General features: G+C 47.5%; 1 pseudogene; it reads left to right on the top strand.

The window, feature by feature from the left end:
• Window positions 1-30224: 30224 nt before the first annotated feature.
• LOC137332667 (interferon-inducible GTPase 5-like) lies at window positions 30225-31409 on the top strand (annotated as a pseudogene).
• Window positions 31410-72089: the final 40680 nt, after the last annotated feature.

Below are 72089 nucleotides of genomic sequence, written 5' to 3'. Positions count from 1 at the left end.
GGGCTGAGAGACATAGTTGAGGGAAAATTACCCACTTGGATAACGGAGGAACAATTGATCAAGTGGTCACCTGGCGAAACTAACCTGTGTCTAATAAGATGCTTTGAGAAGGTACAGATTGCCAAAGTGCCTTGTAAACAGTGTGGGGCCCAAGAAATCTTTGGGCTACTGATTGAGCTCCCTAGACTGGGCAACCAATCTGGCCGACCTCTGTTTGCCGTACAGTCGGTGGGGAGGTTAGTGAGAATCACCTTGACTGAATTCTATCAACCCCCCGCCCTATTTGGTCTTGGGGACCAGTGGGGGGGAAGTGAAACTTCAACTTTGTGTCCAACGGGGTGATGCCTGGTTTTGTGAAACTAATTACACTCAGGACCACCAGATATGTTTGTAAATGAATCACCCCTCTGTGACATGCGGGTAACGTCCCAATGGCACGGTTCTCATATTGCTTACCAAGGAAGTGGGAAATACTGTTACACAACCACCGAGAAGATCTTCAGATATGGAGGTAGTGAGTGTCCACTAACACGGTCAATGGGATGTGTGACCCCCTCCCATGAGTTCGAACTAGGGTACCAGTGGGTCTCCCCGGTAACTGCAGTTGATCATGATGTCACCAGACTGAAGATCCGTGGGGACTTAATGGAAGAAGCATTCCAGGCTGTAATTCAATTCACGCACCCTATTCCCCCTTTATCGTTCAGTCTTCAAAGTGTCTTGGATAGAAGTGTTACCTCTCAGAAACATCTGGTCAAAATGCAGCAGGATAACAAGGAAATGGAGAATGGGATACAAACCCCACATCATGGTGGGAGAATGTTTATAATGCTGGTGAATCCCCATGGGCACGTTTAGTGCTGGAGCTTTCCTGATCACACAAGTCCTGGTCACCATATCCCGAATAGTGTCTGCCTGCTGGGTCCGTGGGTGGGTCTCCAAGTTAAAACAGGATGTGAGCCTTTCAAACCATTCCCCTGTTGGATGAGATTAATTAAATAAATGAGGGGTCAAAGACTTAGGCCCCGATTTTCGGATGGCCGAGCGGGTACGTTGAGGCGGGGAGGCTCCTAAAATTGTAGAAATCTGGAGCGGGTTCAGAGCCCGGCTCCAACCCACTGATTTCCAGGTTCCCCAGTGACGCGTTCGGGTTCGCGCACCTCCTGAATGTGGGACTCCCACCGGCAATTAAAGCCTTTACTTCCCTTGACAGATAGTTGAGGTTCTTGAGATACCTGATTGAGTGGACATTTGGGCGGGGGTGCAATTTTGAAGGATCCTCAGCGTGTTTCCCGTGCTGTGGGAAACACTCCCTGTTGACCAGACGTGTTTCGGCCAGCAGCCAGTGGGAGATGCAAAGGTTTATTTGACAGGTGGGGAGAAAACCTCATTTATTGCAGCAGGGCACTCTGTCACTTCAGACACAGTTTTGGCTGCAAGACCTTTGTGTTTCCACTCAAAATTCATACTTTCCACCCAAAACTGCTGTGCAAACATATTTACCTACGTTGTGGACTCCCTCAAACTCACATCGTCAGGATGGGGGTAACCATGGCTGCATTCATCACTTCATCCGAGGACGAGCAACATCACCAGCCTCGCCAGGCACCGCGTCCACCTCCGCCACGTGGAGCTCCTCAACACAGTGCTGCACCACAGGCACCTGCACAAGAGCACGGAGGGCAACAACAGAGAGAGCGACGTTGCAGGAGGCGCTACCCTCGCAACAGGGTCTACAGACCGAGGCTCAGCTTCCTGGATCTCTCTGAGGAGCAGCGCATATGGAGGCTCAGAGTCAGTTGCCAGGTAGTTGCAGACATCTGCAGCCTCCTTCATGCCAAGCTGCTCCTGGCTGGGCCGAGCAGCATCTCCTTACCTGTCGCTGTCAAAGTCACCACTGCCCTTAACTTCTTCACCTCCGGATCATTCCAGGGTGCCACCGGGGACATCGCCGGGGTCTCTCAGTCGTCTGCACACAAGTGCATAAGGCAGGTCACCGATGGTTTGTTCTGCAGGGCCTCGCACGACACCAACTTCCCCATGGACGACCTCAGCCAGACGGAGAGGGCAGTGGGATTCCAGGCTGTGGCTGGCTTCTCATGGGTGCAGGGCGTAACCGAGTGCACCCATATAGCAATACGAGCACCCTCACACGAGCCAGGACTGTTCATCAACAGGAAGGGCTATCACTCCATCAACGCTCAGCCCATTTGTGACCACTGCAAGAGATTCCTTCACGTGTGCACCAGATACCCTGGCGGCTGCCACAATTCCTTCATCCTCCGGGAGTCCAACATCCCGCCCCTCTTCCATGCACCGAACACCAGTAAGGGGACAAGGGATAGCCCCTGCACACGTAGCTCATGACACCTCTGAGGAACCCCACCACTGAGCAACAGCGGCGATATAACGACAGCCACATCTCTACCAGGTCTACAATTGAGCATGCTATAGGGCTGCTCAAGATGCGCTTCAGGTGCCTTGATCATTCTGGGGGAGCGCATCAATACGCACCAGACAGAGTGGGACTCATTATAGTTGTGTTGGCACAACAGAGAGGGGTGCCGCTAGAGGAGGCCCCATCCACATCTGCCACCCAAATTGAGGAGGAGGAAGCGGAGGAGGAGGAGGAGGCCGACGAGGAGGAGGAGCAACCCATGGGCAGAACAGCGGCTCACCCGGCTGCTCGTGAGGCCAGTGAGTCACTGATATGTGAACGGTTCTCCTAACATCAGACAGTGTGAAGACTCCAGTCCTCACCACCTGGATCGAGCAGCGGCCTCACCAGCGTCCCTCCCCCCTCCCTCCCCCCCTGCACAAAACAGTCCTGCAATTACACATACACCCACTGTAGAGTGACCCAATGGGTGGCATCAAGTGTGGGCGTTCATGGTGAACCTCATGAAAGGGCCTTATTACAGAGGCCAGTCAAGAATGGCCAAGACGTGGCAGTTGTGGTGACAATAATGATATTTAATGTGCGATGAACAAAAAGCAAATATAAATAAAAAACATGACCAACCATCAAACACCCTTGTGCATCCCCTTTGTGCTCACAAAATCTTCACCTTTCGCTTCCGACTACTCCTACATGGTGCATCCCCTGTGGCTGCAGCAGAGGTCGTGGCAGGTTGCTCTTGTTCATGCCCTGACCGATTAGATGCTTTGGGCCTACGCCCTCTGGGTTTTGGTGCCCATGAGGGCCCCTCCAAAGACTGCGCCACCTGCACCTGTGCAGGGGCAGACTCGGCCACCTGGAGAGGAGGCAGCATTGCCGGTACTGGTTGAGAGGAGGGCAACGGGTGAGACGTGGGAGTGCTTTGAGTGGTGTCTCCACTTCCATGTCCCCTTTCGCCATCATCCCTCCCCTAAGCCAGGCCCACACCACTCCTACCACTCTGCTGGATGACAGTTTGGAGGACATGTGTGAAGCCTTGTAAGGCCAGAGTTAGAGTACCTGCCTGCCTGTTTAAGGCAGCAGGATGTTATTTACCCTGAGTCCGAAGGGCCGTTGTCAGGGCCTGAATGGACTCATTTGTGAGCCGTGCTTGAAGCTCCATGGAGGCTCGCCTTCCCTCCATCGCAGACATTCCCGCGCTTACCGGCGACACTATCTCAGAGAGTTGCTCACTTCCTGTGACAGTATTTCAGAGTTTCCCTCCTGTACCTGTGCCACCATTCCACTCATGCAGGAGTTGGACTCCTCCATCCTCTGCGCTTATTGTGGAGACTGCGCGTGGCACCTGTTCCAGCACCTCGCAAATGTGCTGCTGCCCCTCGATCATTCTCCTTTTAAAGGATGGCCCACAGGGTTCAGCATCTGCGTCCAGCTGAGCAGTGCCTGGAGAGGAGTGCTCCCACCACACGGACTCTCCGCAGCTGCCCCTGCCACCCCAGTGTCTGCTCGTGCTCACATGTATGTGGTAACTCACCAGGTACCAACCCAACTAACTGAGGACTAGGACCCATCGAGGTGTGAGTATCTGCGCTGGTGGATGGCTCGCTCAGATGTGACGGTTCACCCTCAGAGACCGGCAGGTCATCTGAGGAATCGCCCTCTGCCATCACAGTGGTCGCCGAAGTCCCTGTAAGAGAACAGAAGGCAATATTAACCATGATCACAGATGTGTCATGTTGCGATGAGCATACTGAGGTGCTGATGATGGCAAGGCATGTTAACATCAATTCATATTGTGTGTGCTGAATGTTAAAGTTATGAGACCAGACGTTTGTCGGTTGCCAGTCTCGGCGTCCCCGATGGACGGGCACTCGATGGTTTGGCTGAGCTCCAGCTCCGTGTCTGTGAGGACGACGATTTGTTGCGGCCCCCCTCCAGTCCTCGCCCTCTTCCGTGCATTCTGGGTTCTCTTCTCCGATAAGGGGAGAAAGTACAGGCATGTGAGTGAGTGATGGTGACGTGGCCAACCGATGAATGCATTGGTTTGGCTGAGGTTGACCATGAAAGAGATGCATCAGAGGGTGAGTATGAGACAGAGCCATGACATTGCATGAGGACTGGGTTGGGTGATAGCGGTGGGGTGACTAATGGGGAGGTGAGGAAGTGCTGAGGACATGCAGGTAAGTTGAGGATGAGCTTTGAGCTTACAGGTGTGAGGAGTGATGTGATAGAGTAGTGTTGGCAGTGCAGAATGAGTTGGGGGATGGGGGCGGTGATGTGGAAGACGGAATGTCGGAGAATCAGTAAGTGTACTCACTTTGGCTGACCAAAGTTAGGTCATTGCACTGGACCCAGGTGCGGGAGATGTTACTGCTGCTGGTGACCTCCTCTGTCACCTCGAACCAGGCTATCTTGGTGGCAGAGGCAGGGCACTTCCTCCTGCCTGCCAGGCAGAACACATCCCTTCTCCTCCTCACCCCATCCAGTAGCACCTGGAGTGAGGCATCGCTGAATCTTGGAGCAGCCTTGCCCCTGTGCTGCTCCATTGTGCTGTTTGGGTTTTTGCTCCAGGAGCAACCATTGGAGGACTGCCCCTTTAAATAGAGCTCTCCAGCTGACAGCCTGTGATGCGGGGGCGCAGTCCGTCCGCTGCGCAGCTTTCCGACGACAAACCCAGAAGCCACTTTAAGGAGCTCCAATTGACTCGCGATTGCGTGCGAAACGGACATTTTTTATTGGGCGGGTTACCACCCAGAATTATCATGTCCACACAACCCTGACATCAAAGCCACCCAACCCTGGTCCCATCTCTGCTACCACTCCACCCATCCCTGGAGAATCACATTCAACCCTGCTACCAGTCCACACAACACTGGTACCACCAAATACAATCATGCCCACCCAGTCCTGCTACCATGGCTACCAAACCCTCGTATCATTCTAGCTAATCCCAGAACTATCCCATCCACCCGCTGCTGCCATTCCGCCCATTCCTAATATCCTCCAATCCAATCCTGGTGCCACTGCACCCAAACCTTCTACCATCACAACCAACACAAATTTGAATTTATATGGCGCCTTTAACCGAGTAAAATGTTCCAAGGTGCTTCACAGGAGCATAATCATTAAAAATTGACACCGAGCGTAGGTTTGAAGGAGAATCTTAAAAGAGGAGGGAAAGCGGGAGAGGCAGGGAGGTTTAGTAAGGGAATTCCAGAGCTTAGGACTGAGACGGCTGAAGGCACGGCCGCCAATGGTGGGGCGAAAGAAGTGGGGGATGCAGAAGACATCAAAGTTGGATGAACTTAGAGTCACCAGAGGGTTGTAGGGCTGGAGGAGGTCACAGAGATAGGGAGGGCACGGCCATGTGGGGATTTGAACACAAGGATGAGATTTTTAAAAACAAGGCCTTGGTGGACCGGGAGCCAATGTAGGTCAGCGAGCACATGGTGGATGGGTGAATGGAACGTGGTGTGAGTTAGGATATGAGCAGCAGAGTTTTAGATCAGCTGAAGTTTATGAAAGGCGAAAGATGGGAGGCCAACCAAACCATTGGAATCGACGATTCTGGAGGTGACATCGCTGCAGGAGTTCCTCAGGGCAGTGTCCTAGGCCCAACCATCTTCAGCTGCTTCATCAACGCCCTTTCCTCCATCATGAGGTCAGAAATGGGGATGTTCGCTGATGATTGCACAGTGTTCAGTTCCATTCGCAACTCCTCAGATAATGAACCAGTCCATGCCAGCAGGCCGCAAGATCTGGACAACATCCAGGCTTGGGTTGATAAGTGGCAAGTAACCTTCACGTCAGACAAGTGCCAGGCAATGACCATCTCCAACAAGAGAGTCTAACCACCTCCCCTTGACATTCAATGGCTTTACCCTCGCCTAATCCCCACCGTCAACATCCTGGGGGTCACCATTGATCAGAAACTTTCCTGGACCAACCACATAAATACTGTGGCTTCAAGAGCAGGTCAGAGGCTGGGCATTCAGCGGAGAGTGACTCACCTCTTGACTCCCCAAAGCCTTCCCACCATCTACAAGGCACAAGCCAGCAGCGTGATGGAATGCTGTCCACTTGCCTGGATGAGTGCAGCTCCAACAACACTCAAGAAGCTCAACATCATCCAGGACAAAGCAACCCGTTTGATTGGCACCCCATCCACCACCCTAAACATTCACTCCCTTCACCACCGGCGCACCATGGATGCAGTGTGTACTATCTACAGGATGCACTCCAGCAGTTCACCAAGGCTTCTTCGACAGCACCTCCCAAACCTGTGACCTCTACCATCTAGAAGGACAAAGGCAACAGTCACATGGGAACAACACCACCTGCACGTTCCCCTCCAAGTCACACACCATCCCGACTTGGAAATATATTGCCATTCCTTCATCGTCGCTGGGTCAAAATCCTGGAACTCCCTTCCTAACAGCACTGTGGAAGAATCTTCACAACATGCTCTTTCGCGGTTCAAGAAGGCGGCTCACCACCACCTTCTCAAGGGCAATTAGGGATGGGAAATAAATGCTGGCCTTGCCAGCGACGCCCACATCTCATGAACAATTAAAAAAAAATGTCCCGCTATTGTTTATCAAGATGATGGGCAGTAAAGGCACACTCCAGATCGTAGAAGATACAAGGTTTGCTTATGAGAGTGGTGATGTGGTTGAGCCCAAGTAGAATATATAATATAAACCCCATAAAAATTACAGTCAGCTGGATATCAGATTCATTTACCTGTTTAAACTAAATAGCTGTATTAAAATAACTGACATGGAAATGCATGTGTTAAGCATTCATGCAGTAACAACAGACAGTAACTTCTCAGTTTGATATTCCTGAGAAAATCAAATGATTGGATATCCAGTAGTTGGAATAATCAGCCTGGCCAGGAAGGAGAGACAAAGCTTTTTGTTGCTGATTTTTTTACCTGTTTGCAATAAGCTGTTCAGTTTCCGTTCTCTGTATTGATTGTAACGTCACCTCTACTGAGAGTAATTTCCACTCCCACCCCCTCGTTAGACACCACTCCCCATTCCTATAAACACACGGTCCTCGGCATTTTATAAAAAGACATTTCCTGAAGATTCAGCTTCTGTTGAAACTGTTTCATTGTCACCGAATCCTTTTATCGAACCCTAAACAAAACTCCTAACTTGTACAAGTTTGTGGTTTGAAGATATCCAGAAGCTGAAGAGGAGATTGAAACAGTGAGTGGAATTTCCTGTGGGGTTGTAACCGGGTGGTTACAAACCCGAAATTTCCCCCATTTTTGCACCCATTTTACCAATGTCAATTTAAATAGAGTTACATGGGGGATAATTTTAACCCCCAAGAATGGGTGGGTTGGGGACGGGTGGGAGGTTAAAGTAGCAGCTTTTCAGAGTGGGACCGAATCCGAGTTCCAAAGGCCCACATCTGGGTTTAACCCAGGTGCGTTAGGAAGCGCTCGCAAAACAGATACCCGGTCGTCCCGTCCCCACTTAAAGCCAGCGGGCCGATACTTAAAGGGCCAATTCAGGTGGTTGAAACACTTTAGGTACTTAACTTTTTGTGGATTCTGCAACAGACACGGATTTAACTACTTCTGAATGTGTCTCCCGTGGCTTCTGAAACACGCCATTGAATCGGAGGCGAGTTGCAGCCGACCCTCATTTGACCCTTTAAACCAGTGATTGACACATCTCAATAAAAGGTCAGGTATTGCACCTGGGCACTCAGTTCTCTCAGACATACATTTTGCTGGGAGTTCTTTGTATTTACACTAAGATTTTTTTTGTTGAGACTGAGAATTCTTGTGTTCAGGCAAATTTACCTACATTTTGGAGCCCCTCAAAATGACAAGATCAGGATGGGGGTGAGCAATGGATCGATTCCACAGTACATCTGAGGAGGAGGAAAATAAAGATGGGGAACCCATCGCCAGAGCAGCCGTGCATATTGATGGCCATGATGCCAGGGATTCCCTCATCTCAAAACCGGTCCTTCAACCACCCATATACACCCATGTGCCCAATGTGTGGCATCATGTCTTGGCATTGATGATGAAGCACATGAAAGGGCGAATTCACAAAAGGGACTCAGTAATGGCCAGGATGGAGCAATGGTCGTAATAATGATTCAATTTAAGTACCATAACAAAAAAATATATAAAGTAACAACATGATAGCTCGTCAAACACCCTTGTGCATACCCTTGGTGAATTACAATTGCTTAGCCTTTCTCTTTCTATGCCTCTACGCGGTGCAGCCCTGTGGCTTCAGCAGAGGTAGTGGCAGGTTGTTCAGATCCCTGCCCTGACTGCTGAGATGCTCTCGGGCTACATCCACTGGGTTTTGGAGTCCGTGAGGGCCCCGCCAAAAACAGCTCCACTTGGGCCAGTGCAGGGGCAGACTTGGCAATCGGGAGAGGAGGCAGCATTGCGGGTACTGGTTGAGGAGCTGGCAAAGGGTGAGATGTAGGAGTGCTTTGAGTGGAGCCCCCACTTCCATGTCCCCTTTTGCCATCATCCCTCTCCCGGGCCAGCGCAACATCACTCCCACCACTGTGCTGGCCAGCAGGTTGGTGAGCAGATGTGTCACGTTGTAAGACCACAACTAACGTATCTGTCTGCCTGTTTAAGGCGACAGACATGTTGGTATCCAGAATCCGCACGGCCGTTGTCATGGCCTGAATGGACTCATTTGAGAGCCGTGCTTGAAGCTCAATGGAGGCTGCCTCATGTGCTTAACTAGCTCCCCTTAAATGCATCTATTCAATTCACCTCAACCACTCCTTGTGGAAACGAGTTCCACATTCTTACCACTATATTATGCCTAAATTTCCTGCCAATCTCATTCCCATACACCGGAACATAAAAATGGCAAAAATGAGTGAAAATCAGTGTAAACAATCGCGATCTGAGGAAAGTGCAGAACTCACACCATTTGTTCTTTGTTTAGTTTAGGTATGATAATTAAAGTTTGAAATCATCTCATGATCATTCATGTACATCAGACACAGTGGGCCCGATATTACCAGGGTGGCGGGTTCACGGCGGGGGGGTGATTGGGCGCGTGGGTAACGCGCCCGGTGAAATCAGTCTGCCCTGCGCGCAATCGCAGGCTAATTGGATCCACTTACCTCTTGTTCCGTGTTCCCTGTTGCTGAGCTGTGCGTCGGGCGGGCTGCACATGCGCAGTAAGGTCTGTCAGCTGGAGGAGCTCTATTTAAAGGGGCCGTCCTCCACTGACTGATGCTGCAAGAAATAGGAAAAATTACAGCATGGAGCAGCCCAGGGGGAAGGCTGCTCCCAGGTTTAATGATGCCTCACTCCAGGTATCATTGGATGGGGTGAGGAGGAGAGGGAGGACAGAGATCTTCCCCCCGGCGGGCAGGAGGAAGCGGCCTGCCTCTGCCACCAAGAAGGCCTGGCTCGAGGTGGCAGAGGAGCTCACCTGCACCACCAACATATCGCCCACCTGCATACAGTGCGGGAGGCGCTCCAATGACCTAAGTAGGTCAGCCAAAGTGAGTACACTTACTCATTCCCCTGCACTCCGTCTGCCACATCACTGCCCCCACCCCACATCTCCTTCTGCACTGCCAACACTACTCTGTCACATCACCCCTCATACCCACTCAAACCACATCCTCATCTTACCTGCACCTACTCACCTCGCCAGTACTCATCCCGCCACTACCACGCAACACAATCCTCATACAATCTCATGGCTCTATCTCATACTCACCCTCTCGTACATCTCTTTCACAGTCAGCCTCACTCAACCTGCCACCACCTGTGCTGCAGCCACAGGGCATGCATCACATATGTGCAGTAGGCAGCGTAAGGCAAACGTGTCGTGAGCATGAAGGAGATTCACAAAGGTGTTTGAGGGATTGTCATGGTTTTTACTTATATTTAATTTCTGAGCAACTCACATCACATATTATATTGGCACCACTACTGCCACGTCTTTGTGAATCTTGTGTGGTTTGTGCAATAATGCCCTTTCCTGAGGATCACAATGAAGACCCACACCTGATGCCACCCATTGTGTCACTGCAGAGTGGGTGTAGGTGTATTTGCAGGGCTCTTTTGTGCAGATGACTGAGAGACGTCGGCGATGTCCCCGGTGGCACCCTGGAAGGATGCGGAGAAGAGGTTGTTGAGGGCAGTGGTGACTTTGACAGCGACAGGTAAGAAGATGGTGCTCAGGCCAGCCGGGAGCAGCTCGGCATGAAGGAGGCTGCAGATGTCCACGACTACATGTCGAGTGACTCTGAGCCTCCGTGTGCACTGCTGCTCAGAGAGGTCCAGGAGGCTGAGCCTCGGTCTGTGGACCCTGTGGCGAGGGTAGTGCCCTCTGTGACGCATCACTCTCTGTGGTTGCCCTCCCTCCTGCTGTACAGGTGGATGTGTCACAGCACTGTGTTGTGGAGCTCCACGTGTCAGAGGTGGACGGCGTGGCCGGCGAGGCTGGTGATGCTGTTCGTCCTCTGAGGAGGTCATGACTGCAGCTACGGCGGCCCCCATCCGGAAGATGTACATCTGAGGGGGTCCGCTAGGTCGGTACATGTCTCTGGACACCGGGGTAAGTGTGCAAGTTAGTGAATTTGATTGTCAGGAGGAGGGTGGTGGAGGCCAAACTTTGTCCAAAGTGATAGACTGGCCTCCTGCAATGGCTGAGGGTCTCTCCCCCCCCACCTGTCAAATGGACCTTTGCAGCTGCCACAGGCTGATGGCTGCAACACGTCCATTTGAACTGGGAGTGCTTCCCCCAGTACGGGAAACAGTCCCAGTTGTTTGTAAAATCCCAACCCTCCTAAAATATCACGTTAATCAGGTCTGTAAACGACCTGAAATACCAAAATAAATAGCTTTAATTGCCTGCGGGAGTCCCACATGCGGGGGCTGCGCCCGCACGTCAGCGCGTCTGTGGGAAACCCAGCAGTGGGCGGGTTGGAGCCGGGCTCCGGACCCGCCCCGGGAATCCACGATTTTCGGAGGCTCCCCCGCCAGGAACGCACCCGATCGCGGGTGCTGAAATCATACCCAGTCTGTTTAAGTACCTACAATTGAGGAAGCTTTTCAATTTTTAATGGGACTCATATGATGCCATAAAAATACTTTCAACGAAATAGAAAATTTAGAGCAGGTCCCAGAGAGGTTAAATTTAAAAATTGCTTCAAAAAATTGCCTAAAAATCATAATAAAGCTCCAGAAAATTGATTTTGTTTTCTGCTGCTCCTTTAATTCTGGGTGTAATTTTGCACCCGTTTTGAACTTTGAAGGAAATTCCGTGTTCAGCTCTTTAGCCTGGGGTCGGAGCGATTACAATGAGCTGAGATACGTTGGGAGGCAGGGATCGATGGTCGGACCTAAAAGATCAAAGAAATACAGGCTTAATGTAATTACACGTGCAACACACCTGGGCCTGAGTTTCCTCGATCTATTACACAGGGTATTTGCTTTACGTTCCCGATTAAATTTGTCTGAGTGTAAACACACAGGAAATTCCACCCCTGACTGTGATTCTGTTTGAACCTGTTGACTATGATTCACCCTCGATGTTTCAATAACTCCACTCAGTTTGTTGGTTCATTTCTTGCTTCTTATCTTCACTGGTTCTGGTCCCTCTTCTCTGCTGTCTCCTTAGATCTACTAGAATGGTTCCAGGAATGAGGGACTTAAATTACGTGAATAGACTGGAGAAGCTGAGGCTGTTCTCGTTAGAGCAGAGAAGGTTAAGAGGAGATTTGATTAAAGTGTTCAAAATCATGAAGGGTTTAGATAAAGTAAATAAAGAGAAACTGATCGCATTGGCGGAAGGGTCGAGAACCAGAGGACACAGATTTAAGGTGATTGGCAAAAGGACCAAAGGCAACGTGAGGAAAAACTTTTTTACGCAGCGAGTAGTTATGACCTGGAATGCACTGCCTGGAAGGATGGTGGAAGCAGATTCAACCATGGCTTTCAAAAAGGAATTGGACAAATACTTGAAGGAAAAAAATTGCAGGGCTATGGGGAAAGAGTGGGAGATTGGGAGCAACTGGATTGCTCTTACAAAGAGCTAGTACGGGCTCAGTGGGCCGAATGGCTTTCTTCTGTGCTGTAACGATTCTACATGATTCTATGATTATCTGATGCTGCTGCTTCTCATCCAATGAGAATCCAGCACAGCACAACCTCACTTGTTGCCATGGAGATTCTGCTTTTCCATCCCTGAACTCATGAATCTGAACAGAAGAGACTTCTTACTGAGACACAGAATGGGTGGAAAATCGGGGGGAGTGCGAGCTTGAGTTTCAGATATACGCTCTCGCTGGGCGAGACTCCCGACAGATGCACAGGTTCAAAAAATTCTCCGTAAGGAGTTTGTTCTGTTTAAAATTAACTTTTCATGAATTTCCTTCTATGTTCTCAAGTCCCACTTTATTGGATTCTAATCACGTTGAATGTCACGTGGAAATCACCGTAGTTGTACAAATCAGGGTCTGATGGTGCATAACTGTCGGTTTTCTGGTGACGACTCACAAAGAACAGAACAGAATATGCCACGTAGCTGTCCTAAGTATATCTGGCACAAAGCGTTCCCTTCTAACCTCCCAATCACTTACCTGATGCTCCATCTAAAACATTCACAGTTGGTCCTAAATCACCTCCCACATCCACGAAGGAATCTCTTCTGTTGAATGCCAGAAGTTCCAAACCATGAAGGAGAACTCTTTGGATAGACATCCTAAATGCTGCAGGGTTTGGGACTTTAGTTGGTTAAATGTCAGTGATGCCCCTGGAGACACTTGGGCTGAATTTAAAGACCACCCATTTTGGGATGGATTTGGGGCAGTAAGTGCAGTAAAATGGGGCAGTGATTCAACGCACCTTTAAACAGCACAAAACTTTCCTTGAAAAAAATCGCCAGTCCAATTTACAGCTCGGTCTAACAGAATTAAACAGGCTCAAGTGAGCACAACTAAGCTCTTCAATCCAAGTGGTGGTAAGAGCAGCAGTGAGGTATTGCTGAGGTGGATGCTGCTCAGAGTTTGATTGTCTCAACTGAGGTTTGGTGTTACTTTGCCGGTACATCAATCCCTAAAATGTTTGGAGGCTCTGTCAGGACTTTTGCTGCTACTTTTACTCTGCTCTGTAAAAAGTACCACTCTGGATTGGGAACATGGATTTTCCAATGGGAATCCCTCCATTCCTTTTTTGTGAAGAGGTGGATGACAAGGAGTTACAGCGAGTTACATCAAAACTACAGCACAGAAACGGACCATTCAGCCCAACTGGTCTATGTCTATGTCGGCATTTATGCTGCACACGAGCCTCTTCCTTCCCTATCCTATCAGGATCACCTTCTATTCCTTTCTCCCTCATGTCATTATCCAGCTTCCCATTAAATGCATCAATGCGATTTGCCTCACCTACTCCTTGTGGTAGCTCGTTCCACATTCTAACCACTCTTTGGACAAAGAAGTTTCTCCTGAATCCTTTATTGGATTTTTTAGTGAATATTAGTGACTATTTTATATTGATGACCTCTGGTTTTGTTGGAAGGAGGCTCATGGAACTCAATGTAACTGCAATGCCAACATGAGATCAAAATCTCCCTAATCAAATCTCTTTTGAAGACTGGGCCCCTGTGATTTGGCATCCGAGGCTGCTGAGTGAGGGATGCCCATTTCTCCATTGTCCGTGGAGGAACAGCATCCTTCCACTCTTCCACTCCCACATCCTCATGCTCATTAGTGCTCTGTGCCTCACACGATGAAAACCCTCTGATCACCAGCTACTTCCTCCCAAGTGGGTGTCTCTGTGCTGGTGCTTGTGCGAGTAAGATGCCATGACCCATTGGTGTAGAGGTAGCAGCAGTTAAGGCAATGAATCTGGCAGCTAATTCCCCAGTGGAAATGCCTCGATGGTCATCATCCTGACCAACCTCCTCCTGCAAGGCTTCCCCGATGATGTGAAACACAGAAGACTTTAGTTGCGCACACTGTGACAATCCCCCTTGAAGAAATAGTGGCTGAGTGTAAGGACATTGCAATACTTGGAGAAGGTGCACAAAGCTGAGACTTTTACCAACCTTCTGTCACCACTTTGCCTCCTACCTCACCCTCTCCCACAGGTTCTCCTCTCTTCCTCCTCTATCTTCGCTCAAGGTTTTCAGCACTGCTGCTCCTCCCCCAGTTATATTTCTCTGCCACTGGTTGTAGACCAGCTTTTCCTTTGTGGGGAGGGAAAGCATTCAGGGCATATGAGTGGCATGGAGATTTTCCCCTTTCTGAGTACATGGTGTTAAAATATGGAGGTGCACTGTCACTTTAAATGAAATGGCTTTGAAGATTAGCCGTAGCCCTTGTGGCAGGCAAAGGGAGTGACCAAAGTGGTTTTGAGTAAAGATGTTGCTTGAGTGTTTGCAGAGGTTGCCCTTTGCAGGTGTGAATTCCCTTGAAACCCAGATGTTGAGAAGGAAGGAAAATGAGAGGTGAGGAGCTGAGTGAAGGCTGTCTGAGTGGTAGACAATGTGGATTGGCACCAATACCTAGCCTGACCTTGGCTACCCTTGTGAGGTCACTGAACCTCTTCCCACACTGTGTGGTAGTTCTAGGGATGGTGCAGTTTGCACTCCCTCCGGACAGCCTCCACTACCCTCTTATGGGACTATGGGACTTCCTGCCCTCAATGCTCCGCAGTCTGCCTCATCTGGTCCTCATCAGCCAGCAACACCTCCAGAGATCCACCTGAGAATCAAGGGGCCCTCCCTGATGACCCTGACCCCCTGACCCCCGTGGATGATCCTCCTGCTGCCACTTCACACATTGCTGCTGTTCTCCTTCTTTCCTGCTGCTCAGAAAGTGATGTTACCCGTTAACTGGCTGCGGCCCTTTAAAGTCTGAAGCAGCGGTGGTAAACCTGTCAGGAGCAGTAATACTGCCCCACACACACCCTGCAGTAAATGAGGGCCGCGGGGGGAAATTGCAGCGAGTTCACGGTGGATTCATGTCTTTTCATCAGCTCTGAGGGCATTAAGAGTCATCCACGTAGTGTGGGACTGGAGTCACAGGTAGGTCAGACCTAGGGAGAGAGGGCAGGTCATACAAACATAGGGAAATGAGGGGCAGGAAAAGACCAGCTGGTCCATCAATCCTGACCCATACTCATGATACCTGGAGCATCGTGATTAGACACCTCCTACCCCACTGCCTATATCTGAAATTCAGGCTCGCACTCCCCCCGATTTTCCACCCATTCTGTGTCTGAGTGAGAATCTCTTCTGTTCAGATTCATGAGTTCAGGGATGGAAAAGCAGAATCTTCCCGGTAACAAGTGAGCTTGCACTGGGTTTGATTCTCATTGGATAGTGTACATGAACCTGACCACTCCTATAAAAGGCTCTGTTATTAGAACAGTTCAGCACTGTCACCATTTACTCCCAGTGTGGGTGAGATACTGAAGCAGCAGGACCGGTCACTCTGGATCGGTCACTCTGGATCGGTCACTCTGGATTAAGGTGTTGACAGCGGCAGTACTTCACTGATAGACTCTCCTCCTTCAAGGACCAAGAAATGAAACAACAAACTGAGTGTCATCAAAATATCGAGGGTGATTCATATTCAACGAGTTTAAACAGAATCGCAGCTCATCTTTAAAGTTTGTTCTGAATGTTCTCCCCTCATTGTCTCAATCTCCTTTTCTCTTCAAATTCTGGATATGTTCAAAACACAAACTCCTAAAAGTAAGGAGTTTTATTCAGGGTTCTACAGGAAGATTGAGTGAAAATGAAACTGTTGCAAAAGAAACAAACTGCAGGAAATGCCTTTTAATAAAATTCACAGGTCCGTGTATTTATCGGATTGGGGAGTGGTGTCTAACAAGAGGCAGGAAGTGGAAATTGCTCTCAGTGGAGGTGGTGTTACAATCAATACAGAGAGAGGAAACTGAACATCTCATTGTAAACACGCAAACAGGACAGAAAAATCAGAACAAAAAGGGCAAATCACCTCTCATGTTTTGTCTCTCCTTCCCTGCCTGGCTGATTATTCCAAGCAATTAATTCCTTTTAAATGAGAAATGATTGCTTGATATTACCGCATGAATGCTTAACACACTCAGGATATTCCGGAGTCTGTTATTTAACACAGGCATTTATTTTTAATGGGTTCAGACCGCTCCTTAAAAATGGTCACTCACTTTCTTTCATGACTAAACACAATCACTGAGTCATTGAATAATGTGGAGATGCCGGTGATGGACTGGGGTTGACAATTGTAAACAATTTTACAACACCAAGTTATAGTCCAGCAATTTTATTTTAAATTCACAAACTTTCAGAGGCTTCCTCCTTCCTCAGGTGAACGTTTGTTGGAAATATCACTGAATAACACAGACCCTCTGCTGGTTGTGGACTGTAGACTGACTGATGAGTTAAGTGCAGGGAGCACAATACAAACCTCTGGACACAGACCTGTCTGTCAAAATGACCACAGCCAATCATTGACCCTGCCCCTCCTCACAGGTCTCAAATACAGCTGTCAATCAAAATCACCGACTCCACACTGACCTGATTCTTTGATCTGAGGCAGAAACCTCGGCCCATCTGTTTCAAGACTCTGTGAATCCACGTCAGAACAATACATTGGACCAGTCATAGCCATTCAAATAATGTTTTAATCATAGACTCATCAAATCTTACAGCACAGAAGGAGGCCATTCGGCCTGCAGTACTGTGCCGGCTCTTTGAAAGAGCTGTCTGGTTTAGTCCCACAACCCAGCTTTTTCCCCATAACCCTGCAAATTAGTCCACTTCAAATACATGTCCAATTGCCTTTTCCATAATAATCTCCCCTTTGTTTGACCGAAGCCAAGGACCTGATTTTCCTCCGTGTCAGGGTCACACTGGAATTGTGCCAGGATTGCACGTCCGCTCACCAATGTGACCCCACCATGACCCTGGCCAATTTTCATGTGTGGAGCTTAACTAACTATTCAGGGTGATTTCCCAGTGATATTTACTCCCTCTGTTGGGGGGCTGCCTCTGGGAATGAGAGAAATCCAGTGTTGCTGCAGCAGCTTAAAGAGGCCAGGGCATCCATTGTGTTTGAGCAGCAACTTAGAAAGTTACAATAATGTTTGAGGCTGGTTCTTCGTGGTGCAGAGGCCCTAAATTTCTGACTCCTCACTTGAGGTGTTTTTGGTAGAAATAAGGCAAAGGAGGTAAAACATTTTGAGATTGAGGTAAGGAGTCACATAAAATGCATGGTCCAGTCTCAGTGCAAGAACGTGGCCTTGGTAGTGAGTGCATCCCCTGTCCAGCAACTCCCAGTCAGAAACTCAATGCCGGAAGAAATATGATAACCTGATGAGGGTAGCCAAGGTGAGAGAGACAAGGCACGACGTAAACTGAACCAAACTTAAAAGCATGAGGCAGATTTTTCTGGAGTGGGGCATCTCACAGTGACCCCCGTTAGTTCGACTTGTTAAAATGTTTTGCGCACAAAGTTTCTGGAAGTGTGAGCTGATAATGACACGGCGAGGGAAACAGGGCATCTGGGACCTTGGTAAACAACGGAACAAACAATGTATCTCCTTAATCAATGAGATTTAAGGATTGAGAAATAAACAGAGGAAGGTCTGAGAAGGAGGGTGAATTAAAGTGACTGAATTCAATGTCAAATCAGGTGCAGAAAGAGAAATAAAGAGAGGGAAAGAAAGATTGGATTAAGAGAGAGGGAAAAAAGAGACAGAAAGGAAAAGTAAGAAAAAATTACAACATTTTAAATTTGACATTTTTAAAATCTCCTAAAACAATTCTCAACCTGGAGGAATGAGGCTCCACTCATAATTATATACTTTCTGGGCAAGAGAGATTGATTAACAATTATGTCGTTGAAAGGATACTTACGCTGTTATTTACTAGACTTCACTTTCTGTGGCGAGTTTCCATAGGAACACAGGAACAGGAGTAGGCCATTCATCCCCTTGAGCCTGTTCCATCATTCAATAAGATCATGGCTGATTTGTATCTTAACTCTATCCACCCACCTTGGTTCCATAACCCTTAATACCCTTGCCTAACAAAAATATATCAATCTCAGTTTTAAAATTTTCTATTGACCTCGTCAGAGAGAAAAAAAAGAGACTTGCTTTTTCGGGGTGAGAATTCCAGATTTCCATTACCCTTTGTGTGAAGAAGTGCTTTCTGACATCACCCTTGAACTGCCTAACTCTAATTTTAAGGTTATGCCCCCTTGTTCTGGACTCCCCATTAATCTTCGATACTCAAGGGAATACAAGCCTAGTCCATACAACCTGTCTTTATAGTTTTACTCTTTTAGCCCTAAATGGGGTCTAAGCACAACTCTATATATCTGTAACATAACTTCCACCCCTTTGTATTCCAGCCCTCTCGAGATAAAGGCCAACATTCCATTACCCTTTTTAGTTATTTTTTGCACCTGTCCACTAGGTTTTAGTGATTTCTGTACTCGGACCCCATGCTCCCCAATTTGCGGACAACACCAAATTGGGAGGTATAGTTAATATGGAGGAAGAATGCAACTAAATACATGAAGACATTAATAAACTTGCAGAATGGGCGTGTAATTGGTAAATGAATTTCACTAGAGATAAGTGTGAGGTGGTGCATTTTGGTAGGAAGAACAGGGAGGCCACATACTGCTTGGATAATAAAGAGTCTAAATGGGATAGAGGAGCAAAGAGATCTAGGGGTACAGATACACAAATCACTAAAAGTAGCGATGCAGGTCAATAAGGCCATAAAAAAAAGCAAACCAATCATTGGGGTTCATATCTAGAGGGATAGAATTGAAAAACAGAGAAGCTATGTTAAACTTGTATAGAACCTTGTTTAGACCACATTTGGAGTACTGTGCACATTTCTGGTCTTCATATTATAAAAAGTGTATCGAGGCACTGGAGAAGGTGCAAAAAAGATTCACAAGGATGATGCCAGAACTGAGAGGATAGACTTATCAAGAAAGGCTGAACAGGCTGGGGCTCTTTTCTCCAGGAAAGAGAAGGCTGTGGGTGACCTAATAGAGGTCTTTAAGATGATGAAAGGGTTTGATATGATTGGGTAGATGTAGAGAAAATGTTTCCGCTTGTGGAGAGTCCAAAACTAGTGGTCATAAATATGAGATAGTCACTAATAAATCCAATCGGGAATTCAGGAGAAACTTCTTTACCAAAAGCCTGGTAAGAATGTAGTTGAGGCGAATAGCATAGATGCAATTAAGGGGAAACTAGACAAGCACATGAGGGAGAAATGAATAGAAGGACGTCCTGATAGGTGAAGAGTGATGGGAGGAGGCTCGTGTGGAACATGAACTACTGTCTACAGTCTACTGTGCTGTAGTCTCTATGTGACCATGTAACTCTATGTAAATTTCTCTGCTCCTCTACAGTTCCCAGCTTCTCGCCATTTAGAAAATACTCTGATCTATCTTTCTCAGGTCCAAAGTGGATGACCTCACATTTCCCCACATTGAACTCCATCTTCCACTGTTTTGCCTACTCACTTAGTCTATCAATGTCCCTCTGCTACTTTCTGTTCCCACATACATTATTTACTGTGCCACCTATCATAGTATGATAGTAGGTACAGCACAGGAGGAGGCCGTTCGGTCCATCGTGCCAATGCCAGCTCTTTGAAAGAGCTACCCAATTAGTCTCATTCCTCTGCTATTTCTCCGTGGCCGTGTAATTCTTTTTATCTAATTCCCTTTTGAAATTTACGACTGAATCTGCTTCCACCACCCTTTCAGGCAGTGTATCCCAGATAATTACAGCTCACTGGGTAAAACAATGTTTCCTCATGTCACCTCGGCTCTTTTTCTGATCTCCATAACTCTGTGCCTTTGGATACCAACCCTTCTGTCATTGGAAACAGTTTCTCCTTATTTACTCTATCAAAACTGTTCATAATTTTGAACACCTCTATCAAATCACCCCTTAACCTTTTCTGTTCTAAGGAGAACAACCCCAGTTTCTCCAGTCTCTCCACATAAATGAAGTCCGTCATCCCTGGCACCATTCTAGTAAATCTCCTCTGCACCCTCTCTAAGGCATTCACATCCTTCCTAAAGTGTGGTGCCCAGAATTGAACACAACACTCCAGCTGAGGCCTAACCAGTGTTTTTTAAGGATTTAGCATAACATCCTTGCTTTTGTACTCTCTGCCTCTATTAATAATGCCCAGGATCACTTATGCTTTTTTAACAGCATTCTCAACTTTGCCACCTTCAAGGATTTGTGTACATCCACCTCCAGATCTCTCTGTTCCTGCACCTCCTTTAAAATTATACCATTTAATTTATATTGCCTCTTCCCATTTTTCCTACCAAAATGCATCACTTCCTACTTCTCTGTATTAAATTTCATCTATCACGTGTCTGCCCATTTCACCAGTCTGTCTATGTCCTCCTGAAGTCTGTTACTACCCTCCACATTGTTTGCTATATTTCTGAGTTATGTGTCATCTGTAAACTTTTAAATTATACCCAAAACCAGGTCATTAATATAAATCTAGAAGAGCAGTGGTCCTAATATTGACCCCTGGGGAACACCACTGTGTACTTCCCTCCAGTCTGAAAAACAACTGTTCAACACTACTCTCTGCTTTCTGTCCCTCAGCCAATTTTGTATCCATGCTGCCACTGTCCCTTTAATCCCATGGGCATAATTACAATATCATTATTGGGTAATTAATGTGCAAATGCAGCAACTTCATGAAAATGACAGGGAGGTTAAGCACGAGTTGTCATTTTTGCAACGGTCAAAAGAGATCAGAGCACGGCTTTGTCTGTTTGAATGAAAGACTGATAGAAAGAACCAAAGAGAACCCAGAGATTCATTTAGATGCACAATTTAAATTAACCTTGATGAAGAATGATAGGTTAGTGAGATTGCAAGAATTTCATGCTTCAGTTATGGTTGCAGTGTAATCTAACAGTATAGAGATTGGAGGGCAACAAATGTAGCCCCACTATTTCAGAAAGGAGGGAGAGAGAAAACAGGGAACTACAGGCCTGTTAGCCTGACATCAGTAGTCGGGAAAATGATAGAATCCGTTCTAAAGGAAGTGATAACAGGAAACTTAGATAATAATAATAGGATTTGGCACAGTCAGCATGGATTTATGAAAGGGAAATCATGTTTAACAAACCTATTGGCGTTCTTTGAGGATGTAACGAGTAGAATAGATAAGGGGGAACCAGTGGATGTGGTGTATTTGGATTTTCGGAAGGCTTTCAATAAGGTCCCACACAGGAGGTTGGTGAACAAAGTTAGAGCACATGGAATTGGGGGTAATATACTGGCATGGATTGAGAATTGGTTAACAGACAGAAAACAGAGTGTAGGAGTAAACGGGTCTTTTTCACACTGTGACCAGTGGGGTACCACAAGGATCGGTGCTTGGGCCCCAGCTATTCACAATCTATATCAATGATTCGGATGAGGGGACCAAATGTAATATTTCCAAGTTTGCTGATGACAAAAAACTAGGTGGGAATGTGAGTTGTGAGGAGGATGCAAAGAGGCTTCAAGGGGATTTAGTGAGTGGGCAAGAATATCACAGATGGAATATAATGTGGAAAAATGTGAAGTTATCCACTTTGGTAGGAAAAACAGAAATGCAGAGTATTTTTTAAATGGTGAGAGATTGGGAAATGTTGATGTTCAAAGGGACCTGGGTGTCCTTGTACATGAGTCACTGAAAGCTAAAATGCAGGTGCAGCAAGCAATTCGGAAGGCAAGTGGTATGTTGGTCTTACAAGAGGATTTGAATACAGGAGTAAAGATGTCTTACTGCAATTATATAGGGCCTTGGTGAGACCACACCTGAAGTATTATGTACAATTTTGGTCTCCTTACCTAAGAAAGGATATACTTGCCATAGAAGGAGTGCAACGAAGGTTCACCAGACTGATTCCTGGGATGGCGGGATTGTCGTATGAGGAGAGATTGAGTAGACTAGTCCCGTATTCTCTCGAGTATAGAAGAATGAGAGGTGATCTCATTGGAACACACAAAATTCTTACAGGTCTCGACAGGGTAGATGCAGGGAGGATGTTTCCCCTGGCTGGGGAGTCTAGAACCAGGGGTCACAGTCTCAGGATAAGAGGTAGGCCATTTAGGACTGAGATGAGGAGAAATTTCTTCATTCAGAGGGTGGTGAATCTTTGGAATTCTTTACCCCAGAGGGCTCAGTCATTGAGTACGTTCAAAACAGAGATCGATAGATTTCTAGATATTAAAGGCATCAAAGGATCTGGGGATAGTGCAGGAAAATGGCATTGAGGTAGAAGGTCAGCCATGATCTTGTTAAATGGTGGAGCAGGCTCGAGGGGCTGGTCAGCCTACTCCTGCTCCTATTCTTTATGTTCTTATGTTCTTATAGAGCCAATTGTAGACAATTAAACAGTATAGAGTCAATTGTAGACAATTAAATAGTATAGAATCAATTGTGGACAATTAAATAGTATAGAGCCAATTGTAGACAATTAAATAGTATAGAATCAATTGTAGACAATATAATAGTATTGAGCCAATTGTAGACAATAAAATAGTATAGAGCCAATTGTAGACAATTAAATAGTATAGAATCAATTGTAGACAATAAAATAGTATAGAATCAATTGTAGACAATAAAATAGTATAGAATCAATTGTAGACAATTAAATAGTATAGAATCAATTGTGGACAATTAAATAGTATAGAATCAATTGTAGACAATAAAATAGTATCGAATCAATTGTGGACAATTAAATAGTATAGAATCAATTGTGGACAATTAAAGAGCATAGAATCAATTGTAGACAATAAAATAGTATAGAATCAATTGTAGACAATAAAATAGTATAGAATCAATTGTAGACAATAAAATAGTATAGAATCAATTGTAGACAATAAAATAGCATAGAATCAATTGTAGACAATAAAATAGTATAGAGTCAATTGTAGACAATTAAATAGTATAGAATCAATTGTAGACAATAAAATAGTATAGAGCCAATTGTAGACAATAAAATAGTATAGAATCAATTGTAGACAATTAAATAGTATAGAATCAATTGTGGACAATTAAATAGTATAGAATCAATTGTAGACAATAAAATAGTATAGAATCAATTGTAGACAATAAAATAGTATAGAATCAATTGTGGACAATTAAATAGTATAGAATCAATTGTAGACAATATAATAGTATAGAGTCAATTGTAGACAATTAAATAGTATAGAATCAATTGTGGACAATTAAATAGTATAGAATCAATTGTGGACAATTAAATAGTATAGAATCAATTGTAGACAATAAAATAGTATCGAATCAATTGTGGACAATTAAATAGTATAGAATCAATTGTAGACAATAAAATAGTATAGAATCAATTGTAGACAATAAAATAGTATAGAATCAATTGTAGACAATAAAATAGTATAGAGTCAATTGTAGACAATAAAATAGTATAGAATCAATTGTGGACAATTAAATAGTATCGAATCAATTGTGGACAATTAAATAGTATAGAATCAATTGTAGACAATAAAATAGTATAGAGTCAATTGTAGACAATTAAATAGTATAGAATCAATTGTAGACAATAAAATAGTATAGAGTCAATTGTAGACAATTAAATAGTATAGAATCAATTGTAGACAATAAAATAGTATAGAGTCAATTGTAGACAATTAAATAGTATCACATCAATTGCAGTATAATCCAATCGTGTAGAGTCAATTGCAGTGAACATTGGAACCAAGTTGAACCCAGTCAATGTGACTATAATTCAGAATTTACATGTTTTGCGATGTTTAATAACTGGTGTCATCACAATCTGAAGCCCAGGACTCAGTGAGTGTGCTGCACAGGGTCTGAGATGGGACACAGAGCAGGAATAGGGTACAAGATGTCATGAGAACATAAGAACATAAGAAATAGGCGCAGGAGTAGGCCATAAGACCCCTCGAGCCTGCTCCGCCATTCAATAAGATCATGACTGATCTTCGACCTCAACTCCACTTTTCCTCCCGATCTCCATTTCCCTTGATTCCCTTAGAGTCCAAAAATCTATTGATCTCAGCCTTGAATATACTCAATGACTGAGCATTCACAGTCCTCTGGGGGAGAGAATTCCAAATATTCACAACTCCTCTGAGTGAAGAAATTCCTCATCTCATTCCTAAATTAACGACCCCTTATCCTGAGACTATACCCCTTAGTTCTAGACTCTCCAGCCAGGGGAAATGACCACTCAGCATCTACCCTGTCAAGCCCTCTCAGAATCTTTTACGTTTCAATGAGATCACCTCTCATTCTTCTGAACTCCAGAGACTATAGGCCCATTCAACTCAATCTCTCTCATAGAACAACCCTCGCATCCCAGGAATAAATCAAATGAACCTTCATTGCACCACCTCTAAGGCAACTATATCCTTCCTTAGATAAGGAGACCAAAACTGTACACAGTACTCCAGGTGTGGTCTCACCAAAGTCCTGTACAATTGCAGCAAGACTTCCTTACTCTTGTACTCCAACCTCCTTGCAATAAAGGCCAACATACTCTTTTCCTTCCTAATTGCTTGCTGTAACTGCATGTTAACATTTTGTGTTTTGTGAACAAGAACACCCAAATCTCTCTGAACACCAACATTCAATGGTTTCTCACCATTTAAAAACTATTCCATTTTTCTTTTCTATAGTGAATAACCTCACATTTCCCCACATCATACTCCACCTGCCACCTTCTTGCCCAGTCACTTAACCTGTCTATATCCCTTTGCAGACTCTTTGTGTCCTCCTCACAGCTTACTTTCCCACCTAGCTTTATATCATCAGCAAACTTGGATACATTACACTTGGTCCCTTCATCTAAGCCATTAATATAGATTGTAAATAGCTGAGGCCCAAGCACTGATCCTTGCGGCACCCCACTAGTTACAGCCTGCCAGCCTGAAAATGACCCGTTTATCCCTACTCTCTGTTTTCTGTCTGTTAACCAATCCTCTATCCATGCCAATATATTACCCCCAACCCCATGAGCCCTTATCTTGTGTAACAACCTTTTGTCTGTCACCTTATTGAATGCCTTTTGAAAATCCAAGTATACCACATCCACTGGTTCCCCTTTATCGATCCTGCTGGTTACATCGTCAGGGAGTGAGGTAAGAAAATCAAAAGTGGCCTCAGCACAAGGGAAGGAGCTGATTGGTTGGTAGCTGGTGTGTATTTCTTTTTCTGGTGAGTGCTTTTTTTAAGGCGTGGTTTATTTTCAGTTAAGTTTATTTAATGATCTAATAAATCGAGGCATGGCAGGGCACCTTAGTCCCGTGGAATGCACATCCTGTGCCATGTGGGAACTCCAGGACGCTTCCCATGTCCTGAACGGCCACAGGTGCAGGAAGTGTCATCAGTTGGAGGAGCTCGAGCTCCAGGTTTCGGACCTTGAGCAGCAGCTGGCGTCACCGCAGTGTATCCGTGAGGCTGAGAGTTTCATGGATGGCACGTTTCAGGAGGTGATCACTCCACAGCTTAGGAGTGTTCAGGCAGAGAGGGATTGGGTGATCATCAGACAGATAAGGAGGACCAGGCAGGTAGTGCAGGAATCTCCTGAGTGCATCTCACTCTCTAACCACGAGTGAGGGAGAGCATTCCACTGCGGTGTGCAGCCAGAGCCAAGACCATAGTACCATGGGTGGCTGTACAGGGAGGGAGGAGAAGGTCAGGAGAGCAATAGTGATAGAGAATTCTATAGTTAATGGAGCAGACAGGCGTTTCTGTGGCCGCAGACTTGATTCCAGGATGGTATGTTGTCTCCCTGGTGCCAGGATCAAGGATGTCACTGAGCGACTGCAGAACATTCTGGAGGGGGGGTTGAACAGCCAGAGGTCGTGGTCCATATCGGAACCAACGACATAGGTAGAAAGAGGGATGTGGTCCTGCAGGCAGATTTTAAGGAGTTAGGAAAGAGATTAACAAGCAGGACCTCAAAGGTAGTAATCTCCGGATTACTCCCGATGCCATGCACTAGCGAGTATAGAAATAGGAGGATAGAGCAGATGAATGTGTGGCTGAAGAGATGGTGCAGGGGGAGGGCTTTAGATTCCTGGGGCATTAGGACCAGTTCTGGGACCTTTGCAGGCTGGACGGTTTGCACCTCAACGGAGCTGTGACCAATGTCCTTGTGGAGAGGTTCACTAGTGCTGTGGAAAGGGGGGCGGTGGTTAAACTAATTTGGCAGGGGGTTGGGCAACAGGATGTAGCATTGCAAAGGAGAAACAAGGTGCACAAAGGATTGGGAGAGAAAGGAAGCACTCGGATAAAAAATAGTACGGTATTAGGTGGGATCAGACTAAGAGAGAATACAAGAAAGTCTAAGACTGGTTTGCAGTGCATGTGTGTAAATGCACGAAGCATGGTGAACAAGGTTGGTGAGCTGCAGGCGCAAATAGCCACATGGGAATATGATGTCATGGCGATAACGGAGACATGGCTCAAAAAAGGGCAGGATTGGATACTAAATATTCCTGGATACATGGGGAGTGATTTCAAACCCCAAAAACGGGTGTGTTGGGGGGCGGGTGGGAGTAGAAAATAGTTTTTTTGGGTTGCAACTGCAAAGTTTTTGGATTCGGCATTCCGAGTGGGATGCCTGTACTTTTCCACGTCGAAGTTAAACCCGGAAATAAAGCTGGGTTGGATTCGCGACCCAAAAAACAACTATTTTCAACTCCCACCCACCCCCAACCCACCCGTTTTTGGGGTTTAAAATCACCCCCAAGGTGTTCAGGAAAAACAGGGAAGGAAAGAAAGTGGGGGGTGGTGTCAGTATTGATTAAGGAGAATATTTCAGTGCTGGAGAGAGATGATGTCCTGGAGGGGTCAAGGACAGAATCTATTTGGTTGGAGTTAAGAAACAATAGAGGTGCCATTACACTACTGGGTGTATTCTATAGGCCATCAACTAGTGGGAAGGATATAGAGGAGCAAATTTGCAGGGAAATTACAGAGAGGTGCAAAAGCCATAGAGTAGTGAGAACGGGAGACTTCAACAATCCTAATATAGGCTGGGATAGTCATAGTGAAAAGGGCAAAGAGGGAGAAGGATTTTTAAAATGTGTTCAGGTGAACTTTCTTGACCAGTACGTTTCCCATCCACGAGGAAGGAGGCATTGCTCGACTTGGTTCTGGGAAATGAGGCAGGCCAAGTGGAGGAAGTGTCAGTGGGGGAGCATTTAGGGAACAGCGATCATAGGATCATAAGGTTTAGAGTAGCTATGGAAAAGGACACGGACCATTCTAAAGTAAAAATACTCAATTGGAAGAGAGCCAATTTCAGTGGAATCAGAACAGATCTGGCCCGGGTAAATTGGAATCAAAGATTGGCAGACAAAACTGTAATTGAACAATGGGTGGCCTTTAAAGAGGAGATGGTTCAGGTACAGTCCAGGTACATTCCCACGAGGGAGAAAGTAAGGGCAACTAAAGCCAGAGCTCCCTGGATGACGAAAGAGGTAGAGAATAAGATGAAGCAGAAAAAGGGGCGTATGGCAGATGTCACGTTGATACCACAAGTGAGAACCAGACTGAATATAGAAAGTTCAGAGGGGAAGTGAAAAATGAAATAAGAGGGGCAAAGAGAGAGTATGAGAATAGACTGGCAGCCAACATAAAAGGGAATCCAAAAGTCTTCTATCAGAATGTAAACAGTAAACGGGTGGTAAGAGGAGGGGTGGGGCCGATTCGGGACCATAAAGGAAATCTACTCATGGAGACAGAGGGAATGGCCGAGGAACTAAATGAGTACTTTGCATCTGTCTTTACCTATGTACCTTTATCTATGTTTACGAACGAAGAAGGTGGAGCCAGAGTCTCAGTAAAGGAAGATGTAGTTGAGACTTAGCTGCACTTAATGGGATGCACCCTCGGTTGCTGAGGGAAGTAAGGATGGAAATTGCAGAGGTATTGGCCATAATCTTCCAAACTTCCTTAGGTACAGAGTGGTGCCAGAGGACTGGAAAATTGCAAATGTTACACCCTTGTTCAAAAAAGGATGCAAGGATAAACCCAGCAATTATAGGCCAGTCGGTTCAACCTTGGGTGGTGGGGAAACTTTTAGAAACGATAATCCGGGACAGAATTAACAGTCACTTGGACAAGTGTGGATTGATCAGGGAAAGCCGGCACGGATTTGTTAAAGGCAAATCATGTTTAACTAACCTGATAGAGTTTTTTGATGAGGTAACAGAGAGGGTCGACGAGGGTTGATGTGGTGCATATGGACTTTCAAAAGGCAATTGCTAAAGTGATGCCTGGTAGGCTTGCCATCAAGATTGCGACCTATGGAATAAAGGGGGCAGTAGCAACATGGATACAGAATTGGCTAAGTGACAGGAAACAGAGAGTAGTGGTGAACCGTTGTTTTTCGGACTGGAGGGAGGTGTACAGTGGTGTTCCCCAGGGGTTGGTGCTGGGACCACTGCTTTTCTTGATATGTACTAATGACTTGGACTTGGGTGTACAGGGCACAATTTCAAAATTTGCAGATGACACAAAACTTGGAAGAGTCGCAACCAGTGAGCAGGATAGTGATAGACTTCAAGAGGATATAGGCAGGCTGGTGGCATTGGCGGACAGATGGCAGATGAAATTTAACGCAGAAAAATGCGAAGTGATGCATTTCAGTCGGAAAAACGAGGAGAGGCAATATAAACTAGAGGGCACAATTCTAAAAGGGATACAGGAACAGAGAATTCTGGGGGTATTTGTACACAAATCATTGAAAGTGGCAGGGCAGGTTGAGAAAGCAGTTAAAAAAGCATATGGAATCCTGGGATTTATAAATAGAGGCATAGAGTACAAAAGTAAGGAAGTCATGATGAATCTTTATAAAACAATTGGTTCTGGAGTATTGTGTCCAGTTCTGGGCGCTGCACTTTAGGAAAGATGTGAAGGCCTTAGAGAGGGTGCAGAAGAGATTTACTGGAATGATACCATGGATGGGGAACTTTAGTTGCGTGGATAGACTGGAGAAGCTGGGGTTGATCTCCTTGGAACAGAGACGGTGGCGAGGAGATTTGATAGAAGTGTTCAAGATCATGAAGGGTCAAGACAAAATAGATCGAGAGAAACTGTTCCCATTGGCGGAAGGTCAAGCTCAGAAGGCATAGATTTAATGTGATTGGCAAAAGAACCAAAGGTAATATGAGGAAAAACCTTTTTACACAGAGAGTGGTTAGGATCTGCCTGAGAGGCTGGTGGAGGCAAATTCAATCATGGCCTTCAAAAGGGAACTGGATAAGTAGTTGAAGGGAAAAAGTTTACAGGGCAACGGGGATAGGGCGGGGGAGTGGGATTAACTGGATTGCTCTTGCAGAGAGCCGGCACGGACTCGATGGACCAAATGGTCTCCTTCCGTGCTGTAACCTTTCTATGATTCTATACTGTAAAGGCAGATACAATTATGAGCAATGATTTCAGTTGGTGTAATTATCCAATGCTGAGTTGGGTTTTGTCACGACTGGCCTTTAACAAGTACTTAACACTCTTAACACTCTTGAAACTCCTTTTTTTGGTGGTCTAACATTAGTCAGCAGTTTAACGTGGGAGCAAGAGTGAGTAGCAGTAAAAATGGAAGTTCAACCATGTTTTCTGCCAGCCTTGTTCAATTATTTACTCAATTTACTTTGTTGTTAAACTTTGCCCACATTCAGTAACATGGGACCAGATCACATCCTCCGAAAGAGCTGAAACTTCTCAATCATTCCTGAACTCATGTGTAACATTTGTGTATTGATGCTATTTTCAGAGATCAAATGGCCCAGTCTACACTCTCCAAGTTCTTCACTGCTGAGGAGAGCAGGAACCTGCAATCTGAGTATAGCACTGGTGAATTGGAAGCAGTGATTCTTCAGATAAAGAGTAAGTTCGACAATTTAGACAACATGCAGCTTAACATTGCAGTGGTGGGTGATGCGGGCTCAGGGAAATCCACCTTCATCAACGCTGTGAGAGGTCTTCACAGCGAAGATCAGGGAGCTGCTCCAACTGGGAATGAAGAAACCTGGATGGAGCCAACCAGGTATCCCTATCGAGCTCTGCCTAATCTTCAACTCTGGGATCTTCCAGGAACAAATTCCTTCGGTTTTGAAATCAATAATTGCCTAAAGATGATGAGGTTTGAAAGCTATGACTTTTTCATCATTGTGTCCCAGTCACGATTCAGAGAGAACGATGCAGAGCTTGCCAAAAAGATTCAAGAACAGGACAAAGAGTTCTACTATGTCCGGTCCAAAATAGACAATGATGTCCATGCACTGAAGATGCAAGGTGCCGACTTTAGTGAAGGGCTGAGGACAATCCGCATGGATTGTGTCAGCAACTTCCAAAGTGTTGGAGTTACACCACCAGCCATTTTTCTGATCTCAAGTTTTGACCTGGACAATTATGAATTTCCTAAATTAAAGTCCACTCTCGCCAATGATCTCCTGTGAATAAAATCAACTGCTTTCTCGCTCTCACTCCCAAAGATTATGTTGGAAATTACAGAACCCAAAATGCGAATGTTGAAGAAGAGAGTCTGTCTGTTGGCCGTGCTCGCTGGAGCAGTGGGTGCAGTGCCAGTGCCAGGGTTGTCTTTCATTACTGGCATTGGGTTGACAGTTTCTGGGCTGATATACCTCCAGAAACAGGTGGGACTCAATGACAAGTCTCTGCAAAGCCTGGCCAGCAAAGTTGGTAAACCCACTTCAGTTCTGAAAACTGAAATGAGTCGTCGATTGCCAAGTAAGATCCCACCAGCATTTACCAAGGTACTGTTAGGAATCACCGTCATCACCTGCATGATAGCTGGGATCAAACACAGCTTCAGTCCGGTGACCCTCTCTATCTTTGGGACAGTGTCGTCCTTTGCTATTACCTACAAGTTACTGAAGGATTCACTAAAAGACCATTTGGAAGCTCTGCTGCAGGTGGTGAGGAGTGCACTTAGAATAGATTGACATGATCTCCTGTACGTCACACCTATCAACATTACTCCTCCGTTTGTAGAGACTGTAGTGCTGTTTGATCTCGTATGTTCCACAGATTAACCTGTATTAGGACAGGGACGTCAAACTGATTTTCTACTGAGGGCCTGATCTGATATTTGGCACTTGGTGTGGGCCACATTCAGCAAAAATTATTAAAATAGAAATAAATGAAGATTAACTATATTGATACTTATTTACATTTAGATTTTATTTATTGCTACTGCTGCTCCCAATACCTGGCATCTCTTAGCTTGAACCATTGCATCAACATTTGGAGCAAATGACTGGGCTGAGGCCTGTCCTGGATAAAAACATGAGGACCACCTGTCACTACAGAACTTTGTGCCCCAACCACTAACTCTGGAAGTGAATTCCACAATTCCACAGCCTCACAACTCTCTGTGTAAAGAGTTTTCTCTTGATCATTGTTCTAAATCACTAATGTTTAACCTTGTATCTTTGGTGCCTCGTCTTTGACCTCTTGTTAGCTGATTCTCCCCGTTACTGTCACAACTATGGGTTGTTAATCCTTTAGCAATTACTTCCGCTTGATTCTAACCTGAGTTGTTATAAAATAGTAAGTTTAATAGATTGACTTTCAACAGAGTTGCATTACAGCTGTCTTCAACATTACATTCAACAGTATTATAGTTTAATACAACTGTCTACAGATTACATTAAATGACAAGCAATCAATACGACCTGATCTATCCAAAGAACCCAAGTTGATCAGACTTAGCCTTCGTGGCTGCCTGTGGCAATGGACTTCAGACCAACCCTCTTGAGAGCTCTAACCTTTGGGAGGGAGCATGCCCTATCTTTGTACTATTCAGCTGTGTTGGTCTGCACATAAGCACCTCTGTTCTTATCTCCTGTTTATAAACCATCCTACTGTGCTGACTCTCCAAAAATCACCAAGGATTGTTTCATGTCTTAGTGTTTACATAGCCTTTCACTATTGTCAGGTCTTAGTATGTTTATACTAGATTAGGACACGATGTCTCTTGAATCTTACTGTTTTTCACTATTCTAATGCTTCAGCACTCTTTCAATGACCTCTTGGGTTTCTGTTAGTTATTTTCCTCAGAGAGATGAGGACCTTTGCCCTCCTATGTACAGCCGCCATCTTGCTAATAATCTCGACACGATGCGAACCAATATTTTCTATGCTTGTTTTAAACCATGTTCTTACATCTCCCTCCTCTTGAATCTGAGTGAAACCACTCTGGTTCAATATTCACTTTATCCCCCAACTATCTCCTTGTCTTGCTGAAGATCCTCCTGAGTTTACAGAGCACAACATAAACAAATCTATATTGCTTCCAAGTTTCATTTGGTTAATATTACACATTACACCGACAATGTATCAGGTTATCAAAAAAACTGTGTTCTGCCCTCATCCTGTTTAGTTCCCTGTACTCCATACTTGAGCGAGTCCTTCTACCTGGCTCCTTGTTTACTATTCAACTTGGTGAGGGTTCATTTAAGCAACCTGTACATGATAATTACCAACAACAGTACGCAACATTGTAAAATAATGAACAGTAGCACAATAATTCTCATCCACGTGTGTATTGATATATTATTCCCGTTCTCCCACCATGATTTCATTCCGAACCCCTCAATTTCTTCTTCCACATTCTGAATTTCCTGATGGAGCAGGTACAGATGTCTTACTGAGATCTCATTTCATTCTAAGATTTTAAGTGTGAAGGGGAGAATCAGATATCCAGATCGAATCAGCAATTTATCAGTGTTTGAGAACATACCATCATCCACTGTGGTGTTGGTAATATCATGTTTGGCCACTGGTATCAGGAGCTCATGATCTATCCTGGTGACCTGTGTCGGTTCAAAGCAAAAAGAGGAGTGGGTGACAGGGCGGTTGAGGGGTCCACACTCAAAACAGGTCACGGTCATTGTGACACAATAACGTCCCTGCCCGACATAACTATGCTTAGTTTGTCTCAGGTGTCACCGTGTTACAGACATGGTACAATTGGACATGTTTTCCTTATTCCATATGCAAATCCACATGCTGGTTTATTAGTTTCTATGGGACCATATCGACACATCCACATGTCTTTGATCAAGGAGCATCCTGCCATGTCTGGCTCTGTCCATGTTTCACTTGTCCATATGTTGGGAAGGGGTGACACTCCTTATGCATTTGCCCTTGCAATACCATAATTGATCCTACTGACCATTCCTTTACGGCTCGATAGGCCTCAAAGATTGGGAGTATGATAACCATTCCTCCCACACCCTTGGGCTTTTCATCACACCAATGAGATGTCGACTATACCCTGCCCAACCTCCTTAATTCACAGGTGGGATGTGAGGAAGTAATTACTTTCCATTTTGCGAGCTGTTCTCCTGACACAAAGGTGGGGATACGGTTGTTCCCGATATCATCCAGTCCCTGTTGTGTTTGGGACAGAACAAATGCCCCGTAAAAATAGGCAAAAACATAGAAACATAGAAAGATAGAAAATAGGAGCAGGAGTAGGCCATTCGGCCCTTCGAGCCTGCTCCACCATTCAATATGATCATGTCTGATCCTCTATCTTAATACCATATTCCCGATCTCTCCCCATACCCCTTGATGCCTTTTGTGTCTAGAAATCTATCTAGTTCCTTCTTAAATATAATCAGTGACTTGGCCTCCACTGCCTTCTGTGGTAGAGAATTCCACATGTTAACCACCCTCTGAGTAAAGAAATTTCTCCTCATCTCAGTCCTAAATGTCGTCCCTGTATCCTGAGACTGTGACCCCTCGTCCTGGACCCCCAGCCAGGGAAACATGCTCCCTGCATCCAGTCTGTCTCGCCCGGTCAGAATTTTATATATTTCAATGAGATCCCCTGTCATTCTTCTAAACTCGAGTGAATACAGGCCGAGTCGACCCAATCTCTCCTCATACGACTGTCCTGCCACCCAAGAATCAGTCTGGTGAACCTTCGCTGCACTCCCTCTATGGCAAGTATATCCTTTCTTAGGTAAGGAGACCAAAACTGCACACAATACTCCAGGTGTGGTCTCACCAAGGCCCTGTATAACTGCAGTAAGACATCCTTGCTCCTGTACTCAAATCCTCTTGCAATGAAGGCCAACATACCATTTGCCTTCCTAACTGCTTGCTGCATCTGCATGTTTGCTTTCAGTGACTGGTGTACAAGGACACCCAGGTCCCTTTGTACATCAACATTTCCCAATCTATCACCATTTAAATAATACTCTGCCTTTCTGTTTTTTCTTGCGAAGTGGATAACTTCACATTTATCCACATTATACTGCATCTGCCATGTATTTGCCCACTCACTCAACTTGTCTAAATCGCCTTGAAGCCTCTTTGCATCCTCCTCACAACTCACGATCCCACCTAGTTTTGTGTCGTCAGCAAACTTGGAAATATTACATTTGGTTCCCTCATCCAAATCATCAATATATATTGTGAATAGCTGGGGCCTAAGCACTGATCCTTGCGGTACCCCACTAGTCACTGCCTGCCACCCCGAAAAAGAACCAGTTATTCCTACTCTCTGTTTTCTGTCTGTTAACCAATTCTCAATCCATGCCAGTATATTACCCCCAATCCCATGTGCTTTAATTTTGCACACTAACCTCTTATGTGGGACTTTATCAAAGGCCTTCTGAAAATCCCAAATAAACCACATCCAATGGTTCTCCTTTATCTATTCTACCAGTTACATCCACAAAAAACTCCAATAGGTTTGTCAAACATGATTTCCCTTTCATAAATCCATGTTGACTTTGTGTAACCCGTTGATATTTTCTAAGTGTCGTGTTATCACATCTTTTATAATAGACTCTAGCATTTTCCTACGATGTTAGGCTGTGGTTCCCTATTGTCTCTCTCTCCTTTTTCAAATAGTGGGTTTACATTTGCCACCCTCCAATCTGCAGGAACTGTTCCATAATCTATAGAATTTTGGAAGATGACAACTAATGCATCCACTATTTCCACGGTTACCTCTTTTCGTACTCTGGGATGCAGATTAACAGGCCCTGGGGATTTATCAGCTTTCAGTCCCATTAATTTCTCCAGCAATTTTTTTTACTAATACTAATTTGCTTTATTTCCTCCTTCCCACTCGTCCCTTGGTTCCCTAGCATTTCTGGAATCCCCTAGAATTTCTCAAAACCGACTGAGGCAGCCATTGAAAAGCCATTAGAAAAGACAGGTCGTCATGGCAACACTGATAAGGGGGGCTTGCTACATTCCATCATGTCTGGAAAACACAGCGAATCATTGCACCTCGTCTCCAGCGAGACAGCCGTCAATCATCAAGACCCAGTCATGATTGAAGCCTGGTAACAGTGGGTGAATTGGCCAAAATGACATTATTCCCAATTCATCAACGCCCAAAGGGCAAAACAATATAAAAAGAAGAGATCAGGACGGAATTGATATTGCAGTGAAATGGGAACTGAACCAAACTGGCCCACAGGAGGGATGAGCAGCAACAAGACTTTTCAAAGCTCCGAAAGACTTGATTCATCTCAATGGGCCTGGGAGGTGGAATCCTTGCTTTTTAAGGTGATGTGTGTGACTGGATTTGCTTGCTGCTTGTTTAAGGGTAGAGTACGGTTCCATGCATTTCTTGACCTTGCTTCATGCTTTTCTGAACCATAACAACATTAAATAATCACTTTTGATGAATGAAACTACCGTGAGTGGGTCTTTCTTTGTCTGCCTATTTGTCCAGGTTTTATGAACCACTGAAAAAGTAGGCAAATTACAGTGTGCTGAATCGGGGACTGACTGGCCCCCTCTTTACTTTCCTTGTTGGTTGCAGTCGAGGGGGTGTCACGTTACAGACATAGTCACCAGAGGCCACCCACTGTGATGGTGCCCTGGGCCGAGCTCGAAGCTCCCGGTCCGTTCTGTTCATAGGCTCAGAGTGTGGCCACTGTCCGTCTGCAGTTTCCAGTATTCTGGTACACATGCTATTTATCTGACCTTTTAGTTCTGCTCCCTTGTAGGTATTATCTCTGGGTCCTCCATAGTGGGGAGGAAAGCTGCAAGAGGGGAAAGAGGAGCCCTTCCTTCTCATGGCAATCTGGTATTTTAATCTGTAACCTTCACTGTTCAAATGAAGTCCCTTCTCTTCATGGTTTATTGGGATTACCTCCCCACCCCATCCCCCCGTTCAGAGTGACTGTTGACAACACGGCCGACCTGCATCATCATGACATCGCAATGACTACTGCCATCGCAACACGGCCCCACATCGCGCTATCGAGACTGCACGATTTAGGGTTCGTGGTTATTGGATAGGATTGTGGTCAGTGGTTGGGTCGAGTGGTTAGGGTGAGGGGCTGGGGTTAGGATTATGTGTTAGGATTAGAAACCACTTTTGACAACGCCATTCTCACCAGACGCGGCCTTTCTCATTTCACATTTTTACCTCATGCAGACGAGTCACAAAACAGGCTCATGAATTGTTCATTCAAGGAACCTTATTCTGGCTTGAGCCCAATTTCCTCCCTTCTTTTACATCTGTACATTTCTCACAGAAAAAGACTTCAGGAACATTAGACTTTGGGATTTTGACACAAGAACAGATGGGTCCAGGTGTTATGCTGGTTCCATTCGGTCATTGGGCTGCCTGCAAAGGGGTTCTGACAATAACATATCAACAAATCCCTCCAGTCACCATCTGATTCCACCATGATATCTTCACCCATTACCCACCTTTCACCTTCACTGGAGCTGGTTTCACCACCATGAACGTCCCCCGTACTGAGGCACTCTGATTTCCAAATTATAGTCTCAGTGTAAGTGTTCCCTGGATTTAGTCTCCAATAAATGGGACACTGGGTTGCCCCAGTATGATCAACTATAAATCAAACAATGGTGACCCCTAAAGGGGCAAAACTGATAAGGAATTTAAACATAAGAAGAAAGGAAATTTATAAACTGAATATTAATATTATACCTGGTGTCGACTATACATTCCAGTCCTTGTGCCCACCGGTCATGGGAGGCCTCACATGAATCGGCGAACAACACATGCTTCTTCTCCAGTACCACGGAGGAGAGACAGACAGATAGAGCGACCCCCCAAGGGCCCCATCCATCCTGGGCCTGTGGATGGTCACCTTGGCCAGGACCAGGAGCAGACCCATGAGGAGGTCCTCCCACTCACCTGCTCCCCTCCGCACCAGACGACCAAAGATCAGGAGCGTGGGACTGAATTGCTACCAGAAGTCGAGGAGCAGCCCCTTCAAATAATGGAAGAGGGGCTGCAACCTCTCACACTCCACATATACATGAAAGAGGGACTGAATAGAGGGAAATTACTGGGAGCTGGGTGCTGATTGAATAGTTGGAACTGCTGTTCTCAAAAGGTGTATAAAGTAGAAGATTATCTGCTGAATCACAGAACGCATTGTGAACAGAGTGGATTGTGAACAGAGTGGGAACTTGGGAGTTTGGTGAGAGGGGGAATTAGGTGCAGAGGGGGAAGGACAGTGAACAGAGAGGAGGAGCTCTGAGAGACTGGAAGAAAAAGATAGATTAATCGAGATTAGTACACAGTGAGTAAATTAATAATAACCGAGAATCTAAAGGGAGTTTAGAAAAAACAGGTTTCTAAATATAATGGAGGGGCAGCTGAGACCGATTGCCTGCAATTCCCGCACCATGTGGGAACTTCAGGACTCTTCGTGTGTCCCGGAGGGCCACGTGTGCAGAAAATGCCTCCAGTTGCTCGAGCTCAAGCTGAGGGTTTCTGAGGTTGAGGGGCGGCTGGAGTCACTGCAGAGCATAAGGGAGGTTTCGGTTTCCTGAATGGTCCGTTCCAGGAGATGGTCACCCTGCAGCAACAGAGAGTTCAGGATAGCAAGTGGGTGGCCGTCCGAAAGGGCAGGAAGAGGCAGACAGTGCGGGAATCTTCTGGGTGTGTGGCCACTCTCAAACCGGTATTCAGCATTGAATCCCAGTGAGGGTGACGACACCTCGAAGGAGAGCAGTCCTGAGCATGGCACCATGGGGCAAAGGATGGCACAGGGGGGCACAGTGAAGTGTAGAAATACAGTAGTCACAGGGGATTCGATAGTCGGGGGGACAGACAGGCGTCTCTGTGACCGTCGATGTGAGTCCCACATGGTGTGTTCCCTCCCTGGTCCCCGGGTAAAGGACATCACGGAGAGGGTGCAGAACATTCTGTGGGGGGAGGGGGAACAGTCAGAAGTCATGGAAAGAAAAGGGATGAGGTCCTGTGACTAGAGTTTCAGGAACTAGGGAGGAAGTAAAAAAGCAGGACATCAAAGGAGAGTGATCCTTGGGTTACTCCCAGTGCCACGTGCTAGTGAGTACAGAAATAGGAAGATAAGGCAGGTTAATGCGTGACGAGAGACGTGGAGCGAGAGGGAGGGCTTCAGATTCTTGGGGCATTGGGACCAGTTCTGGGGCAGGAGGGACCTATTCAAGATGGACTGGTTGCACCTCAAAAGAGCTGGGACCAATATCCTCACGGGGAGGTTCACTATACTGTGTGAGAGGGTTTTAACTAATTTGGCTGGGGGATGGGCACCAGGATGTAGCATTAGAAAAGAGAAACAAGGAGCACAAAGGATTGGGAGAGACAGATAGCACTAGAATAAGAAATAGTACAGTATCAGCTGGGGTCAGACTAAGAGAAAATACGATAACAGAGACCTGGCTCAAAAAAGGGCAGGATTGGGTACTAAATATTCCTGGATACAAGGTGTTCAGGAAAGATAGGGAAGGAAAAAAAGAGGGGCAGGGTGGCAGTATTGATAAAGGAGAATATTGGAGTGCTGGATACAGAGGATGTCCTGGAGGGGTCAAGGACAGAATCTATTTGGTTGGAGTTAAGGAACAATAGAGGTGCCATTACACTACTGGGTGTGTTCTATAGACCATCAATTAGTGGGAAGGATATAGAGGAGCAAATTTGCAGGGAAATTACAGAGAGGTGCAAGAACTATAGAGTAGTGAAAATGGGGGACTTCAACTATCCTAATATCGACTGGGATAGTAATAGTGTAAAGGGCAAAGAGGGAGAGGGATTTCGAAAGAGTGTTCAGGAGATTTTTCTGACCAGTACATTTCTGGCCCAATGAGGAAGGAGACATTGCTGGATCTGGTTCTGGGGATTGAGGTGGATCAAGTGGAGCAAGTGTCAGTGGGGGAACATTTCGGGAACAGTGATCATAATATCTGATTCCTGGGATGGCAGGACTGTCGTATGAGGAGAGATTGGGTCGACTCGGCCTGTAGTCACTCGAGTTTAGAAGAATGAGAGGGGATCTCGTTGAGACATATAAAATTCTGACAGGGCTAGACAGACTGGATGCAGAGAGGATCTTTCCCCTGGCTGGGGGGTCCAGAGCAAGGGGTCACAGTCTCAGGATACGGGGTAGGACATTTAGGACTGAGATGAGGAGAAATTTCTTCACTCAGAGGATGGTGAACAAGTGGAATTCTCTACCACAGAAGGCTGTGGAGGCCAAGTCACTGAATATATTTAAAAAGGAGCCAAATAGATTTCTAGACACAAAAGGCATCAAGGGTATGGGGAGGGAGTGGGAATATGGTTTTGAGATAGAGGATCAGCCATGATCATATTGAATGGGGAGCAGGCTCGAAGGGCCGAATGGCCTACTCCTGCTCCTATTTTCTATGTCTATGTTTTCTGTGTTTTGACCCAGAAGAAGTCAACGAGCTTCCTCTGAATCTCGGCGACAAACTCAGGGGGAGGGATCAAAGTGACCAACCGGTACCATAAAATAGCAACTACCAGCTGGTTTATGACCAGCGCTCGACTCCTGTAGGATAACACTCGGAGCAGTCCTGTCCAGTGTCCTGGGCCAGTGGTGACTTTGGCCTCCAACTCTTGCCAGTTCGCCAGCCAGGCTTCCTCCGCAGGGCTCAATAGACTCCCAGATAACAGAGGTGGGTGGTGCTCCAGGCAAAAGGCTGTAGCTCCTCCGGCAGGGAGTCTGCCCGTCACTGACCCACCAGGAGGCTGGAGCATTTATCCCAGTTGATCCTTTCGGAGGATGCGGCAGAGAACACTCGCTGGCACTCGCGCATCCCCCGAAAGTCAGTGGGATCCGTGACCACGAGGAGCAAGTCATCGGCGTAACCGAAAGGACGACCTCCACGCCCGGCTCGCGCAGAGCCAGTCCCGACAACCCCTTCCGCGCAGGAAAGGCTCCATGCAGGCGGTGTCTAATTGGCTGGATATGGGGCACCCCTGATGCACTCCTCTCCCGAAACAAAGTGGGGGGATCGTCAAAGATCCGTTAACTTTAATCAGACTCTCCATGGCAGGGTACGGAAGTCGGATCCGGGCGTGAAATACGACCCGAATCCGAATACTTGCAGAATTCCCGAATAAATATTTGTGATCCACCCTATCGAACACCTCCTCCTGATCCAGGGACAGGAAGGTGCCCAAATAACCAGTTCTCTGGGAATGGTACACAGAGCCTGGACCAGGGGGATGTTGTCGTGAACCGAGTGGCCCGGGAGGGTGTAGGACTGGTCAGTGTGGATCGAGTGGCCCGGGACGGTGTAGGACTGGTCAGCGTGGATCGAGTGTCCCAGGACAGTGTAGGACTGGTCAGTGTGGATCGAGTGTCCCCGGACAGTGTAGGACTGGTCAGTGTGGATCGAGTGTCCCCGGACAGTGTAGGACTGGTCAGTGTGGATCGAGTGGCCCGGGAGGGTGTCGGACTGGTCAGTGTGGATCGAGTGTCCCAGGACAGTGTAGGACTGGTCAGTGTGGATCGAGTGTCCCAGGACAGTGTAGGACTGGTCAGTGTAGATCGAGTGGCCGGGGACAGTGTAGGACTGGTCAGTGTGGATCGAGTGTCCCAGGACAGTGTAGGACTGGTCAGTGTGGATCGAGTGGCCGGGGACAGTGTAGGACTGGTCAGTGTGGATCGAGTGGCCGGGGACGGTGTAGGACTGGTCAGTGTGGATCGAGTGTCCCAGGACGGTGTAGGACTGGTCAGTGTGGATCGAGTGGCCGGGGATGATGTAGGACTGGTCAGTGTGGATCGAGTGTCCCAGGACAGTGTAGGACTGTTCAGTGTGGATCATGTGAGCCAGCACAGTCCTAAGGGGAGCAGACATGGTCCTGGCAAAGATCTTGTAATCCGTGCTGAGGAGGGAAACCGGGTGCCAGTTCTTTAAATAGCGGAGATCGCTCTTCTTCGGCAGCAGAGCGACGTCTGCCCTGCACCAAGAACGGGGCATCTCCCCGGTCACCAGTCGTTCCCCCAGGACCTGCACATTGTCATCCCCAGGATGTCCCAGAACACGCTGTGGCCTCGAGAGCTGGTGCAGGGCACCAGACAGATCAGCCAGGCTGAGTGGAGTATCAAACCGCTCGGCCCCTCCGGACTGAACTTCGGCAGGTCCTTTCACAAAACTCTGCCAATATCCTCTATAGTAGGCACTGACCCTGGTAATGACCCTCTCCGGATTCGTGACAAGGGACCCATCGTCAGCCAGTAACCCAAGGAGCTGCTTACGGACCCCCCACCTTTTATCCAGTGAGTAGAAGAAGGGGGAGCCGCAGTCCTGGTCCCGGAGGAGCTGGAGCCTTGACCTCACGAACGCTCCTTGGGACCCGACCAGTTGCAGGTCCTTCAGCGCGCCCCTCTTCTCTTTGTACACCCGCCGCAGGGCCGAACCCGCGACGACTTGACCGATACGGAATTCCAGACCTAGCACTTCCTTCTCCAACTACCTGACCTTGAACTCCCGCCTCTTAGTCGACCCCTTTATGGACCCTTGACAGAAGAGATGGACGCAAGCCCCACCATAGTCTCAAGGAAGAGAAGCCCCCCTGCTTCCTTCTCCAATGGATGCAGAATCGACGGAACGAGTCCCGGAACTGCTCGTCCTCCAGCAGCACATTGTTGAAGTGTCAGAACGCGGATCAGTGGAGTAGAGCAAGATCCCACCCACACCGGGAGATGGTCCAAGCTCCACCCACACCGGGCGATGGTCCGAGCTCCACCCACACCGGGCGATGGTCCGAGCTCCACCCACACCGGGCGATGGTCCGAGCTCCACCCACACCGGGAGATGGTCCGAGCTCCACCCACACCGGGCGATGGTCCGAGCTCCACCCACACCGGGAGATGGTCCGAGCTCCACCCACACCGGGCGATGGTCCGAGCTCCACCCACACCGGGCGATGGTCCGAGCTCCACCCACACCGGGAGATGGTCCGAGCTCCACCCACACCGGGCGATGGTCCGAGCTCCACCCACACCGGGAGATGGTCCGAGCTCCACCCACACCGGGCGATGGTCCGAGCTCCACCCACACAGGGCGATGGTCCGAGCTCCACCCACACCGGGCGATGGTCCGAGCTCCACCCACACCGGGCGATGGTCCGAGCTCCACCCACACCGGGCGATGGTCCGAGCTCCACCCACACCGGGCGATGGTCCGAGCTCCACCCACACCGGGCGATGGTCCGAGCTCCACCCACACCGGGAGATGGTCCGAGCTCCACCCACACCGGGCGATGGTCCGAGCTCCACCCACACCGGGCGATGGTCCGAGCTCCACCCACACCGGGCGATGGTCCGAGCTCCACCCACACCGGGCGATGGTCCGAGCTCCACCCACACCGGGCGATGGTCCGAGCTCCACCCACACCGGGCGATGGTCCGAGCTCCACCCACACCGGGCGATGGTCCGAGCTCCACACCGGGCGATGGTCCGAGCTCCACCCACACCGGGCGATGGTCCGAGCTCCACCCACACCGGGCGATGGTCCGAGCTCCACCCACACCGGGCGATGGTCAGTGTACGGCACCGGCCTCATGGAAGACGATGGAACACAGGGGACGTACGCCGGCGAAATGTAAAGGCAGCCAATCCTGCTCCTCCCTCCTCCAGTCCCCACGAAAGTGAAGGTGATGGAGTCGGAATGGAGACTCCGCCAGACGTCCACCAAAGCAAAGGCCCGATCAGGTCCCTCAACTTCTCCACCGACGACAGGCTCAGCGTCGGGGGGAGGGGAACTGGTCCCAGGTCTCGAGGGTGCAGTTAAAATCTTCCCCGAGGATTATCCATTCGCCAGCTTCAATAGAGTCGAGGTCAGTAGACACGTCTTCAAAGAAGCACATTTATTCAACAAATGTCTCCATATCTCCAGAGGCCTCCACCTCCGGACCCTCCTCCTCTATGAGGAGCACGGGCACGGACATGGGGTGGGGTGTGCGTGTGGGCCCGGGCTCGCGCTCTGTATCCAGGGGACCAGCCTCTGGGGGTTTCTTCTTCCTCCGCACCTTCCTTCCACAAACCCTCGGACCATCAGAAGATCTGGTAGGTGGTCCCCTGGTGGCGGATGTAGAAACCACCCTCCACTTCCTCCTCCAGCACCAGCTGGATAAATAGATGGTGCCGGGAGGAGAGGATGTGATGGAGGCCAGTCTCCCTGAGGACGAGCAGGATTGATGCGACCTCTGACCTCTCCACCCCCAATTGACGTAGATGGGGGAGGAGTAGCTCCTTGGGGATAAAGGGCGGTGTAAGTGGTCTCTGAATTTAGTCTCTCGGTATAACTGGTTCCTGAATTTGGTCTCTTGATGTAACTGGTTCCTGAATTTGGTGTCTCGATGTAAGTGGTCTCTGGATTTGGTGTCTCGATGTAAGTGGTCTCTGGATTTGGTGTCTCGATGTAAGTGGTCTCTGGATTTGGTCTCTCGATGTAAGTGGTCCCTGGATTTGGTCTCTCGATGTAAGCGGTCTCTGGATTTGGTCTCTCGATGTAAGCGGTCCCTGGATTTGGTCTCTCGATGTAAGTGGTCCCTGGATTTGGTCTCTCGATGTAAGTGGTCCCTGGATTTGGTCTCTCGATGTAAGTGGTCTCTGGATTTGGTCTCTCGATGTAAGCGGTCTCTGGATTTGGTCTCTCGATGTAAGTGGTCCCTGGATTTGGTCTCTCGATGTAAGCGGTCCCTGGATTTGGTGTCTCGATGCAAGTGGTCTCTGGATTTGGTCTCTCGATGTAAGCGGTCCCTGGATTTGGTCTCTCGATGTAAGCGGTCTCTGGATTTGGTCTCTCGATGTAAGTGGTCTCTGGATTTGGTCTCTCGATGTAAGTGGTCCCTGGATTTGGTGTCTCGATGTAAGTGGTCTCTGGATTTGGTCTCTCGATGTAAGCGGTCTCTGGATTTGGTCTCTCGATGTAAGCGGTCTCTGGATTTGGTGTCTCGATGTAAGCGGTCCCTGGATTTGGTCTCTCGATGTAAGCGGTCTCTGGATTTGGTCTCTCGATGTAAGCGGTCTCTGGATTTGGTGTCTCGATGTAAGTGGTCTCTGGATTTGGTCTCTCGATGTAAGCGGTCCCTGGATTTGGTCTCTCGATGTAAGCAGTCCCTGGATTTGGTCTCTCGATGTAAGCGGTCCCTGGATTTGGTCTCTCGATGTAAGCGGTCCCTGGATTTGGTGTCTCGATGTAAGTGGTCCCTGGATTTGGTCTCTCGATGTAAGCGGTCCCTGGATTTGGTGTCTCGATGTAAGCGGTCCCTGGATTTGGTGTCTCGATGTAAGTGGTCCCTGGATTTGGTCTCTCGATGTAAGCGGTCCCTGGATTTGGTCTCTCGATGTAAGTGGTCCCTGGATTTGGTGTCACAGTGTAAGTGGTCCCTGGATTTGGTGTCTCGATGTAAGCGGTCCCTGGATTTGGTGTCTCGATGTAAGTGGTCCCTGGATTTGGTGTCTCGATGTAAGCGGTCTCTGGATTTGGTGTCTCGATGTAAGCGGTCTCTGGATTTGGTGTCTCGATGTAAGCAGTCCCTGGATTTGGTCTCTCGATGTAAGTGGTCCCTGGATTTGGTGTCTCGATGTAAGTGGTCCCTGGATTTGGTCTCTCGATGTAAGCGGTCCCTGGATTTGGTCTCTCGATGTAAGTGGTCCCTGGATTTGGTGTCTCGATGTAAGTGGTCCCTGGATTTGGTCTCTCGATGTAAGTGGTCTCTGGATTTGGTGTCTCGATGTAAGTGGTCCCTGGGTTTGGTCTCTCGATGTAAGTGGTCCCTGGATTTGGTCTCTCGATGTAAGTGGTCCCTGGATTTGGTCTCTCGATGTAAGCGGTCCCTGGATTTGGTGTCTCGATGTAAGTGGTCCCTGGATTTGGTCTCTCGATGTAAGTGGTCCCTGGATTTGGTGTCTCGATATAAGTGGTCCCTGGATTTGGTGTCTCGATATAAGTGGTCCCTGGATTTGGTGTCTCGATGTAAGTGGTCCCTGGATTTGGTGTCTCGATGTAAGTGGTCCCTGGATTTGGTCTCTCGATGTAAGTGGTCCCTGGATTTGGTCTCTCGATGTAAGTGGTCCCTGGATTTGGTCTCTCGATGTAAGCGGTCTCTGGATTTGGTGTCTCGATGTAAGTGGTCTCTGGATTTGGTGTCTCGATGTAAGTGGTCCCTGGATTTGGTCTCTCGATGTAAGTGGTCTCTGGATTTGGTGTCTCGATGTAAGTGGTCTCTGGATTTGGTCTCTCGATGTAAGTGGTCTCTGGATTTGGTCTCTCGGTGTAAGCGGTCTCTGGATTTGGTCTCTCGGTGTAAGCGGTCCCTGGATTTGGTCTCTCGATGTAAGTGGTCCCTGGATTTGGTGTCTCGATGTAAGTGGTCCCTGGATTTGGTCTCTCAGTGTAAGTGGTCCCTGGATTTGTTCTCTCAGTGTAAGTGGTCTCTGAATTTAGTCTCTTGGTTGTAGTAGATTCAGACGTGATGCCAAAATGGTAAACAACAACTTAAATATTGAAAAGTCAAAATCAAACATGTAAAAACACCCAATATGAAAAGATAGCAATAATAGAGATTGAAACACAATACCCCTTGATCTCTGGGCAGAGGCCGTAATTAAGTTAATGGTGTAGTCGTTTCAAGTTCTCCAATAACTGGGTAGCTCTCTGGAAGTTTAGTAGTCTTCGATAGCTGGGTGACCAAATCTCTGTCTGAGCTCAGGAGATATTGGTTTTTACAACCCCCTGACTGGATCCATCCCCATACACCGAGTTGTTGTTCACACGACCCCGAGAAATTGACGAGGTTATTTTGATAGAACTCCAGGCTGCCAGCTTAACATTAATCGTATATCGGTCTCGTCATTGTACCATTCCTATCACGATCGTATTGCCATTGTTCTGCTTCCTATCGATCGATCAGCACATGGCTGCTCGTTTCACAATGTGCTGACACGGTTCAATAATTAGTCACAGGTCAGTATTTCACATTTCAGCAAAATAAGCAGCACAGCCTGCAGAGCATGATGGTTAGCAGTGTTCAGTAAAGATGTCAATTTGTCCCTATTCCCCATATTCTTACAGATTCTGCACATTGGGTGAGAGAAGACCAAGTCTTTGACCCCTCACTTATTTAATTAATCTCGTCCAACAGGGGAATGGTTTGAAAGGCTCACATCCTGTTTTAACTTGGAGACCCACCCACGGACCCAGCAGGCAGACACTATTCGGGATATGGTGACCAGGACTTGTGTGATCAGGAAAGCTCCAGCACTAAACGTGCCCATGGGGATTCACCAGCATTATAAACATTCTCCCACCATGATGTGGGGTTTGTATCCCATTCTCCATTTCCTTGTTATCCTGCTGCATTTTGACCAGAAGTTTCTGAGAGGTAACAGTTCTATCCAAGACACTTTGAAGACTGAATGATAAAGGGGGAATAGGGTGCCTGAATTGAATTACAGCCTGGAATGCTTCTTCCATCAAGTCCCCACGGATCTTCAGTCTGGTGACATCATGATCAACTGCAGTTACCGGGGAGACCCAATGGTACCCTAGATCGAACTCATGGGAGGGGGTCACACATCCCATTGACCGTGTTAGTGGACACTCACTACCTCCATATCTGAAGGTCTTCTCGGTGGTCGTGTAACACTATTTCCTACTTCCTTGGTAAGCAAAATGAGAACCCTGCCATTGGGGCGTTACCCGCATGTCACAGAGGGGTGTTTCATTTACAAACATATCTGGTGGTCCTGAGTGTAATTAGTTTCACAAACCCAGGCATCACCCCGTTGGACACAAAGTTGAAGTTTCACTTCCCCCCCCCACTAGAATTCAGTCAAGGTGATTCCCACTAACCTCCCCACCGACTGTACGGCAAACAGAGGTTGGCCGGATTGGTTGCCCAGTCTAGGGAGCTCAATCAGTAGCCCAAAGATTTCTTGGGCCCCACACTGTTTACAAGGCACTTTGGCAATCTGTACCTTCGCAAAGCGTCTTATTGGACACAAGTTAGTTTCGCCAGGTGACCACTTGATCAATTGTTCCTCCGTTATCCAAGTGGGTAATTTTACCTCAACGATGTCTCTCAGCCCTTCTGCTATTCTCTCCAGCCAATGACTGAGATACATGCTGCACACCACCGCCTTAGAGGGCTGAGATGCAATGGTCTCTTGATTGTATATGATTTCATGAATCTTATCCCGGCTTGTGTGGACACCCTGGACTATTTCATTAAAGGATGAGAGACCCTCTGACCCCTCATCGATCAGGTCCAGGTTACCCTCATTTATTTTGGTTAATAACTTCTTCAGTTGTCCTGTCAGTCTCCCCTGATGATAAGACTGATTTTCTGTATCCAACCTGTTAAATACCGCTCCTGCGGCAGTTCCCCCGGCCTCCCAATCAGTGCTAGATCTGGGTCGCCGGGTGAGCACGATTCAGTCCCCATCCTGCCCTCCCTTCCATTGTCTCCCTGCTGTCTGCTTATGGAACCCCTCTAATATCCGAGTTAGTAACGCACGAGCCCAGTTAACATGATGCATGTCACATAAACCTTGTGGGAGTGTTACATTGCTTAAATCGACAATAACCCAGACTGCCTCATATCTCACCTTTGTGTACACACCACCGGTCCGTTATATAATCCGTCAGAAAATAAAGCCCCGTCACAACTAGATTCAACCGTGTGATATTCTTGTTGTACTTGAATCTTTATACAATTCTTTTTATCCCGTGACTCATTTTCTGCTTCCAGTGCTCTGGTGCAGGTATGTCGTCTCCCATAGGGAAAATTGAGCCACCACACTCGTTCAGGGAGCACAATATATGACACACTGTTAGAGTATGCATATATTGTCTCTCCACCCACTCAGTACACCCCACTGATCAGTGGGACGTGTCTTTATTCGGAGTTGTGTCACTTTTTTGGGGGGATGGGATAACATAGTCCTCTCTGGTAATACTCGATAGCAGTTCTATTTTCATCCCAGCCCACACCTTCTGCTCATCCGAGGTGGAATAGAAAACTACTTTTCCGTTGGTGGGCAGTGGCCAGTCGCATTCCGGGTTAGGAATGACCCGGAATTACAAAACCAATAGGGTGCCGTAGCTAATAGTTATCGTGTCATTGCCTGTACCCAGTGCGGAGATGACATTTTCGATCAACATGGGCGAATCTGACTCCATAATGCTTAAGGGAGGCCATTCTTACCCCCGGTGATAAACCATCTCACCATGACCACCATGGTAGTTCAGGGATTTTGTTCCTGCGATGGTGGCTGTGATGTTGCACACCCAGTCGGTGGGTCTGTCAGATCGAGACAAGACACAAGATGGAACCTGGATTTCTTATCAATTTTGTTTCTGACTTAGTTCATTCCCGCTGTGTTTTAACTGGTTGACATGGTGCCAGTGGGTGTGATTGGTACGATACTTTCTTGGGTTCTGTATGAAATAGACAGAAGGACTAGGTTAGAAGCCCATGGAATCTAGGGAAAAGTAAAGACTTGGTTCGGAAATTGGCTGAGCGAAAGACGACAGAGAGTAGGAATAATGGGTAAGTATTCACATTGGCAGGATGTGACTAGTGGAGTCCCGCATGGATCTGTCTTAGGGCCTCAATTATTCACAATATTTATTAACAACTTAGATGAAGGCATAGAAAGTCTCATATCTAAGTTTGCCAATGACACAAAGATTGGTGGCATTGTAAGCAGTGTAGATGAAAACGTAAAATTACAAAGGGATATTTTTAGATTAGGTGAATGGGCAAAACTGTGGCAGATGGAATTCAATGTAGACAAATGTGAGGTCATCCACTTTGGATCAAAAAAGGATAGAACAGGGTACTTTCTAATTGGTAAAAAGTTAAAAACAGTGGATGTCCAAAGGGACTTAGGGGTTCAGGTACATAGATCATTGAAGTGTCATGAACAGGTGCAGAAAATAATCAACAAGGCTAATGTGGTGCTGGCCTTTATATCTAGAGGACTGGAGTACAAGGGGGCAGAAGTTATGCTGCAGCTATACAAAACCCTGGTTCGACCGCACCTGGAGTACTGTGAGCAGTTCTGGGCACCGCACCTTCGGAAGGACATATTGGCCTTGGAGGGAGTGCAGCGTAGCTTTACTAGAATGATACCCGGACTTCAAGGATTAAGTTACGAGGATAGATTACACAAATTGGGGTTGTATTCTCTAGAGTTTAGAAGGTTAAGAGGTGATCTGATCGAAGTTTATAAGATATTAAGGGGAACAGATAGGGTGGATAGAGAGAAACTAATTCCGCTGGTTGGGGATTCTAGGAGTAGGGGGCACAGTCTAAAAATTAGAGCCAGACCTTTCAGGAGTGAGATTAGAAAACATTTCTACACACAAAGGGTGGTAGAAGCTTGGAACTCTCTTCTGCAAATGGCAATTGACACTAGCTCAATTGCTAAATTTAAATGTGAGATAGATAGCTTTTTGGCAACCAAAGGTATTAAGGGATATGGGCCAAAGGCAGGTATATGGAGCTAGATCACAGCTCAGCCATGATCTTATCAAATGGCGGAGCAGGCACGAGGGGCTGAATGGCCTACTCCTGTTACTATGTTCCTCTGTTATCCACAATGGGAAGGGGCCCTAGCCATTTGGGGATGAATACATGGGCCTTTTTCTCATAATCCAGTACCATCACCACATCTCCTACAATGTACTCGAACGGCTGTACTTGCTGATCAAAATACTTTTTAATCTGTTTCCTGGATTTCCCCAACCATTGGGCCATGTACATATTGATGTTACATACATGGTCCATCATCTTGGCCACTCATGCATCGCCCACCAATCCCTGCAGCAAGGGTTGTCCGAAGGGATCAATAGGTACCCTGGTGTCTGGATCAGACGCCCCATCAAGGCCTGATATGGGGAAATACCCAGACTGGAATGGGGACTCACTCTGATGGCCATGAGACACATGGGGAGAAGTTTAACCCATTGAGTGGGCTGGTCTGCACAAAACTTCCTCAATAGGGTTTCTAAGGTTCTATTCCCTCTCTTCACCATCCCTGACAATTGGGGATGTTGGGAGATGTGTAATCTCTGGGTGATACCCATCAAATGTGAGCCCTAATCACCGTCCAGCTGGAGAGGCAATCCCCACCTGCAGACTTCCTCACTCAATAATATCCTCACCGCCGTGATCGCTGTGTTACTTTGGCATGGGAATGCCTCCATCCATTTGGTGAACTTGTCGATGATTGGCAATGAACTTAGCAATATTGATGTCCCGATGGAGCCTTGGGTAGGGGTCGGATTAGGACAATCTGTAAATGTGTCCAGGGCCCCTCCAGAGGGGCTGATTTTAGAAACGCCCAGTTGGTGTGGGTGGTCGTGTTGTTTTGTAAACACGTCAAACACCTGGCGCATCTCTGCAGGAGGTCGGCTTTGATGGTGAGACACCATACCATCTTAGAGGTCTTTTGGAATGTTACTTCCGCAGAGGAGTGCCCCCTCTCCCCACCCCCCATCCCACACCAACCCCACCCCCCACCCACCCACCCACCACGCACCACCCAGCACATCTTTCCGAAAGTGTGGTGCCCAGAACTGGACACAATACTCCAGTTGTGGTCGAACCAGTGTTTTATAAAGGTTCATCATAACTTCCTTGCTTTTGTACTCTATGCCTCTATTTATAAAGCCCAGGATCCCGTATGCTTTTTTAACCGCTTTCTCAACCTACCCTGCCACCTTCAACGATTTGTGTACATAAACCCCCAGATTCTGTTCCTGTACCCCTTTTAGAATTGTACCCTTTAGTTTATGTTGCCTTTCTTCATTCTTCCTACCGAAATGTATCGCCTTGCATTTTTCTACGTTAAATTTCATCTGCCATGTGCCTGCCCATTCCACCAGTCTGTCTGTATCCTCTTGAAGTCTATCACTATCCTCCTCACTGTTCACTACACTTCCAACGTTTGTGTCATCAGCAAATTTGGAGATTGTGCCCTGTACACCCAAGTCCAAATCATTAATATATAACAAGAAAAGCAGTGGTCTCAGTACTGACCCCCTGCGTAACATCACTGTACACCTCCCACCAGTCTGAGAAACAACTGCTCACCACTACTTTCTGTTTCCTGTTACTGAGCCAATTCTGTATCCATGTTGCTGCTGCCCCTTTATTCCATGGGCTTCAATCTTGATGACAAGCCTATTATGCGGCACTTTATCAAACGCCTTTTGAAAGTCCATATACACCACATCAGCTGCGTTGCCCTCATCTACCTTCTCTGTTACCTCATCAAAAAACTCTATCAAGTTCGTTAATTACGATTTGCTTTTAACAAATCCGTGCTGGCTTTCCCTAATCAATCCACCCTTGTCCAAGTGACTGTTAATTCTGTCCCGGATTATTGTTTCTAAAAGTTTCCCCACCACGAAGGTTAAACTGACTGGCCTGTAGTTGCTGGGTTTATCTTTACACCCTTTTTTGAACAAGGGTGTAACATTTGCAATTCTCCAGTCCTCTGGCACCACCCCACTATCTAATGATGATTGGAAGATTATGGCCAGTACCTCCGCAATTTCCACCCTTACTTCCCTCAACAACCTAGGATGCATCCCTTCCAGACCGGGTGACTTATCTACTTTAAGTACAGCTCACCTTTCGAGTGCCTCTTCTTTATCAATTTTTAGCTCATCCAGTATCTCAACTACACCTTCCTTTACTGAGACCCTGGCAGCATCTTCTTCCTTGGTTTAGACAGATGCAAAGTATTCATTTAGTACCTCGGCCATGCCCTCTGTCTCCATGAGTAGATCTCCTTTTTGCTCCCTAATCGGCCCCACCACTCCTCTTACTACCCGTTTATTGTTTACATGTCTGTAGAAGACTTTTTTATTCCCTTTTTTATTGGCCACCAGTCTATTCTCCATACTCTCTCTTTGCCCTTCTTATTTCCTTTTTCACTTCCCCTCTGAACATTTTATATTCGTAGTTCCTTTTGGTGTAATGTTGAGGTGCCGTTCCATCAGTTATAGCGTCCATTGATTCAGTCATGCTGAGGATACCAAGGAATCACCTGGTTTCAACAGTAAGTTTGGAGGAGTATGGGCAGAGTGTCAAGTTAATGGTTGGAGGCCGGTCATATACGTAAAGTATTGTAGCACGCAGAAGGTGGCTAGAAAGTGGGTGGAAGGTGGCTACAAGGTGACTAGAAGGTGGTTACAAGGTGACTAGAAGGTGGTTACAAGGTGACTAGAAGATGACTAGAAGGTGGCTAGAAGGTGGCATTCACAAGTGTTGTAGGTCTTTTCCACTCCGGTCAGAAATCGAGAAGCGGTGACAAAGGACACCGGTCAGACTCTCCTCAGTGGCTGTAGTTTCCAGGTGAAATGGTTTCATTGGATTGGGTGAAATGAGGCAAGTAGCTTCCATCACTGCCGTTGTGAGATGTTTCATGGATTCCGTGTGTTCCTCTGTCCATCGTCCTTCACACTGTCCTTTGGGCCCTTCAACAAGTTACACAAGTGTTTTGCCAGTTCCACAAAATTGGGTATAAATTCCCGTTGGTATCCCACCAATCCCAAAAAGGAATTGGAGCCGCCCAGTATACAGGCAAAGGCAGACGTTGCATAATATCAAATTTGTGTTAGTCAGGACTCTGTCCGTCAGCTGAGATAGTGGCCCCAAGAAGGTCACCTGAGTCTTGAGGAACTGAACCTTTTGGGGGTTTAATTTAAGCCCCACAGTGTGTAACAATTTGGACAACTTATTTAGCAGCACCTTGTGCTCTTTCCCTGTTCCTGTTGCTAGGAACAGGTCATCCACATATTGTAGGAGACACTCAGGCTTTGAAAATGTCCTTACGATGCCAGCCATTCATTTATGGAAAATGATGGGGGAGTTATGGAACCCCTGTGGCAAACATATCCAATTATATTGCTGATCATTGTGGGTAAAAGCAAATCAAAGCCCATCCCTCTAGTACCCTTGAAAGCTAATTTGTATTGATCTTCCCTTTGGATGGGAATACTCCAGAACCCGTTAGCAATGATGTGGAGATGCCGGTGATGGACTGGAGTGGACAAATGTAAGGAATCTTACAACACCAGGTTATAGTCCAACAAATTTATTTTAAAATCACAAGCTTTCGGAGATTATCCCCTTCGTCAGGTGAAATGTCCAGGGTGGAGAAACATTTGGCCTTCGGAATGGGTTTGATAGGAGAGTTAGGGTATTAGACGGATGGGCTTTGATGGGAGAGTTAGGGTATTAGACGGATGGGCTTTGATAGGAGAGTTAGGGAACTAGAGGGATGGGTTTTGATGGGAGAGTTAGGGAACTAGAGGGATGGGTTTTGATGGGAGAGTTAGGGAACTAGAGGGATGGGTTTTGATGGGAGAGTTAGGGAACTAGAGCGATGGGTTTTGATGGGAGAGTTAGGGTACTAGAGGGATGGGTTTTGATGGGAGAGTTAGGGTACTAGAGGGATGGGTTTTGATGGGAGAGTTAGGGTACGAGAGGGATGGGTTTTGATGGGAGAGTTAGGGTACGAGAGGGATGGGTTTTGATGGGAGAGTTAGGGTACGAGAGGGATGGGTTTTGATGGGAGAGTTAGGGAACTAGAGGGATGGGCTTTGATAGGAGAGTTAGGGAACTAGAGCGATGGGTTTTGATGGGAGAGTTAGGGTACTAGAGGGATGGGCTTTGATGGGAGAGTTAGTATACTAGAGGGATGGGTTTTGATAGGAGAGTTAGGGAACTAGAGGGATGGGTTTTGATGGGAGAGATAGGGAACTAGAGGGATGGGTTTTGATGGGAGAGTTAGTATACCAGAGGGATGGGTTTTGATAGGAGAGTTAGGGTACGAGAGGGATGGGTTTTGATGGGAGAGTTAGGGAACTAGAGGGATGGGTTTTGATGGGAGAGTTAGTATACTAGAGGGATGGGCTTTGATAGGAGAGTTAGGGTACGAGAGGGATGGGTTTTGATGGGAGAGTTAGGGAACTAGAGGGATGGGTTTTGATGGGAGAGTTAGGGTACGAGAGGGATGGGTTTTGATGGGAGAGTTAGGGTACTAGAGGGATGGGTTTTGATGGGAGAGTTAGGGTACGAGAGGGATGGGTTTTGATGGGAGAGTTAGGGTACTAGAGGGATGGGTTTTGATGGGAGAGTTAGGGAACGAGAGGGATGGGCTTTGATGGGAGAGTTAGGGTACGAGAGGGATGGGTTTTGATGGGAGAGTTAGGGTACTAGAGGGATGGGTTTTGATGGGAGAGTTAGGGTACTAGAGGGATGGGTTTTGATGGGAGAGTTAGGGTACTAGAGGGATGGGTTTTGATAGGAGAGTTAGGGAACTAGAGGGATGGGTTTTGATGGGAGAGATAGGGAACTAGAGGGATGGGTTTTGATGGGAGAGTTAGTATACTAGAGGGATGGGCTTTGATAGGAGAGTTAGGGTACGAGAGGGATGGGTTTTGATGGGAGAGTTAGGGAACTAGAGGGATGGGTTTTGATGGGAGAGTTAGTATACTAGAGGGATGGGCTTTGATAGGAGAGTTAGGGAACTAGAGGGATGGGTTTTGATGGGAGAGATAGGGAACTAGAGGGATGGGTTTTGATGGGAGAGTTAGGGTACGAGAGGGATGGGTTTTGATGGGAGAGTTAGGGAACTAGAGGGATGGGTTTTGATGGGAGAGTTAGGGTACGAGAGGGATGGGTTTTGATGGGAGAGTTAGGGAACTAGAGGGATGGGTTTTGATGGGAGAGTTAGTATACTAGAGGGATGGGCTTTGATAGGAGAGTTAGGGTACGAGAAGGATGGGTTTTGATGGGAGAGTTAGGGAACTAGAGGGATGGGTTTTGATGGGAGAGTTAGGGTACGAGAGGGATGGGTTTTGATGGGAGAGTTAGGGTACTAGAGGGATGGGTTTTGATGGGAGAGTTAGGGTACGAGAGGGATGGGTTTTGATGGGAGAGTTAGGGTACTAGAGGGATGGGTTTTGATGGGAGAGTTAGGGAACGAGAGGGATGGGCTTTGATGGGAGAGTTAGGGTACGAGAGGGATGGGTTTTGATGGGAGAGTTAGGGTACTAGAGGGATGGGTTTTGATGGGAGAGTTAGGGTACTAGAGGGATGGGTTTTGATGGGAGAGTTAGGGTACTAGAGGGATGGGTTTTGATGGGAGAGTTAGGGTACTAGAGGGATGGGTTTTGATGGGAGAGTTAGGGTACTAGAGGGATGGGTTTTGATGGGAGAGTTAGGGAACTAGAGGGATGGGTTTTGATGGGAGAGTTAGGGTACTAGAGGGATGGGTTTTGATGGGAGAGTTAGGGTACTAGAGCGATGGGCTTTGATGGGAGAGTTAGGGTACTAGAGGGATGGGTTTTGATGGGAGAGTTAGGGAACTAGAGGGATGGGTTTTGATGGGAGAGTTAGGGTACTAGAGGGATGGGTTTTGATGGGAGAGTTAGGGTACTAGAGTGATGGGTTTTGATGGGAGAATTAGGGTACTAGAGGGATGGGTTTTGATGGGAGAGTTAGGGAACTAGAGGGATGGGTTTTGATGGGAGAGTTAGGGTACTAGAGGGATGGGTTTTGATGGGAGAGTTAGGGAACTAGAGGGATGGGTTTTGATGGGAGAGTTAGGGTACTAGAGGGATGGGTTTTGATGGGAGAGTTAGGGTACGAGAGGGATGGGCTTTGATGGGAGAGTTAGGGTACTAGAGGGATGGGTTTTGATGGGAGAGTTAGGGAACTAGAGGGATGGGTTTTGATGGGAGAGTTAGGGTACGAGAGGGATGGGCTTTGATGGGAGAGTTAGGGTACTAGAGGGATGGGCTTTGATGGGAGAGTTAGGGTACTAGAGGGATGGGTTTTGATGGGAGAGTTAGGGAACTAGAGGGATGGGCTTTGATGGGAGAGTTAGGGTACTAGAGGGATGGGCTTTGATGGGAGAGTTAGTATACTAGAGGGATGGGCTTTGATGGGAGAGTTAGTATACCAGAGGGATGGGTTTTGATGGGAGAGTTAGGGAACTAGAGGGATGGGCTTTGATGGGAGAGTTAGGGTACTAGAGGGATGGGTTTTGATGGGAGGGATAGGGAACTAGAGGGATGGGTTTTGATGGGAGAGTTAGGGAACTAGAGGGATGGGCTTTGATGGGAGAGTTAGGGAACTAGAGGGATTGGTTTTGATGGGAGAGTTAGGGAACTAGAGGGATGGGTTTTGATGGGAGAGTTAGGGAACTAGAGGGATGGGTTTTGATGGGAGAGTTAGGGTACTAGAGGGATGGGTTTTGATGGGAGAGTTAGGGAACTAGAGGGATGGGTTTTGATGGGAGAGTTAGGGTACTAGAGGGATGGGTTTTGATGGGAGAGTTAGGGAACTAGAGGGATGGGTTTCGATGGGAGAGTTAGTATACTAGAGGGATGGGTTTTGATGGGAGAGTTAGGGAACTAGAGGGATGGGCTTTGATGGGAGAGTTAGGGTACTAGAGGGATGGGTTTTGATGGGAGAGTTAGGGTACTAGAGGGATGGGTTTTGATGGGAGGGATAGGGAACTAGAGGGATGGGTTTTGATGGGAGAGTTAGGGAACTAGAGGGATGGGTTTTGATGGGAGAGTTAGGGAACTAGAGGGATGGGTTTTGATAGGAGAGTTAGGGAACTAGAGGGATGGGTTTTGATGGGAGAGTTAGGGTACGAGTGGGATGGGTTTTGATAGGAGAGTTAGGGAACTAGAGGGATGGGTTTTGATGGGAGAGTTAGGGTACGAGTGGGATGGGTTTTGATGGGAGAGTTAGGGAACTAGAGGGATGGGTTTTGATGGGAGAGTTAGGGAACTAGAGGGATGGGATTTGATGGGAGAGTTAGGGTACTAGAGGGATGGGTTTTGATGGGAGAGTTAGGGAACTAGAGGGATGGGTTTCGATGGGAGAGTTAGTATACTAGAGGGATGGGTTTTGATGGGAGAGTTAGGGAACTAGAGGGATGGGCTTTGATGGGAGAGTTAGGGTACTAGAGGGATGGGTTTTGATGGGAGAGTTAGGGTACTAGAGGGATGGGTTTTGATGGGAGGGATAGGGAACTAGAGGGATGGGTTTTGATGGGAGAGTTAGGGAACTAGAGGGATGGGTTTTGATGGGAGAGTTAGGGAACTAGAGGGATGGGTTTTGATAGGAGAGTTAGGGAACTAGAGGGATGGGTTTTGATGGGAGAGTTAGGGTACGAGTGGGATGGGTTTTGATAGGAGAGTTAGGGAACTAGAGGGATGGGTTTTGATGGGAGAGTTAGGGTACGAGTGGGATGGGTTTTGATGGGAGAGTTAGGGAACTAGAGGGATGGGTTTTGATGGGAGAGTTAGGGAACTAGAGGGATGGGATTTGATGGGAGAGTTAGGGTACTAGAGGGATGGGTTTTGATGGGAGAGTTAGGGAACTAGAGGGATGGGTTTTGATGGGAGAGTTAGGGAACTAGAGGGATGGGTTTTGATGGGAGAGTTAGGGAACTAGAGGGATGGGCTTTGATGGGAGAGTTAGGGAACTAGAGGGATGGGTTTTGATGGGAGAGTTAGGGAACTAGAGGGATGGGCTTTGATGGGAGAGTTAGGGAACTAGAGGGATGGGTTTTGATGGGAGAGTTAGGGTACTAGAGGGATGGGTTTTGATGGGAGAGTTAGGGTACTAGAGGGATGGGTTTTGATGGGAGAGTTAGGGAACTAGAGGGATGGGCTTTGATGGGAGAGTTAGGGAACTAGAGGGATGGGTTTTGATGGGAGAGTTAGGGTACTAGAGGGATGGGTTTTGATGGGAGAGTTAGGGTACTAGAGGGATGGGTTTTGATGGGAGAGTTAGTATACTAGAGGGATGGGTTTTGATGGGAGAGTTAGGGAACTAGAGGGATGGGTTTTGATGGGAGAGTTAGGGAACTAGAGGGATTGGTTTTGATGGGAGAGTTAGGGAACTAGAGGGATGGGTTTTGATGGGAGAGTTAGGGAACTAGAGGGATGGGTTTTGATGGGAGAGTTAGGGAACTGGAGGGATGAGTTTTGATGGGAGAGTTAGGGAACTGGAGGGATGAGTTTTGATGGGAGAGTTAGGGAACTAGAGGGATGGGATTTGATGGGAGATTTAGGGAACTAGAGGGATGGGTTTTGATGGGAGAGTTAGGGAACTAGAGGGATGGGTTTTGATGGGAGAGTTAGGGAACTAGAGGGATGGGCTTTGATGGGAGAGTTAGGGAACTAGAGGGATGGGATTTGATGGGAGATTTAGGGAACTAGAGGGATGGGATTTGATGGGAGAGTTAGGGAACTAGAGGGATGGGATTTGATGGGAGAGTTAGGGAACTAGAGGGATGGGATTTGATGGGAGATTTAGGGAACTAGAGGGATGGGTTTTGATGGGAGAGTTAGGGAACTAGAGGGATGGGTTTTGATGGGAGAGTTAGGGAACTAGAGGGATGGGCTTTGATGGGAGAGTTAGGGAACTAGAGGGATGGGATTTGATGGGAGATTTAGGGAACTAGAGGGATGGGCTTTGATGGGAGAGTTAGGGAACTAGAGGGATGGGATTTGATGGGAGAGTTAGGGAACTAGAGGGATGGGATTTGATGGGAGATTTAGGGAACTGGAGGGATGGGTTTTGATGGGAGAGTTAGGGAACTAGAGGGATGAGTTTTGATGGGAGAGTTAGGGAACTGGAGGGATGAGTTTTGATGGGAGAGTTAGGGAACTAGAGGGATGGGTTTTGATGGGAGAGTTAGGGAACTGGAGGGATGAGTTTTGATGGGAGAGTTAGGGAACTGGAGGGATGAGTTTTGATGGGAGAGTTAGGGAACTGGAGGGATGAGTTTTGATGGGAGAGTTAGGGAACTAGAGGGATGGGTTTTGATGGGAGAGTTAGGGAACTAGAGGGATGGGTTTTGATGGGAGAGTTAGGGAACTGGAGGGATGAGTTTTGATGGGAGAGTTAGGGAACTGGAGGGATGAGTTTTGATGGGAGAGTTAGGGAACTAGAGGGATGGGCTTTGATGGGAGAGTTAGGGAACTAGAGGGATGGGTTTTGATGGGAGAGTTAGGGAACTAGAGGGATGGGATTTGATGGGAGAGTTAGGGTACAAGAGGGATGGGTTTTGATGGGAGAATTAGGCTACTAGAGTGATGTGCTTTGAATGGAGAATTAGGGTACTAGAGGGATGGGCGTTGATGGGAGAGTTAGGGTACTAGAGGGATGGGATTTGATGGGAGAGTTAGTATACTAGAGGGATGGGTTTTGATGGGAGAGTTAGGGTACGAGAGGGATGGGCTTTGATGGGAGAGTTAGGGAACTAGAGGGATGGGTTTTGATGGGAGAGTTAGGGTACTAGAGGGATGGGCTTTGATGGGAGAGTTAGGGTACGAGAGGGATGGGCTTTGATGGGAGAGTTAGGGAACTAGAGGGATGGGTTTTGATGGGAGAGTTAGGGAACTAGAGGGATGGGTTTTGATGGGAGAGTTAGGGTACAAGAGGGATGGGTTTTGATGGGAGAATTAGGCTACTAGAGTGATGTGCTTTGAATGGAGAATTAGGGTACGAGTGGGATGGGTTTTGATGGGAGAGTTAGGGTACTAGAGGGATGGGATTTGATGGGAGAGTTAGGGTACGAGAGGGATGGGCTTTGATGGGAGAGTTAGGGAACTAGAGGGATGGGTTTTGATGGGAGAGTTAGGGTACTAGAGGGATGGGCTTTGATGGGAGAGTTAGGGAACTAGAGGGATGGGTTTTGATGGGAGAGTTAGGGTACTAGAGGGATGGGCTTTGATGGGAGAGTTAGGGTACGAGAGGGATGGGTTTTGATGGGAGAGTTAGGGTACGAGAGGGATGGGCTTTGATGGGAGAGTTAGGGAACTAGAGGGATGGGTTTTGATGGGAGAGTTAGGGTACTAGAGGGATGGGCTTTGATGGGAGAGTTAGGGTACTAGAGGGATGGGCTTTGATGGGAGAGTTAGGGTACTAGAGGGATGGGATTTGATGGGAGAGTTAGGGTACGAGAGGGATGGGCTTTGATAGGAGAGTTAGGGAACTAGAGGGATGGGTTTTGATGGGAGAGTTAGGGTACGAGTGGGATGGGTTTTGATAGGAGAGTTAGGGAACTAGAGGGATGGGTTTTGATGGGAGAGTTAGGGTACGAGTGGGATGGGTTTTGATGGGAGAGTTAGGGAACTAGAGGGATGGGTTTTGATAGGAGAGTTAGGGAACTAGAGGGATGGGTTTTGATGGGAGAGTTAGGGTACGAGTGGGATGGGTTTTGATAGGAGAGTTAGGGAACTAGAGGGATGGGTTTTGATGGGAGAGTTAGGGTACGAGTGGGATGGGTTTTGATGGGAGAGTTAGGGAACTAGAGGGATGGGTTTTGATGGGAGAGTTAGGGAACTAGAGGGATGGGATTTGATGGGAGAGTTAGGGTACTAGAGGGATGGGTTTTGATGGGAGAGTTAGGGAACTAGAGGGATGGGTTTTGATGGGAGAGTTAGGGAACTAGAGGGATGGGTTTTGATGGGAGAGTTAGGGAACTAGAGGGATGGGCTTTGATGGGAGAGTTAGGGAACTAGAGGGATGGGTTTTGATGGGAGAGTTAGGGAACTAGAGGGATGGGCTTTGATGGGAGAGTTAGGGAACTAGAGGGATGGGTTTTGATGGGAGAGTTAGGGTACTAGAGGGATGGGTTTTGATGGGAGAGTTAGGGTACTAGAGGGATGGGTTTTGATGGGAGAGTTAGGGAACTTGAGGGATGGGCTTTGATGGGAGAGTTAGGGAACTAGAGGGATGGGTTTTGATGGGAGAGTTAGGGTACTAGAGGGATGGGTTTTGATGGGAGAGTTAGGGTACTAGAGGGATGGGTTTTGATGGGAGAGTTAGTATACTAGAGGGATGGGTTTTGATGGGAGAGTTAGGGAACTAGAGGGATGGGTTTTGATGGGAGAGTTAGGGAACTAGAGGGATTGGTTTTGATGGGAGAGTTAGGGAACTAGAGGGATGGGTTTTGATGGGAGAGTTAGGGAACTAGAGGGATGGGTTTTGATGGGAGAGTTAGGGAACTGGAGGGATGAGTTTTGATGGGAGAGTTAGGGAACTGGAGGGATGAGTTTTGATGGGAGAGTTAGGGAACTAGAGGGATGGGATTTGATGGGAGATTTAGGGAACTAGAGGGATGGGTTTTGATGGGAGAGTTAGGGAACTAGAGGGATGGGTTTTGATGGGAGAGTTAGGGAACTAGAGGGATGGGCTTTGATGGGAGAGTTAGGGAACTAGAGGGATGGGATTTGATGGGAGATTTAGGGAACTAGAGGGATGGGATTTGATGGGAGAGTTAGGGAACTAGAGGGATGGGATTTGATGGGAGAGTTAGGGAACTGGAGGGATGGGATTTGATGGGAGATTTAGGGAACTAGAGGGATGGGTTTTGATGGGAGAGTTAGGGAACTAGAGGGATGGGTTTTGATGGGAGAGTTAGGGAACTAGAGGGATGGGCTTTGATGGGAGAGTTAGGGAACTAGAGGGATGGGATTTGATGGGAGATTTAGGGAACTAGAGGGATGGGCTTTGATGGGAGAGTTAGGGAACTAGAGGGATGGGATTTGATGGGAGAGTTAGGGAACTAGAGGGATGGGATTTGATGGGAGATTTAGGGAACTGGAGGGATGGGTTTTGATGGGAGAGTTAGGGAACTAGAGGGATGAGTTTTGATGGGAGAGTTAGGGAACTGGAGGGATGAGTTTTGATGGGAGAGTTAGGGAACTAGAGGGATGGGTTTTGATGGGAGAGTTAGGGAACTGGAGGGATGAGTTTTGATGGGAGAGTTAGGGAACTGGAGGGATGAGTTTTGATGGGAGAGTTAGGGAACTGGAGGGATGAGTTTTGATGGGAGAGTTAGGGAACTAGAGGGATGGGTTTTGATGGGAGAGTTAGGGAACTAGAGGGATGGGTTTTGATGGGAGAGTTAGGGAACTGGAGGGATGAGTTTTGATGGGAGAGTTAGGGAACTGGAGGGATGAGTTTTGATGGGAGAGTTAGGGAACTAGAGGGATGGGCTTTGATGGGAGAGTTAGGGAACTAGAGGGATGGGTTTTGATGGGAGAGTTAGGGAACTAGAGGGATGGGATTTGATGGGAGAGTTAGGGTACAAGAGGGATGGGTTTTGATGGGAGAATTAGGCTACTAGAGTGATGTGCTTTGAATGGAGAATTAGGGTACTAGAGGGATGGGCGTTGATGGGAGAGTTAGGGTACTAGAGGGATGGGATTTGATGGGAGAGTTAGTATACTAGAGGGATGGGTTTTGATGGGAGAGTTAGGGTACGAGAGGGATGGGCTTTGATGGGAGAGTTAGGGAACTAGAGGGATGGGTTTTGATGGGAGAGTTAGGGTACTAGAGGGATGGGCTTTGATGGGAGAGTTAGGGTACGAGAGGGATGGGCTTTGATGGGAGAGTTAGGGAACTAGAGGGATGGGTTTTGATGGGAGAGTTAGGGAACTAGAGGGATGGGTTTTGATGGGAGAGTTAGGGTACAAGAGGGATGGGTTTTGATGGGAGAATTAGGCTACTAGAGTGATGTGCTTTGAATGGAGAATTAGGGTACGAGTGGGATGGGTTTTGATGGGAGAGTTAGGGTACTAGAGGGATGGGATTTGATGGGAGAGTTAGGGTACGAGAGGGATGGGCTTTGATGGGAGAGTTAGGGAACTAGAGGGATGGGTTTTGATGGGAGAGTTAGGGTACTAGAGGGATGGGCTTTGATGGGAGAGTTAGGGAACTAGAGGGATGGGTTTTGATGGGAGAGTTAGGGTACTAGAGGGATGGGCTTTGATGGGAGAGTTAGGGTACGAGAGGGATGGGTTTTGATGGGAGAGTTAGGGTACGAGAGGGATGGGCTTTGATGGGAGAGTTAGGGAACTAGAGGGATGGGTTTTGATGGGAGAGTTAGGGTACTAGAGGGATGGGCTTTGATGGGAGAGTTAGGGTACTAGAGGGATGGGCTTTGATGGGAGAGTTAGGGTACTAGAGGGATGGGATTTGATGGGAGAGTTAGGGTACGAGAGGGATGGGCTTTGATGGGAGAGTTAGGGAACTAGAGGGATGGGTTTTGATGGGAGAGTTAGGGAACTAGAGGGATGGGTTTTGATGGGAGAGTTAGGGAACTAGAGGGATGGGTTTTAATGGGAGATTTAGGGAACTAGAGGGATGGGATTTGATGGGAGAGTTAGGGAACTAGAGGGATGGGTTTTGATGGGAGAGTTAGGGTACGAGAGGGATGGGCTTTGATGGGAGAGTTAGGGAACTAGAGGGATGGGTTTTGATGGGAGAGTTAGGGTACTAGAGGGATGGGCTTTGATGGGAGAGTTAGGGTACTAGAGGGATGGGCTTTGATGGGAGAGTTAGGGTACTAGAGGGATGGGCTTTGATGGGAGAGTTAGGGTACGAGAGGGATGGGCTTTGATGGGAGAGTTAGGGAACTAGAGGGATGGGTTTTGATGGGAGAGTTAGGGAACTAGAGGGATGGGTTTTGATGGGAGAGTTAGGGAACTAGAGGGATGGGTTTTAATGGGAGATTTAGGGAACTAGAGGGATGGGATTTGATGGGAGAGTTAGGGTATTAGAGGGATGGGATTTGATGGGAGAGTTAGGGAACTAGATGGATGGGATTTGATGGGAGAGTTAGGGTATTAGAGGGATGGGTTTTAATGGGAGATTTAGGGAACTAGATGGATGGGTTTTGATGGGAGAGTTAGGGTATTAGAGGGATGGGATTTGATGGGAGAGTTAGGGAACTAGAGGGATGGGTTTTGATGGGAGAGTTAGGGAACTGGAGGGATGAGTTTTGATGGGAGAGTTAGGGAACTGGAGGGATGAGTTTTGATGGGAGAGTTAGGGAACTGGAGGGATGAGTTTTGATGGGAGAGTTAGGGAACTAGAGGGATGGGTTTTGATGGGAGAGTTAGGGAACTAGAGGGATGGGTTTTGATGGGAGAGTTAGGGAACTGGAGGGATGAGTTTTGATGGGAGAGTTAGGGAACTGGAGGGATGAGTTTTGATGGGAGAGTTAGGGAACTAGAGGGATGGGCTTTGATGGGAGAGTTAGGGAACTAGAGGGATGGGTTTTGATGGGAGAGTTAGGGAACTAGAGGGATGGGATTTGATGGGAGAGTTAGGGTACAAGAGGGATGGGTTTTGATGGGAGAATTAGGCTACTAGAGTGATGTGCTTTGAATGGAGAATTAGGGTACTAGAGGGATGGGCGTTGATGGGAGAGTTAGGGTACTAGAGGGATGGGATTTGATGGGAGAGTTAGTATACTAGAGGGATGGGTTTTGATGGGAGAGTTAGGGTACGAGAGGGATGGGCTTTGATGGGAGAGTTAGGGAACTAGAGGGATGGGTTTTGATGGGAGAGTTAGGGTACTAGAGGGATGGGCTTTGATGGGAGAGTTAGGGTACGAGAGGGATGGGCTTTGATGGGAGAGTTAGGGAACTAGAGGGATGGGTTTTGATGGGAGAGTTAGGGAACTAGAGGGATGGGTTTTGATGGGAGAGTTAGGGTACAAGAGGGATGGGTTTTGATGGGAGAATTAGGCTACTAGAGTGATGTGCTTTGAATGGAGAATTAGGGTACGAGTGGGATGGGTTTTGATGGGAGAGTTAGGGTACTAGAGGGATGGGATTTGATGGGAGAGTTAGGGTACGAGAGGGATGGGCTTTGATGGGAGAGTTAGGGAACTAGAGGGATGGGTTTTGATGGGAGAGTTAGGGTACTAGAGGGATGGGCTTTGATGGGAGAGTTAGGGAACTAGAGGGATGGGTTTTGATGGGAGAGTTAGGGTACTAGAGGGATGGGCTTTGATGGGAGAGTTAGGGTACGAGAGGGATGGGTTTTGATGGGAGAGTTAGGGTACGAGAGGGATGGGCTTTGATGGGAGAGTTAGGGAACTAGAGGGATGGGTTTTGATGGGAGAGTTAGGGTACTAGAGGGATGGGCTTTGATGGGAGAGTTAGGGTACTAGAGGGATGGGCTTTGATGGGAGAGTTAGGGTACTAGAGGGATGGGATTTGATGGGAGAGTTAGGGTACGAGAGGGATGGGCTTTGATGGGAGAGTTAGGGAACTAGAGGGATGGGTTTTGATGGGAGAGTTAGGGAACTAGAGGGATGGGTTTTGATGGGAGAGTTAGGGAACTAGAGGGATGGGTTTTAATGGGAGATTTAGGGAACTAGAGGGATGGGATTTGATGGGAGAGTTAGGGAACTAGAGGGATGGGTTTTGATGGGAGAGTTAGGGTACGAGAGGGATGGGCTTTGATGGGAGAGTTAGGGAACTAGAGGGATGGGTTTTGATGGGAGAGTTAGGGTACTAGAGGGATGGGCTTTGATGGGAGAGTTAGGGTACTAGAGGGATGGGCTTTGATGGGAGAGTTAGGGTACTAGAGGGATGGGCTTTGATGGGAGAGTTAGGGTACGAGAGGGATGGGCTTTGATGGGAGAGTTAGGGAACTAGAGGGATGGGTTTTGATGGGAGAGTTAGGGAACTAGAGGGATGGGTTTTGATGGGAGAGTTAGGGAACTAGAGGGATGGGTTTTAATGGGAGATTTAGGGAACTAGAGGGATGGGATTTGATGGGAGAGTTAGGGTATTAGAGGGATGGGATTTGATGGGAGAGTTAGGGAACTAGATGGATGGGATTTGATGGGAGAGTTAGGGTATTAGAGGGATGGGTTTTAATGGGAGATTTAGGGAACTAGATGGATGGGTTTTGATGGGAGAGTTAGGGTATTAGAGGGATGGGATTTGATGGGAGAGTTAGGGAACTAGATGGATGGGTTTTGATGGGAGAGTTAGGGAACTAGAGGGATGGGTTTTGATGGGAGAGTTAGGGAACTTGAGGGATGGGTTTTGATGGGAGAGTTAGGGAACTAGATGGATGGGTTTTGATGGGAGAGTTAGGGTATTAGAGGGATGGGATTTGATGGGAGAGTTAGGGTATTAGAGGGATGGGATTTGATGGGAGAGTTAGGGAACTAGAGGGATGGGCTTTGATGGGAGAGTTAGGGTATTGGAGGGATGGGCTTTGATAGGAGAGTTAGGGAACTAGACGGATGGGCTTTGATGGGAGAGTTAGGGTATTAGAGGGATGGGCTTTGATGGGAGAGTTAGGGTATTGGAGGGATGGGTTGGTCGCGGGCGACGATGACCCAGAGGAGGATGGGGACTCGGTGATGGGCAGTGGGGAGATTTGGAGTCCATTGTCAATGAGGCGGTAGATACCCTCGTGCCCTCTACTGAGCCTCCCCTCATCCCCATTGAGGAACTCCGGGAGTTTGTGGCAAATAGCCATCGTCATCGTGATAGGGGTCCAGCTGGCCCTCGACCGATGGTTGGAGCCGGCGCTGCTGGTCCGTTCTGTCCGAGCCGCCGCAGGGCGCAGACAAGGTTGGGCTGCACCGGCTCAGGTATCTCCTCAATGGGCTCTTGAGCGAGTGGCGTCGACTAGTGGCCCTGCTCCCTCCACACAGTAAGAGATTGCACAAGGTTCTTGTCATGGAGATAGCCATAGCCAGCCTCGAAATCAACGGCAGTGGAGAGGCCAGACGTAGATTTGACAAGTTCTCGGTCCTCCAGGACGGGAAGTATGCGGTGTGCTTTCTGCAAGAAACCCACACCGTCCTGGGAGACGAGGCTTCATGGATCCTGGAATGGGGAGGAGGGGTCCACTTCAGTCACTTCGTCGTCAATTCAAGCGGGGTGTCCATCTTGTTGGCCCCGACTTTTCAGCCGGTGATCTTGGGGGTCAAGGAGCCGGAGGGTGCTGACCGGCTCGATGCTCCGCTAAGCTTGGCGGAGCTAACCAGTGCCCTCCACCAGCTCTCTAGGGGGAAATCCCCAGGGCTGGACGGGCTGACCGTGGAGTTCCACAGGGCACTCTGGGACATCCTGTGGGGCGACCTTTCCGGTGGGAAAGTCTGGTGACCTTGGAGATGCCCCTTTCGTGGCGCAGGACAATCGTCGTCCTTCTGCCGAAGAAGGGGGTGTCCGCCACCCTAAGAACTGGCGCCCGGTCTCCCTCCTCAGCACGGATTACAAGGTCATCACCAGGACGATGTCTGCTCACCTTGGCACCATGCTGGCCCACATGATCCACCCCGACCAGTCCTACACGGTCCCGGGCCGGAGAATCCACGATAACATCCCTCTGGTCCAGAACCTGATCCACCATTCCCAGAGGGTGGTCTGTCGGTCGCCTTCCTCACCCTGGATCAGGAGAAGGTGCTCGACAGGTTGGATCACGAGTACTTATTCAGGACTCTGAGTGCATTTCATCGCCGGGATCCGACTTCTGTACGCTGCCGCCGAGTGCCTGATGAAGTTTAATGGATCCTGCTGCGGTCCTGAGTCTCCCGCTCAGAGAGGGCGGTCAGGGGCTGGTGTGCGTCTGCACCCAGGTGGCGGCTTTCCACCTTCGGACCCTACGGCGATACCAGTATGTGGAGGGTCCTCCCAGATGGTGTAAGCTGGTGATGGATTTCTTCCACCAGCTGCAAGGCCTGAATTACCACACGCAGCTCCTGGTTATCACATTGCCGGGCGGCCGGGGTCCTTGCGGGAGCTGCCTGTCTTTTACTGGGAGCTGATCAGGGTCTGGAATATTGTTACCTCCAGCTGGAGCTCTCCCCCGTCGAGGGTGGCGGCCATCCTGCGCGAGCCGCTACTCAGGAATCCGCTCCTCCGCAGTGTTGGAATCAGCGACATGCGGCTGACAGAGGGGAGAGCCCTGACTGGTAAGGTAACCAGAGTGAGGGACATCCTGGATGGTGGAGGGGTGGGCTGGGTGGTGCCGGGAACATTAGCGGCACTGATGTTCTGGTACTATGTCCGGGCGTTAAAAGTGGCACTCGGCCCTGACTCCACTAGGTGTGTCGAGGAGGCTCAAGCGTGTGGAGCCATCCCGTCCGATCTGACTACCGTTCAGACAGAATTTTTCATCGGCGCCAGGCCCCGAAACCTCCCTCGGGGGGGCTTTGCCTCACAACTTGAGCCGTCTCTCAGAAATCCCCTCCGTGTCATTCCACTCAGCGCGGAGGGGTTTCCTGTACAGGCTGCTCCTGCACACTCTCCACTTCATCGTCCTCGTCTCTTGTCTTGACGCACCCTGGCGTACCATCTTGCCGTCCAACGGAAGCAGGGGTCCCTAGTGGAGGACTCTCTCCGCGGGGGTCCTCCCCTGTGCCACTGGGGATCTGGGACAAAGAGTGTTGCTTGGAGCAGTACCAACAGACAGGCTATTGAGCCATTTCATCGACTCCCAGGCCGCCTGCAATTACTGCGGCCTGAATGAGTCTGTGTTCCATATCGACACAGGGTGTGAGAGGCTGCAGCCTCTGTTCCACTATTTAAAGGGGCTGTTCCTCAGGTTCTGGCTACACTTCAGCCCCACGCTTCTGATCTTTGTCCGCCTGATGAGGAGGGGGGCGAGCAAGTTGGAGAACGCCCTCGTGGGTCTGCTCCTGGGCCTGTCCAAAGTGGTGATTTACAGGTCCAGGCTAGACACTGCCCATGGGGACGGTCACCCGCGTGACCCTGGAGAGGGAGCGGGCGGTGTTTGCCGGTACACTTGAGATTTTCCGTGATTGGTGGGCACTGCAGGGACTGGAGCGAATCCTCGATCAAAGCAATAAAATTATTATTTGACTTTGTTTATTTATTTTTTGGTTCCTACTTGCTTTCAAAAATAAAGTTACATCCTGACCCCTCTCGCCCCCCTTATAAAAGGGGGCCTAAAAAGGAGAAAAAAAAGGAAAAAATTGGTGAGTGATTAATCTCAGGTGCATGAGCAATTGGGAACTCTCTGGTCCCCATATGTCAGGCAGTAGGCTTGGGGAGAGGTTGTGGGTTTGTTGTGAGGGATGCAATGGGTGTAATGTGAATCCCAGCAAATAAAGTTTACAAGCAACTCAACGTATTCAGTTCTTCACTGTCTGGCTGTCCATTTAGAACATGGTAGCAGAGAATCGTCGCCTAAAAGTGAAGCCTGGAAACTAAAAAAACATTTTTTCTGGACATAGAACTTGAAAGCCAAGTGGCCGTTGTGAAGAATGGCAGAAAAGAAGAGTAAGTTGGCGAGGTACGATTTCCCTCCGATGTTTTCGGAGTTTGAACCATATGACCAATGGATAAAAGAGGTTGATTCATGGACACGGGTTACTGCTCTGACGAAGAGAAAGCAAGGGCTGGCTTTGGCATTATCACTTCCTGAACACAGTAAGATTCGGAGTAAAGTGTTTTCGGAGCTGAAGGTCAGTTGTTTGGATGATGATGAAGGTTTTTACTATCTGATGATTTGTCCATCTGTATCATTAGCTTCGTCCTCTGCCTCAGAGCTACTGTCTGCATGGGTCGTCTCAAATACCCTGTGTCTGTGCAATTCATCGCAAAATATGATCTGTTGAGTGCTTATGGGGCCTGGTCGGAGTTTGATCGATTTTGAAAAACGAACGGTCATTACATGGACTTCAACAAATTATGCCAAAGGTTGACGAGGTTCAAATTAGGAATCCCTAAATCGGTCCTTGTGTTTAAATTATTGGACTGTGCTAAAGCATCTCATATGGACAGGCAGCTCGTTTTAACTGGCGTCCAGTTCTCGGACAGAGAGACTCTGTTAGATCAGATGTCTGACCCTTCAAAAAAGCTCCTTGGGAAACATTCATTCCCTTCGGCCCTCATGGATCACATGGGGCCTTCTGCTGTCACACCCAGAATGGGAGATTCCACGGTGACCAGGTTTAGAGATGATGTGGACACTGAACGCAGGTGCCAAGCCAGATTTCGGAATTCTCAGGAGACTGGACGGAGATGTCAACGCGACGAATGGATTAGGGACAGGCAGACCGGGGATGAGCACCAGCAAAGCAGATCCAGATATATAGATCAATGGCAAATTGGGGACAGGAATTATGGACGATTGAATTCCAGGAATGGCCAAGGACAAATCAGGAGGTGCTTTCGTTGTAACTCTCTGTATCATTCTGTGATGAATTGCACAGACGCACGGTATTTGAGACGACCCATGCGGACAGTAGTTCTGAGGCAGGGGATGAAGTTAATGATACAGATGAACAAATCATTCTGGTCACGAGGAGTTTTAATCCGGTGATGAAGGTGTTAGTCATGTGTGGTACTAGATAGTGCGTGTACTTTGACCGTTTGGGCTGTGGATTGGTTAACATTTTACCTTGACTCACTCAGCACTGAAGATCGGCGCAAGGTTAAAGAGTGTAAAAGTTTGACCTGCTTTCGATCTGGCGATGATAACACCTTGAGATCACTCAAGCAAGTAGTCATAGCCTGTGAAATCACTGGAGAAAGCCATTTTATAAGCACTGATGTAGTCTTGAGCGAGATACCTATGCTTTTGGGTAAACCTTCCATGCAAAGAGTGAAAATGAAACTGGACATGGAACACGATAAGGTGATTGTTTGGAAAATCAGTTGACCCAGAGTTTACACAATCAGGCCATTATTGTGTCACCTTAATGAAACCTGATGTTTCTCATCAGCATATCAGACATGGATTAATGGTATCGGGTGTTCAGGATAGGTGAGAAAAAAGACAAATTGTCCTGAAATTACATAGATAATTTGCCCACCCTACTGACCAACATTTGAAAATCCTGCTGAAAGATGCGGGTGTAGTCGATGAGGAGTACACTCGGCTGATAGAAGAAATTAGTGACAATTGTTACATTTATAAAAAGTATATACGGTCGCCTCCATGTCCTATTGTAAGTGTCCCTTTGGCATGGGACTTTAACGAGGTTGGGACCATGGATTTAAAAGTATGGGACAAAGCCAGAAATAATTTCATCCTACATTTTATTGAACTAGCTACAAGGTTTAGTATTTCTTCCTTAATACATAGTAAGGACGAGAAGGTTATTCTCGATCAGATTATGGAAAAATGGATGGGGACTGGACTTGGGATACCAGCCAAATTTTTGACGGATAATGGAGGGGAATTTGCTAATGAGGAGTTCAGAGACATGTGTGAGAATATGAACATACTTATCATGATTACAGTGGCTGAGAGCTCTTTTAGCAATGGTCTTTGTGAAAGGAATCATGATTGATATCACGGCGCATAAAATTTTGGCAGATCGGCCAGAATGTAAGTTATTCACTGCCCTCGCATCGGCAGTACACGCAAAGAATTCTTTGCACTTGGTTGGAGGATACAGTTCTTACCAGCGAGTCGATGGGCGCAATCCCAAATTACCTTCTGTTCTCAGTGATAATCCTTTTGCTCGAGAAGTACTATGATTCGTGCTGTTATTTCTGAGCACTTAACAAAGAA

The sequence above is a fragment of the Heptranchias perlo genome, chromosome 15 (genome assembly GCF_035084215.1).
Source record: "Heptranchias perlo isolate sHepPer1 chromosome 15, sHepPer1.hap1, whole genome shotgun sequence".
Lineage (NCBI taxonomy): Eukaryota > Metazoa > Chordata > Chondrichthyes > Hexanchiformes > Hexanchidae > Heptranchias > Heptranchias perlo.
Note: the sequence above shows the minus strand (reverse complement) of the source record. Positions and strands in the feature narration are given on the sequence as shown.